General features: G+C 43.3%; 1 protein-coding gene across 1 annotated transcript; it reads left to right on the forward strand.

Annotated features, from left to right (window-relative positions):
• Window positions 1-7,629: 7,629 nt before the first annotated feature.
• LOC144773775 (uncharacterized) lies at window positions 7,630-38,280 on the forward strand. Its single transcript, XM_078658893.1, has 6 exons — window positions 7,630-7,980; window positions 10,078-10,153; window positions 20,677-20,750; window positions 28,708-29,145; window positions 35,850-36,065; window positions 38,006-38,280. The coding sequence occupies exons 4-6, from the start codon at window positions 28,708-28,710 to the stop codon at window positions 38,261-38,263; spliced, it is 912 nt and encodes a 303-aa protein (XP_078515019.1). The 5' UTR covers window positions 7,630-7,980; window positions 10,078-10,153; window positions 20,677-20,750; the 3' UTR covers window positions 38,264-38,280.
• Window positions 38,281-72,089: the final 33,809 nt, after the last annotated feature.

The following is a 72,089-nucleotide window of genomic DNA, read 5'->3' on the forward strand; positions in this document are numbered from 1 at the left end:
GAGAATACATTCTCCTATTGAAGTCATTGGTGTTCATTACTACTATGCTACCGCCTTTGTCAGTGGGTTTGATAGTAAGTTTGTGACATTGTTCCATATTTTTTAATGCAATTTTTTCTTCTGTGGCTAAGTTGTTAACAGTCCAATTTTTCTGATTAAGGAGATCATTAATGTTTTTATCAACAATCTGCTCAAAAGTTTATATATCCTTATTAACTAAATGAATTTGAGGGGTCCAAGAGGATTTAGCTTTTAACCCTGACTTATTTTGACTAGGGGTTCTTTCTTTGCCTTCAAACAAGTCATTTAACCTGATCTTACGAAAGAAGTTTTGTAAATCTCTCTCAAGAGAATACCTGTCTATGGGGGAGGTGACAGCGAAACCTAGACCTTTTTTCCAAAACCTTCTCCTCTACAATAGACAGGACTCTGTCGGAGAGATTTATTATGGGAGCGTTCTTCATTGTTAATGATCCCAATTCTTCTAGCTCCTTGTATATGGCCGCTGTAAAAATTGGGGTTGGGATGTGTAGTTGCCTCTCCCCCTCCCTCTCGGTTGCCCAAAGGTTTGGCGGCGCTGTTCCAAAAAAGACAATGTCTCACAACTTGGACCAGGGAGTGCTTCTCTTTCTTTGTTGTTATGATTATCATTCTGTGCATCGTTGTCTGAGTCAGAACTTGTATAAGAGGAGTCAAAAAACCTCACCTTCTTTTTGGGGAGATACTTGGGGTGGTTGTTGCCACTGTCTGTGGTTTTGAAAACCTTCCCTCGGCCTGTCATAAAAGTCTTTTTGCGTGTAAGGATACACTTGCTCGGGATTGTATTTAGAGATATCCTTTCTTAATTTATTCGTTTTTTTTGTTGACCAAATATTCTTTATAACCAGTAATATCCATTTGGATCTCGTCAAGTTTTCTTTTAGCTTCTTCTAGAGCTGTATTCTCTTTTAGTTTTTGTTCTAATTCCTCAATATCTTTACGTTCTATGATCAGAACTTCAAAAGCTGTTTCAATAATAAGCAGCATTCAATCGCGGCTACAGCGATTGGCCACCAGCGTCCAGTTTTCAATACATTTTTGATTCTGAATAAAAATACCCGGTTCATTATTTACTTGTAGACCTTTGGGTATAATTCCCTTTTTGGGTTTCGCCTGCCGAAGGCTGCGCTCTGCGCAGCTCTTCAGCGCAGGTGAAATCCTATGTCGTCAATAAGGACTTCTGGAACGTCCCCCGGCTCTCATTGGCTAGCTCCATAAATGGAGGCTAGCCATTGAGTGCCGGATCTGTCCATCAAGGCTGGACCAGATTCGGGGGCGTTCCGGAGATTTTTTCCCAGGGCGGAGTTACGTTTTTTCCCGTTCCCTCCCCTTTCACTGAAAGTGAATTCAGATGCGCTGTCCTCTCCCGCCCCCTCCCGCCGTCCGTCCCGCCCCCTCCCTGTGCCTTTCCGCCCCCTCGCTGTCCTGTGCACGTTTCCGGCCGTCCGTGTCCTCTCCCGCCCCCTCCCTGTGCCTTTCCGCCCCCCCTCGCTGTCCTGTGCACGTTTCCGGCCGTCCGTGTCCTCTTCCGCCCCCTCCCGCCGTCCGTCCCGCCCCCTCCCTGTGCCTTTCCGCCCCCCCTCGCTGTCCTGTGCACGTTTCCCGCCATCCTTGTCCTCTCCCGCCCCCTCCCGCCGTCCGTGTCCTCTCCCGCCCCCCTGCCGCCTAAGCTGTTCCACGACGCGATCAGGTAAGCAGCATTTAATTTTTATTAGAAATGCTCTCTCTTTGTAAGTTTACCTGTCGGGCGAGCTGTTATGTTATTTTTGTGGGGGTGGGGGGTACATTTCTTTGAATCTGTATTTTAAATTGCTTTTTTGACGAAAGCGCTATTGTTGTTATGTTCTGGGTGTGGCGCGCTTCTCCGGTAAGCTGTTCCACGACGTGATCAGGTAAGCAGCATTTAATTTTTATTAGAAATGCTCTCTCTTTGTAAGTTTACCTGTCGGGCGGACTGTTATGTTATTTTTGTGGGGGGGTGGGTACATTTCTTTGAATCTGTATTTTAAATTGCTTTTTTGACGAAAGCGCTATTGTTGTTATGTTCTGGGTGGGGCGCGTTCTCCGGTAAGCTGTTCCACGACGCGATCAGGTAAGCAGCATTTAATTTTTATTAGAAATGCTCTCTCTTTGTAAGTTTACCTGTCGGGCGGGCTGTTATGTTATTTTTGTGGGGGGGGTGGGTACATTTCTTTGAATCTGTATTTTACATTGCTTTTTTGACGAAAGCGCTATTGTTGTTATGTTCTGGGTGGGGCGCGTTCTCCGGTAAGCTGTTCCACGACGTGATCAGGTAAGCAGCATTTAATTTTTATTAGAAATGCTCTCTCTTTGTAAGTTTACCTGTCGGGCGGACTGTTATGTTATTTTTGTGGGGGGGGTGGGTACATTTCTTTGAATCTGTATTTTAAATTGCTTTTTTGACGAAAGCGGTATTGTTGTTATGTTCTGGGTGTGGCGCGCTTCTCCGGTAAGCTGTTCCACGACGTGATCAGGTAAGCAGCATTTAATTTTTATTAGAAATGCTCTCTCTTTGTAAGTTTACCTGTCGGGCGGACTGTTATGTTAGTTTTGTGGGGGGGGGGTGGGTACATTTCTTTGAATCTGTATTTTACATTGCTTTTTTGACGAAAGCGCTATTGATGTTATGTTCTGGGTGGGGCGCGTTCTCCGGTAAGCTGTTCCACGACGTGATCAGGTAAGCAGCATTTAATTTTTATTAGAAATGCTCTCTCTTTGTAAGTTTACCTGTCAGGCGGACTGTTATGTTATTTTTGTGGGGGGGGTGGGTACATTTCTTTGAATCTGTATTTTAAATTGCTTTTTTGACGAAAGCGCTATTGTTGTTATGTTCTGGGTGGGGCGCGTTCTCCGGTAAGCTGTTCCACGACGTGATCAGGTAAGCAGCATTTAATTTTTATTAGAAATGCTTTCACTTTGTAAGTTTACCTGTCGGGCGGACTGTTATGTTATTTTTGTGGGTAAGCAGCATTTAATTTTTATTAGAAATGCTTTCACTTTGTAAGTTTACCTGTCGGGCGGACTGTTATGTTATTTTTGTGGGGGGGGGGTACATTTATTTGAATCTGTATTTTAAATTGCTTTTTTGACGAAAGCGCTATTGCTGTTACGTTGTAGGTGGGGTGCGCTTCTCCGGTAAGCTGTTCCACGACGTGATCAGGTAAGCAGCATTTAATTTTTATTAGAAATGCTCTCTCTTTGTAAGTTTACCTGTCGGGCGGACTGTTATGTTATTTTTGTGGGGGGGGTGGGTACATTTCTTTGAATCTGTATTTTAAATTGCTTTTTTGACGAAAGCGCTATTGATGTTATGTTCTGGGTGTGGCGCGCTTCTCCGGTAAGCTGTTCCACGACGTGATCAGGTAAGCAGCATTTAATTTTTATTAGAAATGCTCTCTCTTTGTAAGTTTACCTGTCGGGCGGACTGTTATGTTAGTTTTGTGGGGGGGGGGGGTGGGTACATTTCTTTGAATCTGTATTTTACATTGCTTTTTTGACGAAAGCGCTATTGATGTTATGTTCTGGGTGGGGCGCGTTCTCCTGTAAGCTGTTCCACGACGTGATCAGGTAAGCAGCATTTAATTTTTATTAGAAATGCTTTCACTTTGTAAGTTTACCTGTCGGGCGGACTGTTATGTTATTTTTGTGGGGGGGGGGTGGGTACATTTCTTTGAATCTGTATTTTACATTGCTTTTTTGACGAAAGCGCTATTGTTGTTATGTTCTGGGTGGGGCGCGTTCTCCGGTAAGCTGTTTCACGACGTGATCAGGTAAGCAGCATTTAATTTTTATTAGAAATGCTCTCTCTTTGTAAGTTTACCTGTCGGGCGGACTGTTATGTTATTTTTGTGGGGGGGGTGGGTACATTTCTTTGAATCTGTATTTTAAATTGCTTTTTTGACGAAAGCGCTATTGTTGTTATGTTCTGGGTGTGGCGCGCTTCTCCGGTAAGCTGTTCCACGACGTGATCAGGTAAGCAGCATTTAATTTTTATTAGAAATGCTCTCTCTTTGTAAGTTTACCTGTCGGGCGGACTGTTATGTTAGTTTTGTGGGGGGGGGTGGGTACATTTCTTTGAATCTGTATTTTACATTGCTTTTTTGACGAAAGCGCTATTGATGTTATGTTCTGGGTGGGGCGCGTTCTCCGGTAAGCTGTTCCACGACGTGATCAGGTAAGCAGCATTTAATTTTTATTAGAAATGCTCTCTCTTTGTAAGTTTACCTGTTGGGCGGACTGTTATGTTATTTTTGTGGGGGGGGTGGGTACATTTCTTTGAATCTGTATTTTAAATTGCTTTTTTGACGAAAGCGCTATTGTTGTTATGTTCTGGGTGGGGCGCGTTCTCCGGTAAGCTGTTCCACGACGTGATCAGGTAAGCAGCATTTAATTTTTATTAGAAATGCTTTCACTTTGTAAGTTTACCTGTCGGGCGGACTGTTATGTTATTTTTGTGGGGGGGGGGTACATTTATTTGAATCTGTATTTTAAATTGCTTTTTTGACGAAAGCGCTATTGCTGTTACGTTGTAGGTGGGGTGCGCTTCTTCGGTAAGCTGTTCCACGACGTGATCAGGTAAGCAGCATTTAATTTTTATTAGAAATGCTCTCTCTTTGTAAGTTTACCTGTCGGGCGGACTGTTATGTTATTTTTGTGGGGGGGGGTGGGTACATTTCTTTGAATCTGTATTTTAAATTGCTTTTTTGACGAAAGCGCTATTGATGTTATGTTCTGGGTGTGGCGCGCTTCTCCGGTAAGCTGTTCCACGACGTGATCAGGTAAGCAGCATTTAATTTTTATTAGAAATGCTCTCTCTTTGTAAGTTTACCTGTCGGGCGGACTGTTATGTTAGTTTTGTGGGGGGGTGGGGTGGGTACATTTCTTTGAATCTGTATTTTACATTGCTTTTTTGACGAAAGCGCTATTGATGTTATGTTCTGGGTGGGGCGCGTTCTCCGGTAAGCTGTTCCACGACGTGATCAGGTAAGCAGCATTTAATTTTTATTAGAAATGCTTTCACTTTGTAAGTTTACCTGTCGGGCGGACTGTTATGTTATTTTTGTGGGGGGGGTGGGTACATTTCTTTGAATCTGTATTTTAAATTGCTTTTTTGACGAAAGCGCTATTGATGTTATGTTTTGGGTGTGGCGCGCTTCTCCGGTAAGCTGTTCCACGACGTGATCAGGTAAGCAGCATTTAATTTTTATTAGAAATGCTCTCTCTTTGTAAGTTTACCTGTCGGGCGGACTGTTATGTTAGTTTTGTGGGGGGGGTGGGTACATTTCTTTGAATCTGTATTTTACATTGCTTTTTTGACGAAAGCGCTATTGATGTTATGTTCTGGGTGGGGCGCGTTCTCCGGTAAGCTGTTCCACGACGTGATCAGGTAAGCAGCATTTAATTTTTATTAGAAATGCTTTCACTTTGTAAGTTTACCTGTCGGGCTGACTGTTATGTTATTTTTGTGGGGGGGGGTACATTTATTTGAATCTGTATTTTAAATTGCTTTTTTGACGAAAGCGCTATTGCTGTTACATTGTAGGTGGGGTGCGCTTCTCCGGTAAGCTGTTCCACGACGTGATCAGGTAAGCAGCATTTAATTTTTATTAGAAATGCTCTCTCTTTGTAAGTTTACCTGTCGGGCGGACTGTTATGTTATTTTTGTGGGGGGGGGGTGGGTACATTGCTTTGAATCTGTATTTTAAATTGCTTTTTTGACGAAAGCGCTATTGATGTTATGTTCTGGGTGTGGCGCGCTTCTCCGGTAAGCTGTTCCACGACGCGATCAGGTAAGCAGCATTTAATTTTTATTAGAAATGCTTTCACTTTGTAAGTTTACCTGTCGGGCGGACTGTTATGTTATTTTTGTGGGGGGGGGGTACATTTCTTTGAATCTGTATTTTAAATTGCTTTTTTGACGAAAGCGCTATTGTTGTTATGTTCTGGGTGGGGCGCGTTCTCCGGTAAGCTGTTCCACGACGTGATCAGGTAAGCAGCATTTAATTTTTATTAGAAATGCTCTCTCTTTGTAAGTTTACCTGTCGGGCGGACTGTTATGTTATTTTTGTGGGGGGGGTGGGTACATTTCTTTGAATCTGTATTTTAAATTGCTTTTTTGACGAAAGCGCTATTGATGTTATGTTCTGGGTGTGGCGCGCTTCTCCGGTAAGCTGTTCCACGACGTGATCAGGTAAGCAGCATTTAATTTTTATTAGAAATGCTCTCTCTTTGTAAGTTTACCTGTCGGGCGGACTGTTATGTTATTTTTGTGGGGGGGGTGGGTACATTTCTTTGAATCTGTATTTTAAATTGCTTTTTTGACGAAAGCGCTATTGTTGTTATGTTCTGGGTGGGGCGCGTTCTCTGGTAAGCTGTTCCACGACGCGATCAGGTAAGCAGCATTTAATTTTTATTAGAAATGCTTTCACTTTGTAAGTTTACCTGTCGGGCGGACTGTTATGTTATTTTTGTGGGGGGGGGGGTACATTTCTTTGAATCTGTATTTTAAATTGCTTTTTTGACGAAAGCGCTATTGATATGTTCTGGGTGGGGCGCGTTCTCCGGTAAGCTGTTCCACGACGCGATCAGGTAAGCAGCATTTCATTTTGTTTACAAATGTGCTTTTAGTTTGTAAGTTTACCTGTCGGGCGGACTGTTATGTTAGTTTTGTGGGGGGGGGTACATTTCTTTGAATCTGTATTTTAAATTGCTTTTTTGACGAAAGTGCTCTTGATGTTATGTTCTGGGTGTGGCGCGCTTCTCCGGTAAGCTGTTCCACGACGCGATCACGTAAGCAGCATTTTAGTTGTAAATGTCTTTTCACTTTGTAAGTTTACGTATTTTCCCGTTTTAGCTCTTAATGTATTTTTTCTGTTTCCTTTGTATGTTCGGCGGTGTCATGTGAGCTGTTATCAGGTAAGGAGCATTTTTATTAGAAATGTGCTTTCACTTTGTAAGTTTACCTGTCGGGCGAGCTGTTATGTTATTTTTGTGGGGGGGGGGGTACATTTATTTGAATCGGTTTTTTAAATTGCTTTTTTGACGAAAGTGCTTTTGATGTTACGTTCTGGGTGGGGCGCGCTTCTCCGGTAAGCTGTTCCACGACGCGATCAGGTAAGCAGCATTTCATTTTGTTTACAAATGTGCTTTTAGTTTGTAAGATTACCTGTCGGGCGGACTGTTATGTTATTTTTGTGGGGGGGTTACATTTCTTTGAATTCATGGGAGCTAATGTTTCTTTTTGGCGCTTTGCCCGTGGTGCAAGTGTCCTCAGGTAAGGCATTTTGTATTCTTTTTTTGTTTAAAAAACTGTAGGGATGAAGATGCACCTCCTTTTCAGGATCGTGTCTCATGGTAACTATGGATGCTGTGTAAAGTCGGGTAAACAATTTTGGTCGATTTCATACTTTAGTGTACTTTTAGGTTTACTTAATACAAATTGCGCATGTTGTGTACTTTCTGTGTAGCAAAAATGTTACATTCTGTAAACTCGTGTTTTTGTTGTACATTTCTACAATTCCACTCAGCAGCATGTTCTTTTTTTTTTTTCCTTTTTTTGCAGACCATAAGGGACATGGCTCCAAATTGTCGGACACCATGCTTTGTTATTCAAGATAGGCTGATGTCGCACATCGCTGCTAACTATTCGAACAAGCTACAACATCCACAGTCCTTTCATTCTTACAGGCAGCCTCCTATCTGCAATTTACATACGGCGAGACAGCAACATCCTCCGCAACATCACACCTACATGCTGTTCTTTAGTACAAAGAGTTGACCGCTTTTGTTATTTAATTAAGTAACTGTTAGTTTTTCTTTTTACAGTATTTAAAGGAGTAAGGCAACCGTCGGATTCATTTCTTGGAGCGAGCCCAGCAGGTATACTTCGAGCCAGCGGACTAAAGCTTTTCTGGGAAAACAGTAAGTAACTTAGTCTTCCTTTAAAAACAACGCCTCTTGCAATAGCGTGTTTGTATTATTTTCGGCTTTTGTTTTACCCTTCTCTTTGCCCTTTCAATACCATTGTGTTAATATGTTGGTTCTTTGCGTACACTTCACTACGAATTATTTCATAATATGTTGTTTCTTAGCGTACACAAAACTAAAAATTAATTAATTTTTAGAAACGTTACTTACGAGCACAAAGTTCTATGCATTTATGTCCGCTTTTGTTTTACCGTCTCTTTGCACATTTTGCTTTTACAGACCATTGTGTTAATATATTTTTTCGTAGCGCAGACTTCACTGAGAATTTATTATTTTTAGCAGGGCTACTTATGTGCACAAAGTTCTAGGCATTTATGTCCGCTTTTGTTTTACCGTCTCTTTGCACATGTTGCTTTTCCAGACCATTGTGTTAATATATTTTTTCGTAGCGCAGACTTCACTGAGAATTAATTATTTTTAGCAGGGCTACTTACGTGCACAAAGTTCTAGGCATTTATGTCCACTTTTGCTTTTCCTTCGCTTTGCTTATGTTTCATTTACAGATCATTGTGTTAAGATGTTGTTTCTTAGCGTATACTTCACTAAGAATTATTTGATAATGTGTTGTTTCTTAGCGTAGACTTCACTAAGAATTATTTATTTTTTGCAACGTTACTTACGAGCACAAAGTTCGATGCATTTAGGTCCGCTTTTGTTTTACCGTCTCTTTGCACATGTTGCTCTTATAGACCATTGTGTTAATATATTGTATTTTATTTTTAGCAGCGCTACTAACGTGAACAAAGTTATATGCATTTCTGTCGCATTTGTTTTACTTTGTTTGCTCATGTTTGATTTACAGGCCGTTGTGTTTATGTTGTTTCTGAGCTCAGACTTGACTCAAAATTAATTTGTTTTTACTAGCGCTACTTACGTGTAGTGATATAGTACCAATTTATTGCATGTAAGCTTTAGAGAGGCTTCAACATTACACGCACGTCACTACAAAATTAGATACATTGCGCGCAAAATGTAGTTATACATTTGTTTTGAACTTTGCGTGTTTTACCTTCAACATTTACATGCATGTGCACTTTTCGATATCTTTACACACACACATACTAACATGAAGCAGGGAATTAACACAGTGACATCTTGTAAAATCTAAGAGTAGCACAGGAATGTGGCTCCCGCACACTTTCACGATCTCATAGTAACTATTAGTTGCATGTGATATAATATGTTGTTTCTTAGCGTACACTTCACTAAGAATTATTTGATAATGTGTTGTTTCTTAGCGTAGGCTTCACTAAGAATTATGTATTTTTTGGAACGTTACTTGCGAGCACAAAGTTCTATGCATTTATGTCTGCTTTTGTTTTACCGTCTCTTTTTACATGTTGCTTTTATAGACCATTGCGTTAATATATTGTATTTTATTTTTAGCAGCGCTACTAACGTGAACAAAGTTATATGCATTTCTGTCGCATTTGTTTTACTTTGTTTGCTCATGTTTGATTTACAGGCCGTTGTGTTTATGTTGTTTCTGAGCTCAGACTTGACTCAAAATTAATTTGTTTTTACTAGCTCTACTTACGTCTAGTTATATAGTACCAATTTATTGCATGTAAGCTTTAGAGAGTCTTCAACATTACACGCACGTCACTACAAATTTAGATACATTGCGCGCAAAATGTAAGCCATTTGTTTTGACCTTTACGTGTTTTACCTTCACCATTTACATGCATGTGCACTTTTCGATATCTATACACACACACATACTAACTAACGTGAAGCAGGGAATTCGCACAGTGACATCTAGTAAAATCTAAGAGTAGCACAGGAATGTGGCTCCCGCACACTTTCAGTAACTCATATTAACTATTAATTTCATGTGATATAATACAAACTTGGACGTTCCTCACAAGTAAACTCTATGCGCTACTTATGTGCACAGAGTTCTATCCATTTATCTCGACTTCTCCTTTCACTTCTCTTTGATCTGCTTTTCTTTACAGGCCATTGGCTTAATATGATGTTGTTTTGCTTGCGCTTGTTATCTTTTACTAACACTATCATTTATTTACACAGGAGCAAAAAAACGTTAAACCATTTGAGACAGCTGCACCATCACCTACACATCTTAAAACTTTGTTCAGTGAACACGGTACGTTTATAATAACAAATGTTTGTTTACTTTACGCATTCTTCTTTGTATTACTTGCTGTCTGTCCTAGGCATTCTTTACTGCATAATTGCACAAAAACTTTCACTCGTGATGCTAACTTCAAGTATTGTTTGTGAGGGAGGTCTGCACTAGTAAGGTCGCATTTAGAAGGAGAGATTAACCAGCCTAAAGGTAAGGAAAACATGTAACAAACACTTTGTTCTACATTTCTGAGGGAGGTCTGCACTAGTAAGGTCGCATTTAGAAGGAGAGATTAACCAGCCTAAAGGTAAGGAAAACATGTAACAAACACTTTGTTCTACATTTCTCACACTCTTGCCTTCACTCTCCATCTACCTCCACATTTTATCTTCACTCTCTATCCTGCACTCTATCTTTCCTTTTCACACTCTTGCTCCTGCCTGCTCTCCTTTTTTCCTGTCGTCCCTATCCCTTCTGCTTTCTTTCACTCTATTCCTTCTGCCCTCCTTCTTTCTCTCTTCTGCCATCCCTCTCTTCTGCCTTCTTACTCCCTCCTGCCCTCCCTTCTGCCTTCTTACTCCCTCCTGCCCTCCCTTTCCAGCTCTCTTCTGTTTTTTTCCTCCATCTCTCTTGTTCTCTACTTTCTGTTTCAATCTGTTTTCTTTTTGCCCTACCTTTCAATCTCTCTTCCTTTTGACCTCCTTCTATATCTCTCACACTCCTAGCTTCCCTCTACATCTACCTCCCCTTTTTCTCCTCACTTTCTATCCTTCACTCTTTCTTTTCTTTTCACGCTCTTGGCCTCCTTCCTGCACTCCTTTCTTCATATCCCCTCCCTTTCAATCTCTCTTCCTTTTGACCTCCCTTTATATTTCTCTCACTCTTGGCTTCACTCTACACCTACCTCCATATTTTCTACTCACTTCCATCCTACACTCTTTCTACCTCATTCCTCTGTCTCTCCTATCTTCACTCTCTCTCAGGCTCTCCTTTAGCCTTTCTACTTTCTTCTCTTTCTTGCCTTCACTCTCCATCTACCCCCCATATTCTCATCACTCTCTATCCTGCACTGCTTACCTATTTTTTCACTCTCTCTTGCTCCTGCCCGCTTTACTGCTCCTTCTTTTTTGTTCTTCTTATCCCTTAGGCCTTGTCTCGCACTATTTCCTCTGCCCTCCCTCTTGCTCTCTCTTCTGCCATCTATATCTCTTCTTCCGCCCTCCCTTTCCACCTCTCTTATGATCTTTCACCTTCTTATCCTCCATCTCTCTCTTGTTATCTCTTCTTACTGTTTCAATCTCTCTTCCTTTTGCCCTTCCTCTACATCTCTCACACTCCTGCTATCCTGCACTCTCTTCATTTTGACCTCTTCCTCAATCTCTTATTTCTCTCTCCTTGGTTTCAATGTCTCTTCCTTTCGCCCTCCCTCTACATCTCTCACACTCCTGCCTTTCACTCCATCTACATCCACATTTTCTACTCACTTTCTATCCCGCACTCCTTATCTTTTCTTTTCACACTCTCACGCTTCTGCCCTCCTTCCTGCTCTATTCTTTCCTGCCCTCTCTATCTCTTCTGCCTTCTCTCACTCTATTACCTCTGCCCTTCTCTCTTCTGTTATCTCTCTTCTGCCTTTTTAGTCTCTACTGCCCTCCCTTTCCATCTCTTTCACCTTCTTGTCCTCCATCTCCCTCCTCCTCTAGCCCTCCTTCCCCTTTCCGCCCTCCCTCTCTTACCTGCTGCACTCTCCTTTCTGCCATTCTCACACTTTCCTATTTTCCCTCATGCCCGACAGGTAAACTTACAAAGTGAAAGCACATTTGTAAACAAAATGCTCCTTACCTGATTGCTTCTGCACAGGTCCATGTGTAAAGGGCAAGTGAAGAGAATGCATGAGTAAAGAGGGTGTGTGCAGAGAAAGTGTTTTGCAGAGAAAGCAAGTTCAAAGAGATTAAGTGCAAATACTGCATGTATAGAGGCTATACGTTGCCAAGTGTTAATAATAAGAAAGTGAGTGCAGGTGAAAAATCTGCTAACTGCAATGGTGTTGCTTACATGAGGCACTGTCAACTTGTACACAACTTTTATTTCCTTTTTTCTGTCTACATTACGATACTAATACCTTTGTCTCTCTCCCTTCTATCCTCTTTCTTGCCCTACATCCCTCCTTCTCACTCCCTCCCCCTCTCCCACTGTCTCCCTTTCCACCTCTCTTTTCCATTATTATCCTCAATCTCTCTTTTTTCTCTCCTTTGTTTCAATCCCTCTTCCTTTTGTCCTCTCTACATCTCTCACACCCCTGCCTTACACTCTCCATCCCCATTTTTTTCCTCACTCTTTATCCTGCACTCCTTATGTTTTCTTTCCACACTCTCTCGCTCCTGTCTTCCTTCCTGCTCTATTCTTTCCTGGCCTCTCTATTACATCTGCCCTCCTTCTTGCTCTCTCTTCGGTTATCCCTCTCTTCTGCCTTCTTAGTCTCTACTGCCCTCCCTTTCCACCTCTCTTCTGCTTTCACCTTCTTGTCTTCCATCTCTTTCTCCTCTAGTCCTCCTTCCCGCACTCCCTCTTAACAGCCACCCTCTCCTTTCTGCCTTTCTCACACCCTCCTACCTTCCCTCATGCCCTCACACTCCTTTATGCCCTTACACTCTCTTCTGCCTCTATTCCTTCCTGCCCTCCCTCTCTATTCTGCACTCGCTTCCTTTTGATCTTCTTTCTTACTCCTGTCCTCTTTCATGCCTTCCCTTTTCTTTCTGCCCTCTCTTCTTCTTCCATTTTTTTCTGCCCTCCCACTACTTCTTGCACTTTCGCATTCCTACACTACCTCTGTATCCTGTCCTCTCCTCTTTGCATATGCCCTCTCAACATGCGCTATCACTGCACACAGCCTCTCTACACACGGCCTCTCTGCACATGCCTCTCTCCATATGATCTCTCTGCACAGGTCCATGTGTAGAGAGGGCAAGTGAAGAGAAGGCATGAGTAAAGAGGGCGTGTGCAGAGAGGGTGTTTTCCGGACAGGCCAAGTACAGAGATCACGTGCAAATAGTGCATGTTTGAAAGGGCATGTGTAGAGGCTATAAGTTGACTAGTGCTTATGATGAGAAAGTGAGTGCAGGTAACAACAAATGTGCAAACTCCAATGGTGTTCCTTATGTGATGAGAACAAATCTGCAAACTCCAATGGTGTTGCTTTCCTGAGGCACTGTCAACTTTTTCACACTTTTTTTTCCTCTTTCTGTCTACAATACTACACTAATACCTGCTCCCTTCTACCCTCTCTCTTTCTTGTCCTACATCCTTCCTTCTCACTCACTCCCTTTCCCCCCTCTCCCACTCTGTCTCCCTTTCCACCTCTTTTTTCCATTATTATCCTCAATCTCTTTTTTCTCTCTCCTTTGTTTCAATCCCTCTTCCTTTTGTCCTCTCTCTACATCTCTCACACCCCTGCCTTACACTCTCCATCCCCATTTTTTTCCTCACTCTTTATCCTGCACTCCTTATGTTTTCTTTCCACACTCTCTCGCTCCTGTCTTTCTTCCTGCTCTATTCTTTCCTGGCCTCTCTATACCTTTTGCCTTTTCTTACTCTATTACATCTGCGGGAGGGGGCGGGAGAGGACACGGACGGCGGGAAACGTGCACAGGACAGCGAGGGGGGGGCGGAAAGGCACACGGAGGGGGCGGGAATGGACAGCGCATCTGAAATCACTTTCAGTGAAAGGGGAGGGAACGGGAAAAAACGTAACTCCGCCCAGGGAAAAAATCTCCGGAACGCCCCCGAATCTGGTCCGGCCTTGATGGACAGATCCGGCACTCAATGGCTAGCCTCCATTTATGGAGCTAGCCAATGAGAGCCGGGGGACGTTCCCGAAGTCCTTATTGTCAACAAAGGATTTCCTACGGAGTAAACAGAAAAAATACATTAAGAGCTAAAACTGGAAAATACGTAAACTTACAAAGTGAAAACACATTTACAAAAAAAATGCTCCTTACCTGATCGCGTCGTGGAACAGCTTACCGGAGAACGCGCCCCACCCAGAACATAACATCAATAGCGCTTTCGTCAAAAAAGCAATTTAAAATACAGATTCAAAGAAATGTACCCCCCCCCCCCCCACAAAAATAACATAACAGTCCGCCCGACAGGTAAACTTACAAAGTGAAAGCATTTCTAATAAAAATTAAATGCTGCTTACCTGATTGCTTCTGCACAGGCCCATGTGTAAAGGGCAAGTGAAGAGAATGAATGCATGAGTAAAGAGGGTGTGTGCAGAGATGCTGTTTTGCAGAGAAAGTGTTTTGCAGAGAAAGCAAGTACAAAGAGATCAAGTGCAAATACTGCATGTTTAAGAGGCCATGTATAGAGGCTATACGTTGACAAGTGTTAATAAGAAAGTGAGTGCAGGTGAAAAATCTGCAAACTGCAATGGTGTTGCTTACGTGAGGCACTGTCAACTTGTACACAACTTTGCTTTCCTTTTTTCAGTCTACATTACGATACTAATACCTTTGTCTCTCTCCCTTCTATCCTCTTTCTTGCCCTACATCCCTCCTTCTCACTCCCTCCCCTCTCCCACTCTGTCTCCCTTTCCACCTCTCTTTTCCATTATTATCCTCAATCTCTCTTTTTTCTCTCCTTTGTTTCAATCCCTCTTCCTTTTGTCCTCTCTCTACATCTCTCACACCCCTGCCTTACACTCTCCAACCCCATTTTTTTCCTCACTCTTTATCCTGCACTCCTTATGTTTTCTTTCCACACTCTCTCGCTCCTGTCTTCCTTCCTGCTCTATTCTTTCCTGGCCTCTCTATCCCTTTTGCCTTTTCTCACTCTATTACATCTGCCCTCCTTCTTGCTCTCTCTTCGGTTATCCCTCTCTTCTTCCTTCTTAGTCTCTACTGCCCTCCCTTTCCACCTCTCTTCTGCTTTCACCTTCTTGTCTTCCATCTCTTTCTCCTCCTCTAGTCCTCCTTCCCGCACTCCCTCTTAACAGCCGCCCTCTCCTTTCTGCCTTTCTCACACCCTCCTACCTTCCCTCATGCCCTCACTCCTTCATGCCCTCCCACTACTTCTTGCACTTTCTCATTCCTACACTACCTCTGTATCCTGTCCTCTCCTCTTTGCATATGCCCTCTCAACATGCGCTATCACTGCACACAGCCTCTCTACACACGGCCTCTCTGCACATGCCTCTCTCCATATGATCTCTCTGCACAGGTCCATGTGTAGAGAGGAAAAGTGAAGAGAAGGCATGAGTAAAGAGGGCGTGTGCAGAGAGGGTGTTTTCCGGGCAGGGCAAGTACAGAGAGATCAAGTGCAAATAGTGCATGTTTGAAAGGGCATGTGTAGAGGCTATAAGTTGACCAGTGCTTATGATGAGAAAGTGAGTGCAGGTGACAACAAATCTGCAAACTCCAATGGTGTTCCTTATGTGATGAGAACAAATCTGCAAACTCCAATGGTGTTGCTTTCCTGAGGCACTGTCAACTTTTTCACACATTTTTTTCCTCTTTCTGTCTACATTACTACACTAATACCTGCCCCCTCTCTCCCTTCTACACTCTCTCTTTCTTGTCCTACATCCTTCCTTCTCACTCACTCCTTTTCCCCTCTCTCCCTTTCAACCTCTCTTCTGCTCTCTTTGACTTTATTGTCCTCAATCTCTTTTCTCTCTCTCCTTTGTTTCAATGTCACTTCCTTTCGCCCTCCCTCTACATCTCTCACACTCCTGCCTTTCACTCTCCATCTACATCCACATTTTCTACTCACTTTCTATCCCGCACTCCTTATCTTTTCTTTCAACACTCTCTCGCTTCTGCCCTCCTTCCTGCTCTATTCTTTCCTGCCCTCCCTATCTCTTCTGCCTTCTCTCACTCTATTACCTCTGACCTTCTCTCTTCTGTTATCTCTCTCTTCTGCCTTTTTAGTCTCTACTGCCCGCCCTTTCCTTCTCTTTCACCTTCTTGTCCTCCATCTCTCTCTCTCCTCCTCTAGCCCTCCTTCTCCTTTCCGCACTCCCTCTCTTACATGCCGCCCTCTCCTTTCTGCCATTCTCACACTTTCCTATCTTCCCTCATGCCCGACAGGTAAACTTACAAAGTGAAAGCACATTTGTAAACAAAATGCTCCTTACCTGATTGCTTCTGCACAGGTCCATGTGTAAAGGGCAAGTGAAGAGAATGCATGAGTAAAGAGGGTGTGTGCAGAGAAAGTGTTTTGCAGAGAAAGCAAGTTCAAAGAGATTAAGTGCAAATACTGCATGTATAGAGGCTATACGTTGCCAAGTGTTAATAATAAGAAAGTGAGTGCAGGTGAAAAATCTGCAAACTGCAATGGTGTTGCTTACGTGAGGCACTGTCAACTTGTACACAACTTTTCTTTCCTTTTTTCTGTCTACATTACGATACTAATACCTTTGTCTCTCTCCCTTCTATCCTCTTTCTTGCCCTACATCCCTCCTTCTCACTCCCTCCCCTCTCCCACTCTGTCTCCCTTTCCACCTCTCTTTTCCATTATTATCCTCAATCTCTCTTTTTTCTCTCCTTTGTTTCAATCCCTCTTCCTTTTGTCCTCTCTCTACATCTCTCACACCCCTGCCTTACACTCTCCAACCCCATTTTTTTCCTCACTCTTTATCCTGCACTCCTTATGTTTTCTTTCCACACTCTCTCGCTCCTGTCTTCCTTCCTGCTCTATTCTTTCCTGGCCTCTCTATCCCTTTTGCCTTTTCTCTATTACATCTGCCCTCCTTCTTGCTCTCTCTTCGGTTATCCCTCTCTTCTGCCTTCTTAGTCTCTACTGCCCTCCCTTTCCACCTCTCTTCTGCTTTCACCTTCTTGTCTTCCATCTCTTTCTCCTCCTCTAGTCCTCCTTCCCGCACTCCCTCTTAACAGCCGCCCTCTCCTTTCTGCCTTTCTCACACCCTCCTACCTTCCCTCATGCCCTCACACTCCTTCATGCCCTCCCACTACTTCTTGCACTTTCTCATTCCTACACTACCTCTGTATCCTGTCCTCTCCTCTTTGCATATGCCCTCTCAACATGCGCTATCACTGCACACAGCCTCTCTACACACGGCCTCTCTGCACATGCCTCTCTCCATATGATCTCTCTGCACAGGTCCATGTGTAGAGAGGAAAAGTGAAGAGAAGGCATGAGTAAAGAGGGCGTGTGCAGAGAGGGTGTTTTCCGGGCAGGGCAAGTACAGAGAGATCAAGTGCAAATAGTGCATGTTTGAAAGGGCATGTGTAGAGGCTATAAATTGACCAGTGCTTATGATGAGAAAGTGAGTGCAGGTGACAACAAATGTGCAAACTCCAATGGTGTTCCTTATGTGATGAGAACAAATCTGCAAACTCCAATGGTGTTGCTTTCCTGAGGCACTGTCAACTTTTTCACACATTTTTTTCCTCTTTCTGTCTACATTACTACACTAATACCTGCCCCCTCTCTCCCTTCTACACTCTCTCTTTCTTGTCCTACATCCTTCCTTCTCACTCACTCCTTTTCCCCTCTCTTCCACTCTCTCCCTTTCAACCTCTCTTCTGCTCTCTTTGACTTTATTGTCCTCAATCTCTTTTCTCTCTCTCCTTTGTTTCAATCTCACTTCCTTTCGCCCTCCCTCTACATCTCTCACACTCCTGCCTTTCACTCTCCATCTACATCCACATTTTCTACTCACTTTCTATCCCGCACTCCTTATCTTTTCTTTCAACACTCTCTCGCTTCTGCCCTCCTTCCTGCTCTATTCTTTCCTGCCCTCCCTATCTCTTCTGCCTTCTCTCACTCTATTACCTCTGACCTTCTCTCTTCTGTTATCTCTCTCTTCTGCCTTTTTAGTCTCTACTGCCCGCCCTTTCCTTCTCTTTCACCTTCTTGTCCTCCATCTCTCTCTCTCCGCCTCTAGCCCTCCTTCTCCTTTCCGCACTCCCTCTCTTACATGCCGCCCTCTCCTTTCTGCCATTCTCACACTTTCCTATCTTCCCTCATGCCCGACAGGTAAACTTACAAAGTGAAAGCACATTTGTAAGCAAAATGCTCCTTACCTGATTGCTTCTGCACAGGTCCATGTGTAAAGGGCAAGTGAAGAGAATGCATGAGTAAAGAGGGTGTGTGCAGAGACAGTGTTTTGCAGAGAAAGCAAGTTCAAAGAGATTAAGTGCAAATACTGCATGTATAGAGGCTATACGTTGCCAAGTGTTAATAATAAGAAAGTGAGTGCAGGTGAAAAATCTGCAAACTGCAATGGTGTTGCTTACGTGAGGCACTGTCAACTTGTACACAACTTTGCTTTCCTTTTTTCAGTCTACATTACGATACTAATACCTTTGTCTCTCTCCCTTCTATCCTCTTTCTTGCCCTACATCCCTCCTTCTCACTCCCTCCCCCTCTCCCACTCTGTCTCCCTTTCCACCTCTCTTTTCCATTATTATCCTCAATCTCTCTTTTTTCTCTCCTTTGTTTCAATCCCTCTTCCTTTTGTCCTCTCTCTACATCTCTCACACCCCTGCCTTACACTCTCCAACCCCATTTTGTTCCTCACTCTTTATCCTGCACTCCTTATGTTTTCTTTCCACACTCTCTCGCTCCTGTCTTCCTTCCTGCTCTATTCTTTCCTGGCCTCTCTATCCCTTTTGCCTTTTCTCACTATTACATCTGCCCTCCTTCTTGCTCTCTCTTCGGTTATCCCTCTCTTCTGCCTTCTTAGTCTCTACTGCCCTCCCTTTCCACCTCTCTTCTGCTTTCACCTTCTTGTCTTCCATCTCTTTCTCCTCCTCTAGTCCTCCTTCCCGCACTCCCTCTTAACAGCCGCCCTCTCCTTTCTGCCTTTCTCACACCCTCCTACCTTCCCTCATGCCCTCACTCCTTCATGCCCTCCCACTACTTCTTGCACTTTCTCATTCCTACACTACCTCTGTATCCTGTCCTCTCCTCTTTGCATATGCCCTCTCAACATGCGCTATCACTGCACACAGCCTCTCTACACACGGCCTCTCTGCACATGCCTCTCTCCATATGATCTCTCTGCACAGGTCCATGTGTAGAGAGGAAAAGTGAAGAGAAGGCATGAGTAAAGAGGGCGTGTGCAGAGAGGGTGTTTTTTGGACAGGGCAAGTACAGAGAGATCAAGTGCAAATAGTGCATGTTTGAAAGGGCATGTGTAGAGGCTATAAGTTGACCAGTGCTTATGATGAGAAAGTGAGTGCAGGTGACAACAAATCTGCAAACTCCAATGGTGTTCCTTATGTGATGAGAAAAAATCTGCAAACTCCAATGGAGTTGCTTTCCTGAGGCACTGTAAAATTTTTCACGCATTTTTTTACTCTTTCTGTCTACATTAATACACTAATATCTGCCCCCTCTCTCCCTTCTACCCTCTCTCTTTCTTGTCCTACATCCTTCCTTCTCACTCACTCCTTTTCCCCTCTCTCCCTTTCAACCTCTCTTCTGCTCTCTTTGACTTTATTGTCCAAGATCTTTTTTCTCTCTCCTTTGTTTCAATGTCACTTCCTTTCGCCCTCCCTCTACATCTCTCACACTCCTGCCTTTCACTCTCCATCTACATCCACATTTTCTACTCACTTTCTATCCCGCACTCCGTATTTTTTCTTTCAACACTCTCTCGCTTCTGCCCTCCTTCCTGCTCTATTCTTTCCTGCCCTCCCTATCTCTTCTGCCTTCTCTCACTCTATTACCTCTGACCTTCTCTCTTCTGTTATCTCTCTCTTCTGCCTTTTTAGTCTCTACTGCCCTCCCTTTCCATCTCTCTTTCATCTTCTTGTCCTCCATCTCTCTCTCCTCCTCTAGTCCTCCTTCTCCTTTCCGCCCTCCCTCTCTTACCTGCCGCCCTCTCTCCCACTCTGTTCTGCTCTCTTACTTATGCCCTACCTCTCTTTCTTGCCCCCTCTTTCTTCTGCACTCATCATCTACCCTCTCTCGTCCTTTCTTGCTCTTCCTCTCTCTTCTGCCGCTGTCTCCTGCCCTCCCCCTCCTTCCTGACCATACTCTCTTTGGCCTTCCCTTCTTTCCTCAATCTACATCCCTCCCCCTTCCTTTTTGACTTCTCTCCTACTCCTACACACCCACCCCCCACATCCTGCCCTCACTCTCCCTCCTGTCCTCTCTCTCATTCTTTCCTTCTCCCTTCCTCCACCATCTCTCTTAAATTCCATCTCTATCACTTATTCTCTTGCTCTCAATCTCCGTGTCTCTCCCTCTTGCCCTCTCTCATTTATCTTCACTTTCTATCTTGCCCTCTCTCACCTTCTTGCACTCTACACATGCACTCTTTACACACACACACTCTCTACACACAATGTATCATACACACTTAACATACAATATATGCTACATTATTCTTTAAAACTTACTCAAAAACAGGTTTCATTACTACAAATGCATTAATTAAAATACTTTGCTAAATACTTTTAGATAGAAAGTTATTTAAGAACATACAGACACTTTTGTAAGAGCATAAATGATTTTTTTTAAAACATTATGTGAACACATTTATAAGGCTTCTTTTCAATCTTTACTAGGTTGCCACTCATATATTGGAAATCAGACTGGAAACATTGTTTGTCAGAACATCATCAGTGAAAACATCACCAAGGTAGAAGTATCTATTTTTTGTATATATCCACCTGTAAGTACAGAAATAGTTAGAAAAAGAACTATATCAACACTTTATATATATATATATATATATATATATATATATATATATCTCTATATATACACACCAACATTGACAATTGTTTCATTATTAAGCATTGCTAATTCTTTATCCAACACTCGCTAGGACAAAGTACCTTTATTTTATTAACAGCCTAAATAGTAAAACATAATCACAATATCCGAAGGGTATATATATATATATCAGAACAAATAGAACTCCTCAATATATCTATCTATATATATATATAGCTATATATATATATATATATATATATATATATATATATCTATATATATAGATATATAGATATATATATATATATATAGATATATATAGATAGATATTTATAAAGCATTTTTGCAAATAAAGTACCTTAATATTTGCTACTGTCACATAAAGACAAATAGGTACTACCTTCACATAAAAGTAAATAATTACTTCCTTCAAATAAAATATATATATATATATATATATATATATATATATATATATATATATATACACATACATACACACATAGGTAAAACAAAAATTAAATCAATAACAAAAGTAATCCAATAAGGAATTGCTATTACAATTAGTGAAAGATGCTGCACATACTACACGCAGATTATCATCAAGGCCATTACAAATTTTCAGCTAATTCAAGAGGGTATCAGTGCTTACCAAATAGTACATTGGCAATTTTACATAACTATTCCAAACATGCCAATACATGGACGAAAGAAGACTTGCATTACATTATGGAATTAGGTGATGCTTTATATACAGATATGCATTCAATTCATAAACAAAAACTTATGCATCCTGATGAGTTACCAAACTTTATAGAACACAATAAGACTATCTATTCACTTAAGCTTAAAGAACCTTCTTATGGAGACATATTACACCAATTTGACCCTTCTTTGCCAAATTTGCAAACAATATTAAAACATGCACTTGATTTAAACTCAGGTGTTTTAATTTGCATGGAAATGTATGTAATATCCATTTTTAAAACAAATAATTCATTCTTTGTTTTTGACTCACATAGTCGTGATAGCACTGGAATGCCTCACCCAGATGGAACATGTATTACTATACAGTTCACATTTGAAAAACTTTTCGAGTACATCACAAATCTGGCACACTATCTTAAGAAACCAAATATAAATTCCGTACTCTATGAATTAACTCCAATACAGCTTAGTACGATAAAAAAAGAGTCACTTCAAAAAGCAATGGTAATTAATGAACAAAATCAGAATGCTGTAGCACCGAAAAAACTTTATGTGTATTCTACTAAAGTAAGTCCGCATTTTTTCACACAGGCATTTCAAACGCGGATAGAAACTGCAAAACAAAGCATTTACCGATCTAAATGTAAGCAATTTAGTTATACAGAACAGCCATTACTATCTTTACATAATACTCCTAGTACTTCTACATATTCAAGTACACTTTTAACTCCAACAACAACTCCTAGAGATATACATAAAACAAACAGCCAAAACATAACTGCAACACAATATACTAATATACCACAAGACACTACTATTACTAACACATATGCAAGTATACTTAAGAAAACACTTAAAGGCAACACAGAAAGAGAACATATTAGTAGCACACACATAAATGTACAACAACATACAATATCAACAAAGAAGTTACATACCAACACATATTCAAGTATTACTGAAAGTAATTCCATAATACTTTCTGAAAGTATAGACAAATGCACATTGCACAACAAGCAAACTAACACACATAATACCAACATACATCAAAATATTTTAACAGAAGCACAACAAGAATTAGCTTATTTAAATAACACACATACACAGGAAACAATTACACAGAATGCAAATAGTATACAATATACACAGTCTTTACAAAATAGTATATTTGCTATTCTACAGAACTACTGTAAACCAGCATATATTTGGGATACTGGAGATTTTCAATGTATTATGAATCTCGGAGATGCTTTGTACACAGACATGCACTCTATTAATAAACAACATTGTATGCAACCTCAAAATTTACCTAATTATATAGATAGCAATGACATAGTATATTCTATTAAGCTAAAGACTTGCTTTAAAGACGAAGTAACAAAATCAGCACAAACTTTACATAGTAAATTGATAACGACATTAGCTTCTACAATAAATTCGCAAAATGGTGTATTAATCTGTATAGGTAAATATACAATTGCTGTATTTAAAACTATACATCCATACTTTATATTTGATTCACATAGCCAAAATGAAAATGCAATACCACATCCTAATGGAACATGTATTGCTATACCAATGGACTCTATTAATCTTATTATGGAATACATCCTAAAGTTAGCTGATAGAGAAAAATTACAAATTCAGCAAGTGTTACTTTAGAGTTCACTACAGTGAACATAAAAAAAATTAGCAAAATATCATTACAGAAGACACAAAGAAACCATAAAAATGGAAAGTGTAAGTCTATGAAAAGCATATATGTCCATAAGACACTTATATCTCTAAATGCATTACCAGAGATTCCTTTAAGTAACTTACAAGTAGAAAGTACTATAATAAACATACAAAGCAGCAATAGTCAAGCCAATACACTAGATTTACCAACACACACTAATTTGCATTCACACATAGCTATTACCAATACTGATATAATAAAGACAATAACAGCCAATAATGTTTCTGAGACTCAAACAACAAATAGTACACAAAATCTCAGGAATAGGAAAAGAAAACACACACAACGCACAGAAAATGCACTTAATAGCATGAATAATACAGATCAAACAACAAATGATATAATTAGTATATTCCATGCTGAAATAAGATATGGTCCTGAGTACACTTGCACTATTTGCAATCAACTATGGCATAAGCAAAGTCTACTAAAAACAAACAATATTAGTAAGCGGGCAAAATTCATAGAATGTAACATTAGCAAGTGTACAACTGATGAGATATGCCAAACATGTTACACGTATATTTGTAAGGACAAAATACCTCCATGTTCAGTTTATAATGGGATGACATTCCCACATATCCCACCAGTATTAAACTTGCATAACTTAGAGGAAAGATTAGTGTCACCAAGAATACCTTTTTTACAAATTAAAACATTACCACGTGGATTCCAAAAATCCCTATCAGGTGCTGTAGTAAATGTACCTGCTGATGTTATGACAACTGTAACTGTTTTACCAAGACAAATGGATGATAACATGACAATTCCGATAAAATTGAAACGGAAATTAAGTTATAAATCTTATACCCATTTTGAAAATGTTAGACCTAACAAAGTAAAACGTGCAGCTTTACATTTAGCAACTACTAGCAGTTTGTTTCAAGAATATGGAATAACTATTAATAAAGATTGGGATTATACAACACAAGATATACAGTCTTGTGATGAGACTTCAGATTCAAATAATACATCTGATTCTTCAGACAACCTTCCAGCAGGAAATTTAGATACTATGTTAAATAATGAAACGATTACTACTGAAACAAATAATATTTTAAGTTTAGCACCTGCAGAATATAACACCCCAAGAGGCTTATATGAAGACAAAGATTCAGAATATTTAGCATTCCCAACTATATTTTGCGGGAAACGAAGGCCAACTAATAAAGAAAGGCATGTACCAATACATTACAGCACAATCTGTCAAGCAGAAGTAAGAAGTAATGATCTAAGAGTAGCCAAGTCTATTACTAATATTTTCTTTAAAGTAAAAGCATTACAAATTAAACAAATACAGAGAAAAATATTTATCTCGCTTAGAAAATACTTAACGAATGGAAACATTATAACTGCAAAAGACATAAAAGAAAAATTAGATACCATTTTACAGTTTAATGAAGGTTACAAAATCCTTAAAACAATACGTAGTTCACCACCATATTGGGAGCAATGCAAAAAAGACCTCTTTGCTATGATTAGACAATTAGGATTACCAACGTTTTTTTTAACCTTATCAGCAGCAGAAACAAAATGGTATCACTTAATTAACATATTATTGCGTATTGAAAAACAACCAGAATGCACAAAAGAAGAATTTGAAAATATGTCATGGGAAACTAAATGCAAATTAATCCAGCAAAATCCCATTACATATGCAAGACATTTTGACTTCCAAGTTAGGAAATTATTTAATTGTCTTTTATTGCATGAAAGTAATCCAATTGGCAAAATTATTGATTACTTTTATAGAGTGGAATTCCAGCAACGTGGATCACCACATATACATGCTATCCTTTGGATCGAAAATGCCCCTCTATATGAAAGTTCAGATATAGATGAAGTCACTACTTTCATTAATAAGTATGTTACATGTGCAAAATCTCAAGAACCAGCTATACAGTCTTTACTACCCCTACAAAGACACGGCCATACCAAAAACTGCCGTATCAAACATAAAAGAACATGCAAATATCATTATCCCAGATATCCAATTCCTGAAACTTTTATCCTAGAACCAATAGAACTAGACAAAACAGATACAGAGCTCTTACAGCAAATTGAACTAATACATCTAACTATAAACAGCCAAGAATTCCAAACTTATACTTTTGAACAGTTTTTAGATACAATGGACATAGATCTAAATCAATATACTTTATGTATACGATCTATAATCCAAAAAAATACTATTTTCCTAAAAAGGACACCAGCTGAATGCTTTATAAATAACTACAATCCAACTATTTTGCAAGCATGGCAAGCAAACATAGATATACAATACATTTTAGATGCATATGCATGTGCTGTGTATATTGTATCATATATAAGTAAATCACAGCGAGGAATGAGCAAACTAATTGCCCAAGCAGCTAAAGAAGTACATCACAATCCAAGTATTAAAGAACAACTTAAGCATATTGGTAACAAATTTTTAAACTGTAGCGAAATAAGTGCACAAGAAGCAGCCTATCTTATACTTCAAATTCCTTTACGGAAAAGTTCAAGATCTTTTGTATTTATTAATACAAGTCCTAATGGAAAGCGTACATACTTATTAAAAGACCTTGAAACCATCAATTTGTTACCAGATACATCTTGTAAAATACAATATGATAATGTTATAGTGAGGTACAGCAAACGCCCTAATAAATTAGAAACATGTACATTGGCTGACTATGCATCTATGTATAATGAAAAGAAAAAATGTCAAAAAAAACAAGAAACAGGGCATGACAATTTCCTTACTGAAAATAACTTCCATAGCTCAGATGAAGAAGAACTTGAGATAAATTTACTAGACGAAACAGACTACATAAAAAGAAAAAAAGAAAAAGTAATTCGCTATTGCAGATTTAATGTAAAAAATGACTCAGAAAATTACTATAGAGAATTGCTAATGCTTTTTTACCCATGGCGAAATGAAAATCAAATAATTAATAACAACAAAACATATTATGAACGCTATCTCCAACTTAAAGACACAGTAGACTTTAATCATAATAAATATAATAAGCATTGTAGACAACTAACAACTGCTAGCAATGAAAACAGTGTATTAGATACATTAATACCACCAATAGATAGTGAAGCAGAAGATTCCATATCCCATGAAATGCAAGATAATGAAAGGCCATTATATGACCTATCATTTGATTTAGGCATTAGAAGTACAAGTATAGAAGAAACACTAACAAATAACATAATGCCAAAAGAGCAATATGACAGTATAATGCAAAATCTTACAGCAGAACAACTTAACTTTATATATCATCATTTGCATTGGGTTAAAACAGAAGAAACACCCTGCTACACATTTTGTACTGGTGGTGCAGGAGTAGGCAAAAGCTTCCTTATTACAGCACTTCACCAAACATTTGTACGTTATTACAATGCAAAAGCAGGAGAAAACCCAGATAACATATATGTATTGCTTACAGCTCCAACAGGCAAAGCAGCATATAACATTCAGGGCAAAACACTACATAGTACCTTTAAAATACCAATTTCACAAACACTAACTTATAAACAGCTAACTCATGAAAATAGAAGTAGACTACAAAGTGAGCTAATGCATCTAAAATTGCTAATAATAGATGAAATATCAATGGTGGGAGCTAATGTATTTAATTTCATACATAATAGACTACAAGAAATAAAAATGTCTAATCTCCCTTTTGGTGGAATATCTATTTTAGCAATAGGAGACTTTTACCAATTAAAGCCAGTTTTTGACACATACATATTTGACAATCCGAAACATTCATACAGGCCAGTAAGTACCAATTTATGGCAAACACATTTTAAGTTATTTGAGTTAACTAAAATCATAAGACAACAAAATGATTCAGCATTTGCAGAACTACTAAACCGATTAAGAGAAGGGAAACAAACTAATGAAGATATAAGAGAGATACAAACACGAGAAATAGAACCACCTGAAAACATTCGCAAAACTATACCATATATTATGGGAACTAACAATGAAGTGAATAACATAAATAGTGCAGTTTTATTAGAACATATAACGCAATACACAGTATACACAGCTACAGCAATAGATACAGTTGCATCAGACCTAAGTGAAGTAGTAAAAAAAAAATTACTAAACAAGTTACCAGCAGACAGTACTAAAACAATGGGCCTGCCATCAATATTGCATATTGCATTACAATTAAGATATGACTTAACTTGCAATATACATGTCAATGATGGATTAACAAATGGTGCAACAGGAATAGTGGAATTTGTAGAAACAATAAATAACAGCCCAAGTGTAATTTGGATAAGATTTGATAAAGAAACAGTTGGAAAACTAACAAGACAAGCAAACAGACACATATATCACAGTAACATTTTGCCTCATTGGACACCAATTCATGCTATAACACGACATTTTCAATTTACACAGAAATATATAACAATAATACGCAAACAATTCCCATTGCGCCAATCATCTGCACGTACTATACATAGGACACAGGGAGAAACTATAGAACCACTTTACATACACTTTAACAATAGCAAAGTACATCATTTGCATTACGTAGCTTTAAGCAGAGCTAAATCATTAGCCAACATATATGTAAAAAACTTCCAGCAAGACAAAATAGCTGTTCATCCAAAAGTACATGAAGAAATGACACGCTTACGCACAGACATGCAATTGCACATATCAGTACCACAGTTAGAGTGCTATAACGAAGACTGTAACATAATTGTGCATAACATAAGATCCCTGCAAAGAAATTACACTGCTATAAAATCTGACAAAAATATCATGAATAGCGACATAATATGCCTCACTGAGATAAATACCACTAGAAAAGCAGATATGAATAGTTTCTTACTAGAACAATATCATCTAGTAATATTTGATAAATTTCACAATCAGCAAACAAAACATGGAATTGCCATTTATTACAGAAAAAACATTTGCTTATTACCAATATATAAAACACTACATGAAATCGACTTTTTATATTTCACTCAGCATCTTAATAATTGTGACTACTTATTTGTTACACTATACAAACCACCACATGTATGTCTACAAACATTATTACACGATTTAACTACCATACTCAACTTTTATCCAAATTATAAATATGTAATCATGGGAGACTTCAACATAGATTTAACACAAAGAACACTAAACACAACTTTGCTATTAGAATATATGCTAGAACAATTTCAATGTCAGCAAAAAGTACAACAATACACAACAGACTACAATTCAACATTAGACCATATCTATACTAATGTAGATGTAATGCACTATGGTACATTAGAATCATATTATAGTGATCACAAAGCATTATGGGTAGCAGTTTAAATGCAAACAATCTCCTTTAACATGTGCTTTTATTCCAGCTAATTACAAAGGGGAAAACATGTCCAGAATGTGTACTAACATTTACTCTCATTTCAGATGATTTCCATAGAAGAACTTAAACAAATGAAAGAAGCCGAAAGCAAACCTTACCAAAAATCCATCAGAGCGAACGTTGTGAAATGTTCAACAAAAACAAACTATAAAAACGCAAAACAAGAGGACAGAGTATTATATCACCTTGCTCTAGCTGATCACAGTGCTTCCATCAAAGCAACATGCTACAATGAAGACTTTTATCAACAAACAAAAGAAGGAAATGCAATAATAATTCGGAATTTCCTAACTAAAAACAATGTCGTCATCATCACAAAGCAAACTAAGATAGCAAGATTAAAACCCTTCACTATACCTCCGGAAATATTGCAGGAAGCGGAAAATATTCTACAACCACCTGCTCCACCTATTTCACCAATAAAAACTGTCAAAGGAGCACAATTACGCACATTAATGAGCATATCAGGAACAATTACTGAAGTAAGCTCATACACAATCTTTACACACACCCTTTCCAAAACTATCTTTAACACACACTCTTCGCACAAACTCATTCGCGCACACACTTTCACACAAAAAAACAACAATCTTTCACAAAGACACTTCCTCAAACACTCTGTCACTCCCACACTCTGTCACTCCCACACTGTCACTCCCACACTCTGTCGCTCCCAGAGTGTGGGAGGGACAAACTGGGAGTGTGGGAGAGACAGACTGGGGGAGTGTGGGCGCAACAAACTGCGAGTGTAAGAGCGACAGACTGTGGGAGCGACAGACTGTGGGAGCAACAGTGTCGCTACTACACTCCCACACTCTGTCACTGCCACAGTGTGGGAGCAACAAACTGTGAGCGTGTGGAAGCGACAGACTGGGAGTGTGGGAACAACAGACTGGGAGTGTGAAAGCAACAGAGTGTGGGAGCGACACTATTGCTCCCACACTCTGTCGCTCCCACACTCCCAGTCTGTTGCTCCCACACTCCCAGTCTGTCGCTCCCACACTCTGTCGCTCCCACAGTCTGTCGCTCCCACACTCCCACACTGTGGAAACAACAAAGTGCAGGATCAACAGAGTGGGAGTATAGTAGCGACACTGTCGCTCCCACACTCTGCCACTCCCGCACTCTATCACTCCCACACTGTAGGAGCGACATTGTCGCTACTACACTCCCACACTCTGTCACTCTATTGCTCCCACACTCTGTCGCTCCCAGAGTGTGGGAGCAACAGAATGACAGAGGGTGGGAGTGTAGTAGCGACCCTGTCGCTCCCACACTCTGTCGCTCCGACACTCCGTAGCTCCCACAGTGTGGGAGCAACAAACTGAGAGTGTGGGAGCGACAGACTGTGGGAGTGTGGAAACAACAGACTGGGAGTGTGAAAGCGACGGAATGTGGGAGTGTAGTAGCAAAAAAGACCCACACTGTCGCTCCCACACTCCCAGTCATTTGCTCCCACACTCCCACAGTCTGTCGCTCCCACACTCTGGGAGCAACAGAGTGTGGGAGTGTAGTAGCGGCACTTTTGCTCCCACACTCTGCCGCTCCCGCACTCTGTCGCTCCCACAGTGTGGAAGCAACAAACCGAGTGTGGGAGCGACAGACTGTGGGGTGTGGGAACAACAGACTAGGAGTGTGAAAGCGACGGAGTGTGGGAGTGACAGAGTGTGGGAGTGTAGTAGCGACACTTGCTCCCACACTGTCGCTCCCACACTCCCAGTCTGTTGCTCCCACACTCCCACAGTCTGTCGCTCCCACACTCTGGGAGCAACAGAGTGTGGGAGTGTAGTAGCGACACTTTCGCTCTATCACTCACACACTGTGGGAGCGATAGTGTTGCTACTACACTTCCACACTCTGTCACTCTATTGCTCCCACACTCTGTCGCTCCCAGAGTGTGGGAGCAACAGACTGGGGGAGCGACAGACTGTGGGAGTGTGGAAACAACAGACTGGGAGTGTGAAAGCGACAGAGTGTGGGAGTGACAGAGTGTGGGAGTGTAGTAGCGACACTTGCTCCCACACTGTCGCTCCCACACTCCCAGTCTGTTGCTCCCACACTCCCACAGTCTGTCGCTCCCACACTCTGGGAGCAACAGAGTGTGGGAGTGTAGTAGCGACACTTTCGCTCTATCACTCACACACTGTGGGAGCGATAGTGTTGCTACTACACTTCCACACTCTGTCACTCTATTGCTCCCACACTCTGTCGCTCCCAGAGTGTGGGAGCAACAGACTGGGGGAGCGACAGACTGTGGGAGTGTGGAAACAACAGACTGGGAGTGTGAAAGCGACAGAGTGTGGGAGTGACAGAGTGTGGGAGTGTAGTAGCGACACTTGCTCCCACACTGTCGCTCCCACACTCCCAGTCTGTTGCTCCCACACTCCCACAGTCTGTCGCTCCCACACTCTGGGAGCAACTGAGTGTGGGAGTGTAGTAGCGACACTTGCTCCCACACTGTCGCTCCCACACTCCCAGTCTGTTGCTCCCACACTCTGGGAGCAACAGAGTGTGGGAGTGTAGTAGCGACACTTTCGCTCTATCACTCACACACTATGGGAGCGATAGTGTTGCTACTACACTTCCACACTCTGTCACTCTATTGCTCCCACACTCTGTCGCTCCCAGAGTGTGGGAGCAACAGACTGGGGGAGCGACAGACTGTGGGAGTGTGGAAACAACAGACTGGGAGTGTGAAAGCGACAGAGTGTGGGAGTGACAGAGTGTGGGAGTGTAGTAGCGACACTTGCTCCCACACTGTCGCTCCCACACTCCCAGTCTGTTGCTCCCACACTCCCACAGTCTGTTGCTCCCACACTCTGGGAGCAACAGAGTGTAGGAGTGTAGTAGCGACACTCGCTCCCACACTCTGCCGCTCCCGCACTCTCACTCACACACAGTGTCGCTACTACACTCCCACACTCTGTCACTCTATTGCTCCCACACTCTGTCGCTCCCAGAGTGTGAGAGCAACAGACTGCGAGTGTGGAAATGACAAAGTGTGGGAGCGACAGAGTATGGGAGCGACAAAGTGACAGAGTGTGGAAGTGTAGTAGCAACACTGTCGCTCCCACAGTGTGGGAGCGATCGAGTGTTGGAGCAACAGAGTGTGGGAGCAACAGTGTTGCTACTACACTCCCACACTGTCACTTTGTCGCTCCCACACTCTGTCACTTCCACACTCCCACACTCTGTCGCTTTCACACTCCCAGTCTGTTGTTTCCACACTCCCACAGTCTGTCGCTCCCACACTCTCACAGTTTGTTGCTCCCACACTGTGTGAGCGACGGAGTGTCGGAGCGACAGAGTGTGGGAGCGACAGGGTCGCTACTACACTCCCACCCTCTGTCATTCTGTTGCTCCCACACTCTGGGAGCGACAGAGTGTGGGAGCAATAGAGTGACAGAGTGTGGGAATGTAGTAGCGACAATGTCGCTCCTACAGTGTGGGAGTGATAGAGTGCGGGAGTGGCAGAGTGTGGGAGCGACAGTGTCGCTACTATACTCCCACACTCTGTTGATCCTGCACTTTGTCACTCCCACACTGTGGAAGCAACAGACTGTGGGAGTGTGGGAGCAACAGAGTGTGGGAGCGACAGACTGGGAGTGTGGGAACAACATCCCAGTCATTTGCTCCCACACTCCCACAGTCTGTCGCTCCCACACTCTGGGAGCAACAGAGTGTGGGAGTGTAGTAGCGGCACTTTCGCTCCCACACTCTGCCGCTCCCGCACTCTGTCGCTCCCACAGTGTGGAAGCAACAAACCGAGTGTGGGAGCGACAGACTGTGGGAGTGTGGGAACAACAGACTAGGAGTGTGAAAGCGACGGAGTGTGGGAGTGACAGAGTGTGGGAGTGTAGTAGCGACACTTGCTCCCACACTGTCGCTCCCACACTCCCAGTCTGTTGCTCCCACACTCCCACAGTCTGTCGCTCCCACACTCTGGGAGCAACAGAGTGTGGGAGTGTAGTAGCGACACTTTCGCTCTATCACTCACACACTGTGGGAGCGATAGTGTTGCTACTACACTTCCACACTCTGTCACTCTATTGCTCCCACACTCTGTCGCTCCCAGAGTGTAGGAGCAACAGACTGGGGGAGCGACAGACTGTGGGAGTGTGGAAACAACAGACTGGGAGTGTGAAAGCGACAGAGTGTGGGAGTGACAGAGTGTGGGAGTGTAGTAGCGACACTTGCTCCCACACTGTCGCTCCCACACTCCCAGTCTGTTGCTCCCACACTCCCACAGTCTGTCGCTCTCACACTCTGGGAGCAACAGAGTGTGGGAGTGTAGTAGCGACACTTTCGCTCTATCACTCACACACTGTGGGAGCGATAGTGTTGCTACTACACTTCCACACTCTGTCACTCTATTGCTCCCACACTCTGTCGCTCCCAGAGTGTGGGAGCAACAGACTGGGGGAGCGACAGACTGTGGGAGTGTGGAAACAACAGACTGGGAGTGTGAAAGCGACAGAGTGTGGGAGTGACAGAGTGTGGGAGTGTAGTAGCGACACTTGCTCCCACACTGTCGCTCCCACACTCCCAGTCTGTTGCTCCCACACTCCCACAGTCTGTCGCTCCCACACTCTGGGAGCAACAGAGTGTGGGAGTGTAGTAGCGACACTTTCGCTCTATCACTCACACACTGTGGGAGCGATAGTGTTGCTACTACACTTCCACACTCTGTCACTCTATTGCTCCCACACTCTGTCGCTCCCAGAGTGTGGGAGCAACAGACTGGGGGAGCGACAGACTGTGGGAGTGTGGAAACAACAGACTGGGAGTGTGAAAGCGACAGAGTTTGGGAGTGACAGAGTGTGGGAGTGTAGTAGCGACACTTGCTCCCACACTGTCGCTCCCACACTCCCAGTCTGTTGCTCCCACACTCCCACAGTCTGTCGCTCCCACACTCTGGGAGCAACTGAGTGTGGGAGTGTAGTAGCGACACTTGCTCCCACACTGTCGCTCCCACACTCCCAGTCTGTTGCTCCCACACTCTGGGAGCCACAGAGTGTGGGAGTGTAGTAGCGACACTTTCGCTCTATCACTCACACACTATGGGAGCGATAGTGTTGCTACTACACTTCCACACTCTGTCACTCTATTGCTCCCACACTCTGTCGCTCCCAGAGTGTGGGAGCAACAGACTGGGGGAGCGACAGACTGTGGGAGTGTGGAAACAACAGACTGGGAGTGTGAAAGCGACAGAGTGTGGGAGTGACAGAGTGTGGGAGTGTAGTAGCGACACTTGCTCCCACACTGTCGCTCCCACACTCCCAGTATGTTGCTCCCACTCTCCCACAGTCTGTTGCTCCCACACTCTGGGAGCAACAGAGTGTAGGAGTGTAGTAGCGACACTCGCTCCCACACTCTGCCGCTCCCGCACTCTCACTCACACACAGTGTCGCTACTACACTCCCACACTCTGTCACTCTATTGCTCCCACACTCTGTCGCTCCCAGAGTGTGAGAGCAACAGACTGCGAGTGTGGAAATGACAAAGTGTGGGAGCGACAGAGTATGGGAGCGACAAAGTGACAGAGTGTGGAAGTGTAGTAGCAACACTGTCGCTCCCACAGTGTGGGAGCGATCGAGTGTTGGAGCAACAGAGTGTGGGAGCAACAGTGTTGCTACTACACTCCCACACTGTCACTTTGTCGCTCCCACACTCTGTCACTTCCACACTCCCACACTCTGTCGCTTTCACACTCCCAGTCTGTTGTTTCCACACTCCCACAGTCTGTCGCTCCCACACTCTCACAGTTTGTTGCTCCCACACTGTGTGAGCGACGGGGTCGCTACTACACTCCCACCCTCTGTCATTCTGTTGCTCCCACACTCTGGGAGCGACAGAGTGTGGGAGCAATAGAGTGACAGAGTGTGGGAATGTAGTAGCGACAATGTCGCTCCTACAGTGTGGGAGTGATAGAGTGCGGGAGTGGCAGAGTGTGGGAGCGACAGTGTCGCTACTATACTCCCACACTCTGTTGATCCTGCACTTTGTCACTCCCACACTGTGGAAGCAACAGACTGTGGGAGTGTGGGAGCAACAGAGTGTGGGAGCGACAGACTGGGAGTGTGGGAACAACAGACTGGGAGTGTGAAAGCAACAGAGTGTGGGAGCGACACTATTGCTCCCACACTCTGTCGCTCCCACACTCCCAGTCTGTTGCTCCCACACTCCCAGTCTGTCGCTCCCACACTCTGTCGCTCCCACACTCTGTCGCTCCCACACTCCCACACTGTGGAAACAACAAAGTGCAGGATCAACAGAGTGGGAGTATAGTAGCGACACTGTCGCTCCCACACTCTGCCACTCCCGCACTCTATCACTCCCACACTGTAGGAGCGACATTGTCGCTACTACACTCCCACACTCTGTCACTCTATTGCTCCCACACTCTGTCGCTCCCAGAGTGTGGGAGCAACAGAATGACAGAGGGTGGGAGTGTAGTAGCGACCCTGTCGCTCCCACACTCTGTCGCTCCGACACTCCGTAGCTCCCACAGTGTGGGAGCAACAAACTGAGAGTGTGGGAGCGACAGACTGTGGGAGTGTGGAAACAACAGACTGGGAGTGTGAAAGCAACAGAATGTGGGAGTGTAGTAGCAAAAAAGTCCCACACTGTCGCTCCCACACTCACAGTCATTTGCTCCCACACTCCCACACTCTGTCGCTCCCACACTCCCACTCTGGGACTGTGGGAGCGACAAACTGTGGGAGCAACAGTGTCGCTACTACACTCCCACACTCTGTCACTCCCACAGTGTGGGAGCAACAAACTGTGAGAGTGTGGGAGCGACAGAGTGTGGGAAAAACAAACTGGGAGTGTGAAAGCGACAGAGTGTGGGAGCGACAGTGTCGCTACTACACTCCCACCCTCTGTCATTCTGTTGCTCCCACACTCTGTCGCTCCCACACTCTCACTCTGACACTCCCACACACTGTCGCTCCCACACTCGGTTGCTCGTACACTCCCACTCTGTCGCTCCCACACTCCCACTCTGTCGCTCCCACACTCCCACTCTGTCCCTCCCCCACTCTGTCGCTCTCCCCCACTCTGTCGCTCTCCCCCACTCTGTCGCTCTCCCACACTCTGTCGCTCTCCCACACTCTGTCGCTCCCACACTCTGTCGCTCCCACACTCTGTCACACCACACTAAATATTTCGATTTGTCTTACAGGAAGAAGAAACAAAAAATATTTTGGTTGCTGGGCAGGAAACAAAACTTAAATCAATTACAGTAAACGATACAACTGACTCAATCAAAATAACACTTTGGAGAGATGCCGCAGATTTCCAAATACAAATCGGCTCCTACGTCAAAATAACTCACTTATCAGTGCACGAATTTCAGAATAATAAAATGTTAAATACAACACGGAATACGCAATTTCAAGTAAGTAAAACTATTTATACAATATTATACCTTCATTTGCTACTACATCTATAATAAAGTTTTTCTAACTTTCTGAAACTCTAATAACACACTACTACTAATTTTGCTACTTACTCATTACTATATACAACTATAGCTCTATGATCAATTTCTACTCCCTATGCACTCCCTATGCACTCTGCACTCCCTATGCACTCTACACTCCCTATGCACTCTGCACTCCCTATGCACTCTGCACTCCCTATGCACTCTGCACTCCCTATGCACTCTGCACTCCCTATGCACTCTGCACTCCCTATGCACTCTTTATGCACTCTGCACTCTTTATGCACTCTGCACTCTTTATGCACTCTGCACTCTTTATGCACTCTGCACTCTTTATGCACTCTGCACTCATTATGCACTCTGCACGCTCTGCACTCTTTATGCACTCTGCACTCTTTATGCACTCTGCACTTCCTATGCACTCTGCACTCTCTATGCACTCTGCACTCCCTATGCACTCTGCACTCCCTATGCACTCTGCACTCCCTATGCACTCTGCACTCCCTATGCACTCTGCACTCCCTATGCACTCTGCACTCTTTATGCACTCTGCACTCTTTATGCACTCTGCACTCTTTATGCACTCTGCACTCTTTATGCCCTCTGCACTCTTTATGCACTCTTTATGCTCTGCACTCTATGCACTCTGCACTCCCTATGCACTCTGCACTCCCTATGCACTCTGCACTCCCTATGCACTCTGCACTCCCTATGCACTCTGCACTCCCTATGCACTCTGCACTCCCTATGCACTCTGCACTCCCTATGCACTCTTTATGCACTCTGCACTCTTTATGCACTCTGCACTCTTTATGCACTCTGCACTCTTTATGCACTCTGCACTCTTTATGCACTCTTTATGCTCTGCACTCTATGCACTCTGCACTCCCTATGCACTCTGCACTCCCTATGCACTCTGCACTCCCTATGCACTCTGCACTCCCTATGCACTCTGCACTCCCTATGCACTCTTTATGCACTCTGCACTCTTTATGCACTCTGCACTCTTTATGCACTCTGCACTCTTTATGCACTCTGCACTCCCTATGCACTCTGCACTCCCTATGCACTCTGCACTCCCTATGCACTCTGCACTCCCTATGCACTCTGCACTCTTTATGCACTCTGCACTCTTTATTCACTCTGCACTCTTTATGCACTCTGCACTCTTTATGCTCTGCACTCTTTATGCACTCTGCACTCTTTATGCACTCTGCACTCTTTATGCACTCTGCACTTCCTATGCACTCTGCACTCTCTATGCACTCTGCACTCCCTATGCACTCTGCACTCCCTATGCACTCTGCACTCCCTATGCACTCTGCACTCCCTATGCACTCTGCACTCCCTATGCACTCTGCACTCTTTATGCACTCTGCACTCTTTATGCACTCTGCACTCTTTATGCACTCTGCACTCTTTATGCACTCTGCACTCTTTATGCACTCTGCACTCTTTATGCACTCTGCACTCTTTATGCACTCTGCACTATGCACTCTGCACTCCCTATGCACTCTGCACTCTTTATGCACTCTGCACTCTTTATGCACTCTGCACTCTTTATGCACTCTGCACTCTTTATGCACTCTGCACTCTTTATGCACTCTGCACTCCCTATGCACTCTGCACTCCCTATGCACTCTGCACTCCCTATGCACTCTGCACTCCCTATGAACTCTGCACTCTGCACTTCTTATGCACTCTCTCTGCACTCCCTATGCACTCTGCACTCCCTATGCACTACTATATACTCTCATAAATGCTATCTTCTATTACCTTCACCATGTATTAACTTCATTTGCACCAAAATATAAAACAAAAAAATTATCTTTAGGGCAACAAAAACAATAAAAAACAAAAAAACAGCAACTAACTCATTTCTTTTTTCTCCACAGAAAATACAACCACCACAAGAAGAAATTACGTTAACAATATATGCAATAGAAAAAACAAATCAAGAACATTGTACTATTGCTATACAAATAGAAAATGCTGAAAACTGTCAAAACGCTGACATAAACAATACAGTTATAATGGACTACTTCAATATACCAGCCGACATTGATGACTTGGAAGAAGCATTAATAGAACACCTACCAAAAACAGTAAATGTGATTTTCCAGAATGGATACATCATCAAAATACTTTCCTAAAAAAATACTGCACAAAACTTTGCATTAATAAAAAGTAATAAAAAGTCAATATATATACTTTAATAAAAAAATGATAAACTTTTTTTCATGTCCTTTCATTCTTATAAACAAAGTACATAAATATATATTACTGTGCTATCATATATATATTACATCTCTAAACAAAATGCTAACATGCTTTATCAAATAACTTGTATTGTAATACAAAGTGCATCTGCAAATAATTGCATTATAAATGCACTGCACATTTATGTGTAAAGTAAAACACATCAACGTTTTACACATAATTGAAAGAAAATACAAAACACCATTTATCAAAAGCTCAAACTTTAACAAATGGAGTACAGAGTAAGGAGTGCATAGAGCATGACGAGTGCATAGGGAGTGCATAGGCAGTGCAGAGTACATAGGGAATGCAAAGTCCAGAAGGAGTGCATAGGAAGTGCAGAGTGCATTAAAAATGCAAAGTGCATAGGGAGTGTAGAGTGCATAGGGAGTGCAGGATGTATAGACAGTGCCTAGAGAGTGCATAGGTAATGCAGAGTGCATAGACAGTGCATATGGAGTACAGAGTGCATAGAGAATGCAGAGAGAGTGCATAATAAATGCAGAGTGCATAGGGAGTGCAGAGTGCCTAGGGAATGCAGAGTGACTGCAAAAAATAAAGTGCATAGAGAGTGCAGAGTGCATAGGTAATGCAGAATGCATACAAAGTGCAGAGAGAGGGCGGAGTACAGAAAACTTACAAAGTGCAGAGTGCATAGACCCTGCGGAGTGCATAGAGAGTACTGTATAGGGAGTGCACTGCATAGGGAGTGCATAGGACGTGGAAAGTTCAGAGTACAGAGTGCTGCATAGGGAGTGCAGAGTGCATAGGGAGTGCAGAGTGCATAGAGAATGCAGACTGCATAGAGATTGCAGAGTGCATAGGTAATGCAAAATGCATACAAAGTGCAAAGTACATAGGGAGGGAAGAGAGAGTGCATAGGGAGTACAGAGTCCATAGGGAATGCAGAGAGTGTACAGTGCATAGGGAGTGCAGAGTGCATAGGAAGTGCAGAGTGCATACAGAGTGCTGCATAGGGAGTGGAGAGTACAGAGTGCTGCAGAGGGAGTACAGAGTGCATAGGAAATGCAGAGTGCATAGGGAATACAGGGAGTGTAGAGTGCAGAGTGACTCCAAATAAAGTGCATAGCAAGTGCATAGGTGATGCAGAATGCATACAAAGTGCAGAGTGCATAGGGAGTGCAGAGAGAGTGCATAGGGAGTACAGAGTGCATAGGGAATGCAGAGAGTGCACAGTGCATAGGGAGTGCATAATACGTGCAGAGTGCATAGGGAGTGCGGAGTACAGGAAAAAAAGTACATAGAGTGCATAAACAGTGCATAGACAGTGCAGAGTGCATAGAGAGTACAAAGTGCTGCATAGGGACATAGGGAGTGCATAGGAAGTGCACCGTGCATAGAGAGTGCATGATGAGTGCAGAATGCATAGGAAGTGCAGAGTGCATACAGAGTGCTGCATAGGGAGTGCACAGTGCATAGGGAGTGCATAAGAAGTGGAAACTGCAGAGTACATAGAGAGTACAGAGTGCTGCATAGGGAGTACAGAGTGCATACAGAGTGCATAGGGAGTGCAGAGTGCATAGGGAGTGCAGAGTGCATAGGAAGTGCAGTGCATAGGGAATGCAGACTGCATAGGGAGTGCATAGGGAGTTCAGAGTGCATAGTGACTGCAAAAAAAAGTGCATAGAGTGCATAGATAATGCAGAATGCATACAAAGTGCAGAGTGCATAGGGAGTGCAGAGAGTGCGAAATACAGAAAACATAGAAAGTGCATAGGCAGTGCAGAGTGCATAGACAGTGCACAGAGAGTGCATAGAGTACAAAGTGCTGCATAGGGAGTGCAGAGTGCATAGAAAGTGCATAATGAGTGCATAGGAAGTGCAGAGTGCATACAGAGTGCTGCATAGGGAGTGCACAGTGCATAGGGAGTGCATAGGAAGTGGAAAGTGCAGAGTACATAGAGAGTACAGAGTGCTGCATAGGGAGTACACAGTGTATAGGGAGTGCATAGGAAGTGCAGAGTGCATAGGGAATGCAGACTGCATAAAGAGTGCAGAGTGCATAGGGAGTGCAGAGTAACTGCAAAAAAAATAAGGGCAATGTAAATGACAATGCCATTTACTTATCTGTTTTAAAAACAAAAACAGATAAACAAAATTTAGGCATATACAATGCCAATAACTCAAAATTTTCCAAAGGCGAAACCATTGCATTGTAAATGCTTGTTACAGTATTCGATCAAGAAATCTACGTGCAATTCTGCTCTTATAACTTTCTTTTTAAGGTTCCATAGAGTTCGCCATTGCTCTTCATCTGTGTTATCTAATCTTACAGATGTTATACTTTTGGAGGTGCCGTTAATTATTCTATTAAATTGGTCCTCCGTAAAGCTTAGGGTTTTGATGCCCTCTGTCATTGCCATTTGATGATATCAATAGAGTTTTTGAGAGAAAACACCTCCCCAGCTAACGAGCTGAATCTTATAAAGAAGAAAACAAAGGAGGTCCCCTTTGTATCCAATGTGGGACAGGGGGAACAGAAGTAAAGCAGCAATGTCCCTAACACAGAGTGAAATTCAGATAACCTGACAGTAAGATAGTGTTATGTTTATCAGAACTCAGAACAGAAAAACTAGTACCAGCATGTCAAAAAACATAATATCCATAGATAATAAGTGGATGTACTAAGAACTGTTTACAAAACAAAATTTCTAAAAAACATAGTTTATTCAGTACAGTACATTATTATATACATCAAATCAATATCATAAAACACATATTAAAAAACAGATTAAAAGTTTCCTGTCACCAGGAAAAACAATAATGTGAAGCAACACAATGGTTTGGAAAAACACAGTTGTCGACTCAGCGTTTCGGTTTTTGCTTTAAAACACCTTCTTCAGGACAGTTTTTCTGAATGGTAAGAAACATACAATTAATCACATCATATTTATTAACAGCCTTTTTTTTAACAAAAACTTCAATGGAACAGTTTGACATGGTACAGTTGCAATTTACATTCTTCTAGGCATCTTGTTTATTTTAATGTAGCAGTTCTGAGCTCAAACAACCATTGGAAACATAACTACTACCTACACGTAAAATTGACACAAATATATGTCATATAGACACATGTATGCTTCAGTATCTACTATGTGATATCTACTGGTCTCTGGAATCTTTAATAATCCATAGTGATTACATACCTCAGAATCACATCCAAGATCCCCTAGTCTTCGCCATTGGCGATGGAGCCTCTGGCGATCCACCTTCGCGTCGCCGGCGAGCGTTGGGGAATCCCAATTGCTAACTCCACTCATGTGGTATCGATGTACGCGAATGACGTGCTCATCTATGTCCGCGATATTGCGGCGGACCTCTCCCATATATTATGCATACTGCAGGACTTTGAGGAGGTAGCGGGACTCAAAGTAAATTGTGGTACAAGCCATGCCCCAATGCCCACTGAGACTGGGTAACGTCGACATCTCCTGGAGCCCCAGGCCGTCCGATACCTGGGAGTCCGGCTATATCACACAGCTCAGGACATTTACAAGGGTAATTACCGCAGGGCAATGGTTGGCATCAAATCCTCCATACACTTCTGGAAAGATCTCCCACTGGCGGTCATGGGAAAAATAGCTGTCGCTAAGATGATCCTCGTTTGGCGACTATTATGTTACTTCTCTACTCTTCCTGTGGTCCCCCCACATTCTTTTTTAGCGAGCTTGACACCCTCCTCGGGACCCTCATATGGGGATCTGGAGACAGGCTTATTGCCCTTGCCAAGCTGCAGCTGCCCCTCGATCAGGGTGGATTAGCTGACCCATCCTTTGAGGATTACTTTGTAGCTGCCCAACTGCAATGGGTGTCACGTTGGACAGTGGGCCGGGCACAAGGGGAACTGGTCACAATAGCTGGGCAAATCCAGATTCCAGCCATCAACTGACTGCTACTGCCAGGGGCGACACCACCCCAGACCAAGCCACTCCAGGTGATGACAGCACACGCTTGTCTGCAATGCATCCACAGAATGGACCGCGCGTCACCCCGTATTTCCCTCTCCTGCCGCTGGTAGGGTTCGCAAGGGAAGGGCACACTACACGGAGCGGTTACTTCATACATGGACTGAACACTCATTGAGAGACGCGGGCACACTATATCTCAACGGCCAACTACAGACCTTCGAGACACTCATGGATGAGTTCCACCTCCCTAGAGGACAATTCCTTTTATATAGGCAGTTCTTAGAAGACTGTCGCAAAATGTGGCGAACAATAGATACCGAACCTCCCACACACCGGGTCATTCACATATTACTACGGATGGGCCCTGGGTGCCATTTAGTTACTTGGATATATAAACCCATATGGACCCTTAAGCAACCCACCATTGCACCCCTTTGGGAGAAATGGGAAACGGACTTCCGCAGGCCGCTTCACGATAAGGAATGTGCTCGTGCCCTTGAATTTACAAAAAAAGTGTCGCATAACTATCGCTTTAAAAACATATAGTTGCACATATTGCATCGGGCATACCTTGCTCCCGAAAAGCTGCAGAGGTACTTTCCAGATAGCTCCTTCATCTGCCCCAGATGTCCAGAGCCCAACACCTCATTTCAGCACATGCTATGGGATTGTCCAACCCTCCGTAGCTACTGGGACACAGTTCATACCACTCTCAGGGCAGTCACAGGAATCCCAGACCTGTACACATGGATGGGTAGCCCCCCTGGAATCTGCAAATGCCGCAAAAACATGAAGGTGGAAATGCGCTTTGCACCGTAGAGCTCCTACTGGCTTAGAGATGCAGAACAATGCATTGGAAAGCACCGGGGGACCCCATTAGCTGCATGGGTGGGAGCGGTCAAGAAGTGGTGCACAGCAGAAGAGGAAGTGCTACATACAGAGTAGGTTAAGGGAACTCACAAGCATCCAATTTCCATGCCATGGGCTGTGATACTCCATTCCTTTACACAGGAAACTCTGGCGATGCCGGAGTCCCAAACTACCAGCTCTCCCAGGGCACACATGACCCCTGCGGCAGCACAAGGTACCTCTCAGAGTAGGCAGATGCCCGGAGGTTCACAACTGGCAGCCACGAGCGGGCCATAGCTACACTCCGCACAAGGGCGACCCTGACACTCCTCCCCTCTCACCTGCGCATGCCTACCTAGCCACCACATCATACTGCAACAATCAGCCGGCTACCACCAAAAGGAACAATACAAGACACAGTGTATCCCAGTTCTGTCTCCTGGGTTTATTTAAGTTCATGTTAATACTGGCACATAACAACCCTTATGATATAGTGCTAACAGAGAGAGCACGCCTCACATCCCAACACACAACATAGGCAGCCTTGAATGAATGCTGATACTACTTCCCTACTTGCTTCTTAGAACTATCACCAATCTGAGACTTTACAAGAGGCTACAGACCACGCAGATATTCGGCCTCATGTCAAGGAGTAACATGTATGTGATATATCTTTTTATGTCCATGCCACCAAAACGTAATTACAGAAAATGCCAATAAAAATGTTTTATAAAAAAAAATGTTTAAGAAAAGAAATCCAAGTTCTCTGCAGCTTTAATTAATGTTCACTCACTGCAAAAGTATGAAGTCAATATTTGTGACTTTCTGAATGGGGAAACCCTGGACATACTGTTTATGACAGAAACATGACTCTCAGAGATGACCATCCCTGTCATTTCCACTGCCAATTTGATTGGATACAAAATACATATAAAAGACCACCTTAGCAGCAGGGAAGGAGGGCTAGCTTTGGTTTATAAAGAAGACTATGACTGCCAGACTATCCCGATATAGGCCGTTGTCGGAGCAGAATCAATGGGCTGCTGCATTACCATGACTCCTCAACAATCATTGTCCGGGGTATTCATTTATCGACCCCCCAGGCCCTACAGATCAATTTCTTAAATCCCTGAGCAATGCCCTGGTATGTCTAGCAATTAGATATGCTCACTTTATATTTTTGGGGATCTCAATCTACACATGGATAAGATGGATGACAGTGAGATGGAGGCACTGCTGGATACCATGGCATCTCTGGAACGTATCCAACATGTGTTCAGCCTGACACATCAAGAAGCCATGTGCTTGATCAAGTGTTTTCCAATGTCACTTTGTAAATAGGAGACCCCATTCCTCAAGTTTGAATGACTCGCTACCTGATTAAATTCTCTTGGCCGTCCCTAAGAAAAGCACAACCGATGGTCAGGGCCCCATGAGCCACTAGAGCCTTTCATAAAGTCGAGCCAGTGGAGTACATATGCTTGCTGAAAGAAAGGGCCCCCTCTCTCTTGGGCTCAGTTGAAGATGATGTCAGCCTCCTTGACAAATGGATTTGGGATACCATTGATACATTAGCGCCGGTGGTTCAACGTAGACCTTGCAGAAATAAGTTGTCTAGCCCATGGTTCACAGAAAGTCTCAATATTGTAAAGAAATAGTGTAAAACCTTTGGAAAGACGATGGTGGAAATAATACAATACTAAGGCAACTCTTAAAAAATAATAAATTAAAATAGCTAAGCAAACTCATTTGAAAGAAAGTCTTAAGGGAGAAGAAAATAAAGTAAGGGAAATATTTAAAGTTGATAAAAACTTTATGTCCCCGTAGGCCTGCGCTAGATCCCAATATCCTTCAGTGGACTAGGGAAAACAGCTGGCAACTTATTTTCAAAACAAGATCTTAATTTATTCGAGCAAGTTTGTACTCTGGCTCCCAGCTAGGAGAGGGTTTGTTGGAAATAATGCAATTCCGTATTTTCACCTCAACTAAAGCTACACTCTCAAGCTTCTAACATATATCTCTGTAGAGTTCCTTAGCAGACATATGTAACCTTAAATATGGATCTCCCTCAGACCCTTGCCCTCCCAATCTGCTAGCATTAGCACGCACCATCAACTCCCTGGTCAATAAGGCGGTTAATGCTTTGTTATCGAAAGCTATTGTACCCCTCTCCTGGGAACATGCTAAAATCTTGCAACTGCTAAACAAACCATTGGTGGGCCCAAGAGAGCAGTATGCAGGCCTATATCTATATTGCAAGCCCTATCTAAAGTGCTGGAAAAGCATGTTAATCAGCAGCTCTCTCCTTATACCTGGAAATCAACAACCTGCTCCATCCTAGCCAGTCCGGCTTTAGACCCAACTTCAGTACAGAGACAGGACCAATGGAGGTTAGAGAATACATCTTAGGCACCCTGGATACTGGTGGGAAGGCAGTGCTGATAATGTTAAATCTGTCAGCAAAGTTTGACACGTCTTCTTTACGCTGAATAAACACCTTTACTGCTGATCAGTGTGACTCGAGAATCATCTTTTCCTGTGATTCTTCAGGTGAAATATTGCTGTGGCAGCATCCGCCTTCGAGCTCCAACTCACCAGGAAGGGTGTCCTATATATATATATATATGAATCACGCGTGCTGAAGCAGAGTCACGGAGCATTTGGCGATTTTTTACTTAACAGTTGGATATATATATATATATATCGAGAACAAGGTCGCCCAAGGAGAAGGAGCCACACATGAGGAGTTGAATGCCGTTTATTACTGGGCAACATCAGAGGCAGCATGCCCCCCAATTTCAATACACATTGCCAGCTTGACGCATTTCGGACATATAGCAGTCCTTGATCACAGGCTATTAAGGCAAGGAAACAGCAGCAATGATGGGCGACCTTGTTTTCGAGATAGATATAGATATATATATCCTTTGAAGGATGTTTTTGCTATATATATAAATTTCTTTTTTTTTTGGGGCGGGGGGGGGTTTCCCACAACAAGAAGACGCCGCACTCAGGATTTTTTGGTTTTCGTTTCAGCCTTGCGGCCTTGGTCACGGTAAGTGGTAATACCTTCAGCACCTGTTTTTATGTTATTTCCTGTTTGTCATGCCCATGAATTCTGGGACATGTAGTTTTAAATGTTTAAACACAGTTAATCCACAATGCAGACCTTCTATTTACATATAACCAGTTTTCAGTGCATTTTTACCCTTTCACAAATATTTACAAGTGCAATTGTTACTAATTTATACATCCTCATGACTCAATAATAAGGAATCTGCTGCACCTCCTGACTGTCGCGGACCCTTGACTGAGAAGGACTGCGCCGAAGGATTTTTTAAAGGGACTGAGCCCACACTTCGCCGCACCCGCTGTGCGGGTGCCGCTTCAGAAGCCGAAACACCAGGGGAAGCTTTGGGAGTCTGGACGCTGTGCTGTGGGCTGCGGAAGGGGGCTGAACCGGCGATTGTGGGCGCTGCAGGGACTCCAACATCCAGGAGTCCCTGCGTGACCTGTAAACACCTGGTCTGCGTTCCCCAGCTCGGACCCGCCCACCGCCCTCACTACATAGCCGACAGAAGCCCCCGCAGCGCGGGAGCGCCGGGCGAAGCCCGGGCAAAGGGCGGGCCCTCTTAGGCCCTCAGAGGCCGAGTGAGGCCGGGCAGGGCCTACTCTCTGACATCCACAGCCAGGTACCTAGTTCTTGCTCTATTTAAGGAAATGTCTATAATGGTTATAAGTCCTGAGAAAGTGATTGTGGACAAACAGGGGGGGTCATTAAATGGCACTCTTGATGGTTACTTTGTAAAAGTTCCAACTGATTTAGACACAGAGATAACACTAGAAGAGCGAAGGGCGTTGCGCCGCCGCTCGGTAGAAAGCATGAAGAATAGAATACCGACAGATCTAATGTCCCATGCCCTTTCCCAAAATGAAGGTAGTTCTAGTGGTAACAATGATCTAACATCCCTGGAGAGTGTGCCATTTCTACTCAGAGACTGTTCACCCACGCCCTGTGTTTCCACTGAACAGCCTTTGAGCCACATTCCCTCCCCCAGTTCCACAAGTCTAACAAGTATAATTGAGATTTTGACTGTCCCAACCCCTATACATGGCAATTTAGCCCAAAGTAAGATAAAGAAGCCTGTGCCGCCCAAGGCCCATGGCCCACCACCCTGTAAACGAAGACGCAAGGGGATGGAATGGCAAAAATCGAAAATTAGTCATTCTGACTTTGGAAAATCTTCCAAGACTACTGCCATCATGGATCAAGTGGTAACACCTGCACCCGATAAATTGCCAAACGCCACAGTCTCTCTGACATCCATACAAATAGATAGGGATGCTAGTACCAGTGTACCAATTGTAGGTTTTGTTGAACCCCCGCAGCAACCAACCCACTTCACTGTCACATTGGACAGTATAGAACATCTAATTAGGTCTTACACCCTACCAATTATTGAGAGGTTAAATAGGGTGGAGGGACGACTTCAAGCAATAGAGCTGGGAATTGGGAGCAAGGATGTCCCCACAATGGCATTGCCGAATGTGCCTATGCAAATTCCAACATTGGCTACATTACCCACCACATCTGCCCCAAATGTTACAACTCATTCGAGCATAGCTGTATCGAAACCTTCTAAAACAATAAATACCAACCAACACAAGCAATCTCCTCCCAAGCAGACGATTAAATCAGCTGTGAACCCTGCCTGTCAACCCACAAGGGGTTTGGAGAAGATACGCATGGGGAAATCTCTAGGGGAGGTGGGAGGCAATAGGTATCCAGAGGTTCCAGCTAGTAGAGGTCCACTGGTAGAGCTTCCACCTGAAGCTGTGCCTTTTGTGGTTGTTCTCACAGGGGTCCCCAAATTGGCAGCAAATAAGAGGAAAGAGTTCGCCCAGCTAAAGAACAAAATCATTCATTGGTTTAGCATTTATAGACCAATTGCAAATAACATCAATGGCGAAATAGTATACGTACGCCGACTTCAATGGCTGGGTGGAAGAGGCAAAGACATTGAGGGAGATGTAGTTGTAGTCAACTTTAGAGATCTGCGTGCGGTCAATTTCATATTAAACTGGCCCTCGGGAAATGGTAATAATTGCATCATCCCTCGTGCCCTGACGTATTTCTATCCTAGATCCCTCGTACTCCCGCCAATCTATACAAGCGGACAATCACTTAATAATATTCACCATCCAATCTCATATAACACCAGGCATCATTTACATGCACAATATCCAGTACCAGCTGTTGATCCTTTTGGGTGGAACATCGTACCTCCTAGGTATAATACAAATGCTAATAGGAGGATGGATCATCTGAGACCCTTCACGCCCCTGGAAACATCAAACAGGCTTGATGTATTTTCGGGTATGGAAGACTGCGATTGAAGACCCCAGCCCATACGGGACATGGGCGGTCGAATATATACCATCAGTTCCGCAGTCGAAGACCATGGGCTTTCCAAGACAAATATATCATACTCGAAGTCACATCAGCCTCTGGGGGAACCAATGTAGCCAGGTACAGTTGGGGAAAACACAACAGATTATTTATTCGCCATTCTGTGAATGATACCCATGGGGAATCAACACATATCAAATCCCTAAGCATACAAACGGCCCAAAAAATCCCGGAGCTGAAAGAAGCTTCCGCGGGATCTATAGACACGATCAGAACAAATCCCCAAGCAGCTCCCAGGGGGAGAACAGTGAAAGATACAATTATGCATAGTTTAGTCTCTCAAAAACTAAGCAGGAGGGTGTTAGGAATAGCAGAAGCAGATGCTGTAGGACCCAATGATAGTTTGCAGAGCAATGTGTTAGCTGAGACTAATGACACCCCCGGACTTACAACTTCAGAGAAGGATGTGCATCGTCACCATGACCAGGCCCCAACAGAAACAATTAATGACCAGGCAAGACAGTTTATAGTGTCATGGAATGTAGCCGGTCTTAGGAACAAGATGGTCTCTAGGGATTGGTCAAACTTTATTGAAAAATATATTATAATTACCATGCAGGAAACCTGGGCAGTGGAACCCCAGTATAGGTCGGGATACTTAAATTTCTCGATACCGGCAACCCACACAAATAGAGGAAGGCCAATGGGGGGCCTGACCACATGGGTAAAGCAGGATGATAGGTATACCACTGCACAATTAGATTCCAACTCTAAGGATATTCTAATTGTAAAAATAAATTCGCCCATGTTTAGAGATTTATTAATCTTTAATGTGTACGCCAGGGGGAAACCGGCAGGTAAATCCTCAGAGATAGTTGATCAATTGGGTCACCTTGTAAAAATGCTTAGGGGAAATGCAAATATGCTGATATGTGGTGATTTTAACTGCTCTTTTGAGCCCCTGGACCAATTTGATATCGATCTCACAGAGGCAGAAGATGATAGCTGGCAAATCCCCCAATTAAATATACCTCCTATAAAGAGGTGGACCCAAGCTGCTCTCCAACTCAAAACCTTAAGTCTTGAGTGCGGTCTTAGAGCAGCCAACGGAAGAACTAACGGGGATAAGCATGGAAGTCCCACATTTAATAATGGTAATAGTTCAAGCAGGATAGACTATATTTTAGTCAACCTTGAATTTTGGTCAGTTATTCGGGATATGATTGTCATTAAAAGAACTGAGAGTGACCATAATCCCCTCAGTTTAGAGATACAACTCCTCAAGGGCAAGGGAGTAGTTGTAAGGGACACAACAAATGACATCATTCTTGCTAATGATACAAGGCGATTAAAATGGGGTGAATGTCTAGGTAATTCCGATCGTATTATAGAAATGGACGCACTGGTGTTGGGTGCAATCTCCGAGCTACAGGGATGCTCATCCGATGATGACTATGTGACCAGGGTGGTCCCAATTCATACCGCTCTTTTTTTAAATCTTAGTAAAAATTTTATTAAGGCAAGAAAAGATCCACCTCGCAAAGGTAGAAAGAAGCCAGATTCCTGGAATGGTAAAAGTTGCAGAACTGCTTATAAGTCCCTAGCATTAGCAGTGCGATCAACAGACAGGCTCCTAATACGTGATGCTAGGCGTCACTACAAAATAACTCAGCAGGAAGCAAAAAAATCTTGGGACAATAAATATTGAGAAGAATTATACGAGGCAAGTAAGTCCAGAAACATGATGGATTTCTGGAATTTAGTGAGATGGGGCAAAGGTAATCATAAGCCGCAGCCAGAAAACTCTGTCCCTCCTGAACGCTGGGTAACGCACTTTAAATCACAATTTGCTCACCCTGATGAGGCAAGCGCAGGAAGTCTGGACCCCATTGTTAACTACACAGCGAGTACCCTGCTAGTGTTTAGTCGGAAAGATATTGAACAGGCTCTTAATACAATACAGAGAGGAAGAGCACCGGGTCCAGACATGATTCCGGCAGACCTTTTTCTGCATAGTAAAGAGGTCTGGGTGCCGTATATAGAGTTGCTGGCGAATGCCATCTCTAGGGGCTCGCCAATACCAGAAGTTTGGAGAGGAGCCGAAATAATCCCAATATTTAAATAAGGGAATCGTGCTGATCCTGCGAATTACAGGCCAATTAGCCTAATTGCATGTATTCAGAAGGTGGTGGCCAGGCTTGTTCTTCTCAGGATTCAGAACTGGATAGAAGATTCAGGGATCATGACTGCGCTTCAGGCAGGATTTCGCCCATGTACGAGTACTGTGGACCAAGTTTTTAGATTTTGTGCCATATATTGGAAATGGGTTATCCTTGGAGGGGGCACTCTTTTTGCAGCCTTTGTCGATTTGAAATCGGCTTTTGATCTTGTGCCACGCGCTAGGCTGTGGCAAGTGCTTCATGAACAAGGTATGCCACATGACCTCCTAGCCTTCCTGACCAAATTTCACGAAAACAATTATGCTCAGGTCAGGTGGGGAAATCAGGGCCAGGTTACTGATAAATTCGCAACGGAAAGGGGAGTTAGACAAGGGTGCGTCCTTGCACCAACTTTATTTACGTTGTACATAAACAGGGTAATGGAGTACTATAGGGAAGTACACACAGATGCACCCAAACAAAATGGCATCCCGGTCCCCCTATTAATGTTTGCAGACGACACCCTTATACTCTCAAAAACGCAGGAAGGGCTTCAGAAAGCTATTGGCTGTTTTGAGTTGTTCTGCAATGATTATGGTCTAATCATTAATGTGTCAAAAACAAAATTTATGGTGATGCATAGACACAAGAAAGTAAGGGGCACAGTTTTTATGAATGGTGAGCCTTTAGAACAAACAGATAGTTTCAGCTACTTGGGTATCACTCTAGGGTCTCGGTTAGAGTGGAAGCCACATATGACCTATCTAACCACTATGCATGCACAGCTGTCGGGCGTCCTACTGAGAGAGTTAAAAACCTCTGCCACACAACCTATAGCCCCAGCCCTTAAAATATATGACACTAAAGTTAGGGCTTCAATGCTGTACGGGGCGGAATTGTGGGGGGTCTTAGACGTCACAGCTCTGACTAAAGCACAAAATAAATTCCTACGGTGCCTAACAAGGCTTCCGCAATCCACACCAATGTTACCTTTGTATATGGATCTGGGTTGCCGGAAAATACAGGACATATCTGGCTTCAGACCTATTGCATATTGGAGGAGGTTATGGGTTACACCCGAACTTTCCCATTATGCTCTAGCGCTTCTTGAAACTAGAAATATGGATTCAGGGGGCAAAATACAATGGTTTAGACAGGTCAAGTTGCTTTTCAAAGCCCTAGGAATGGTGGAATTATGGGAAAACCCCTTAGAAAATATTTTCCCCTCTCTAAAGATCCTAAAAGAGCTGTACTGGGCACACATAACCCAGAAGGAGTTCCAGAAACATACTGACCCATCGCTCACCAGGGATTTTTTGGAACAAAAACATACTCCTGCTTATGAGCGATACTGGGACCTCATTACCATTCCAATTGATAGGAAACTTTTTCATCAATATAGGGTGGGAACCCTTCCTATCAATTCATTTACTAGTAAATGGTCAAGCAATAAAGAACTGTATATGTGTCCTTTCTGTCCTGCCCAACCTGAAAGTTTAGCTCATGTTTTATTTATATGTCCAGCTTATAAAGCCCCTCGTTATAAATGGATTAGACCTATCTGCATACAGAAAGGCATCCAAAGTGGTTCTGAGGCATTAAGAATTGTTAGAACAGACTGCACCGATAGCATGGTTATTGCACTTGCTAAACATTTAAAATGGATGTGGTCAATACGCAGGAACAAATTGAAATCACAGTAATCTGAATTATTATAAAATGGCACTGAAGAATCTATGACAAGGAAAAATGGCACTGAATTTTAATGGATTTTATATCTACATAGTATTTATTCTTTTAAATGATTGAATTGGAACACCCTCTACATAGCAATGATCGGGTAGACTAATATGACTTTCCCTGTATACTGAGAATAACGGATGTAATAAGTATGTATTGTAGTTTTAATGTTTTTACTGTGTTGTCTTTTATGACTAATTGTCGAAATAAAGACTTATTTGATTTGACTCAATAATATTTTGTCATTTTTAAAGTTTCCAAATTATTTTTCGAATGGTAGTGTCTTCCCAAAATACCAAATCTATTCATTCTGATGTTTTTTGTGATCAATTTGGGTTTTGGCTTGAGTTGTATACATTTATATACAAAACCAATCACCTTATATATTATTAAGGACCGATTGAGGGTATAGTACCCTGATATTATAAACCCAAATACCAAGTATTTTAGGGAGTTTTTCAAGAAGGACAAGCAGAAAGGTCAGGGATTGTATGGATGTTTGTGAGTTTAAGAAGCACACTATTAACAAATGAAAAGGGGTATAAAACGATTTCTAAGAGTCTGTATTTACACAAGTTCACAGCTGTTCAATTGTCTTTAGATTTATTCATTCCAGAATATATATATATATTCACTGAAAAAACATAGGTTTCACTCATGTTATAGTTAGCTGGACATTTCTCTCATACAAAACCATTGAAATTCCCCCGTTATAGTTAGTTCAGCTAACTATAACTCGCGCGCCCACAATGCACTGCTGATGACGTCACATATTACATCACTCATCACATGGTCAGTGACATCACTGCTGACATCTCAAATGACACTGATGACCTCTCAAATGACATCACTGATTAGTGTGCATCCTTCGACTGCAGCGTCTCTGAAGAAGTGAATTACGAAACGCGTCAGGCGGCAGGCGTATGCTTTTAAAATCTGAGGAATAAAGCTTTGCAACTTGAATAAAATCGCTTTTAATGGGGAAAAGCGTGTCGTGGTGTGAGTGCTGCTCGATTTGGTCACCCCTTGGAGCTTTGATATTAAAGCGGCAGGCCAGCGGCTGAGTGGGCACCACCCCATGCGAAGGGGGCCACTAGCCTGGAAGATGCGGGGCTTGAGGTGGCACACGGCATATGGATAGAGCGCAGCTCCATATCCTTGGGGCTCATGTGGAGCCGTTCATCGTGGCAAATATACAAGGAAGCAAGATGGACTACATCTCCCATAATACAGTCATACGCATTGTCTAATTCATAGCAGCTGCATATCAGCGTGCGATGGGACTTAATCAGGTGGGTGTGGCCATGTGCATCCTTCGACTGCAGCGCCTCTGAAGAAGTGAATTACGAAACGCGTCCGGCGGCAGACGTATGCTTTTAAAATCTGAGGAATGAAGCTATGCAACTTGAATAAAATCGCTTTTAATGGGGAAAAGCGTGTTGTGGTGTGAGTGCTGCTTGATTTGGTCACCCCTTGGAGCTTTGATATATTGTTAAGTAAAAAATCGCCAAATGCTCCGTGACTCTGCTGCTTCAGCACGCGTGATTCATTGCAGCAACTTCAAAAACTTCAATCGGAAACTCACATGAATGGATCCGGCAATTTGTCAAGTCAAATTTTAAATTACAAATGTTTTTGGAGTAAAATATGTCATGTTCATGAACTTGTTATATTTAACAAAAATGAGATCCCTTGAGACACATATACACATGTATATACTAACTTTACGGAAAGTCTGTTTTCTATACCCATCTAAGGAAGGGGAGGAGCTGCTGCTTTTGAGAAACAGTGTTTATTCACTATGGTGGTCACGACATGTCATGTGATCAAGTCCGGGGGCTACCGGACGAAACGCGTCATGTTTGCTTAAAGAGGAAAAATAAAGCACTTTGATACCAACTTGCCGTGTTGTCCGCGTCCTGATTTGGAGCCGTCTTTGGGGCGGTGGAGTCGGGAGTTCGTTTGGCAGTAAATTTGGCCAGTTGTCTGCTGCAGCCGGTGTGGACGGACCCCTCCTCGAGAGTTGGTTGGCTCAAAGCAGTGGATGCCGTCTGACGGTGAAATTTTGGAACTCGGAAGGAGTAGAGTGAGCCAGCCCCCCGGAAGCAGTAATACGAAACGAAGTGCGCCAGCAGAGAACACCGAAGCCGTATGTCACCTGGAGAAAGAAGTCGCGTAAAGTCGGGAGGATCGGAGGATTACCCGAATGAGAAGCGGCTCATCCATAGGTGTCTGAGGTGAGCGAATCTGCAGAGCATGAATTCAGAATTGGTTACAAATCCAGGAGAGGAGATACGGGAGAGAAAAGATAATAAGGCAGCATTGGGTTGCGATAACAACGCATCTATTGTAGCTGCAGTGCAAAGGAGATTACCCTACAAACGCTGTAATGGCGGAGGCAGCGGACGTGCTTCATGACCGCGAGGCAATGGCAGAAGCATTGTACTCAAATTTGTCTGCTACAGATAAAAGCAAGGAGAGTGAAAGTAAACAAGGAAACAAGAAAGAGGCAAATGTAAAAGTTGCTTTAAAAAAATTGGAAAAATTTCAAAAAACAGGACTGACAAAATGGTGGGAGAGTAAGTCCATTCAAAAGTACAAGGAAGCAGGGAGAGTGCCCAGGGGATTAAGAGTACTGATAGTGCCATCTTTTGAAAAACCTAATCTCCAAATGTTAAAAGAGTGGGCAACTAATAATTTGGATGCGTCGATGAATATGGTATGCTTACTTATAAAATACGCTGACATTGACAGAGCAGAAGTGGTAAAAGAAATTGACGCATTACTACTGGAATTAGACGCTTTTGAGAACCAAGATCTGATTAAAAAAGGAAAGGAAAATATAAAGAAACGTTTGGAAAAACACCAGGATACAATTAAGAATAGAAAAATATTCAAATTTGCAAGGGACAAAAAGGATTATGAGGCTGGAAGAATATTTACCTTCTCCAAGAAATTTGATAATGTAAAAAGAAAAGCCCTCATTCCCAAATTAACAGCTGCAGCAACAGGAACTGCAAATATTGATATTGTATCAGGTGAGGAAACCAACTCCACCACCTCATTGAGCAGCAGTAGTGTGGAATCAATAGATGATATTGGGATCAACTTAAGTGAAGCTAGCTTCACCCCATCGGAGGAGTTGGGGTTTATGGTGGAGGATCGCAGGTACTCCCTGAGATCCAGGGTACCACAACAGAAATTACACAATCCAAACGTAACAAGCGTCGCAACCAGAGGCGGAATCGCAAGAGGCAATTGGTGAGGCAAAGGAGGGAAAGGGAAGACACAGTCAACCCAGTGATCGAGGACAACGATAGAAAAAATAATACTGTGATTAATTTGAGTGACCTCAACCTCGATGCTGCAGATTTGCAATTATTATCCTTAGGCCTTTCTTTTTGCCCTAAATCCGGTTTTCAGTACACACAGTCAAGAATTGACGTTTTTAAGTTTATTCGCAAATTGAAGTTGGTAAAGTTTCATAAATTAAAAAAAGCTAATGAATTGGCTAACAATATCACTAATATAAATACACCCAGCATGCAATTGCAGGTCTCTGACATCCCGGAGTTAAGAACAGTACAATCTTTGGCTGGCATGACAGATGAAAAGGAATATGAAAACACTCAACAGGAATTGAGAGAAATGGGCATTGTTTGCACCAGTGCTGCTATAAGCCCATTCAAACCAACATCTACGTTCATGCCTATCATGCCACGTGATGCAATTGACGTATTCAGTGAGGTGGTTGTGGATGACTTAAAGAAACTAAATAGAGATACCATCAACAAAAAACCTAATAGAAGCTACAAGGAACAACAGTACACTAAACTGATGAAGAAAATCAAGGAAACAGTTAGTATCATTGTAAAAAATGCGGACAAAGGGGGCAATATTGTTCTTTGGCCAAGAGCGATCTACATAGAAGAAGCTAACAAACATTTGAATGATGCTTTATGGTATAACAAGGTCACATTTAATGAGCTCAAAACAGTTAAAGAACTAGTATTTAAGGAGCTAGCCCAATGGAAACGGATGGGTCTTATTAATAAAGAGGAGTATAATTTTTTGAAAACAGATTATCCCATTACTCCGACTTTATATTTTTATACCCAAAGTGCACAAACAAATACATCCAGTGCCTGGGCGTCCCATTATATCGGCATAGGGAGGTCTAATGGAACCCATTTCCAAATATGTTGACTTTTTTATTAGAAACTATGTGGAAACTCTTGTCTCGTATATCAAGGACACTGGCAATTTTTTAGAAAAACTAAACAAAATAGTATGGTGTGAGCATTACTGTTTTATTGTCATGGATATATGTGACCTATATACGAGCATAGAACATGAAAAGGGTCTGGCAGGAGTGAAATTTTACCTGTCCAAACGAGATATCAAATTTCATGAGCATAACAAAATGATACTGCAAATGATTAATATGTGTCTTAAAAACAATTATTTCCTATTCAATGCATCAGTGTACCAACAACTCCGGGTTGTGGCTATGGGGGCATGCTTCTCCCCCAGCTTTGCATGCTTGCATGTAGGCTGGTGGGAGGAGCATGTCTTAGAGCACATCCTGGAGAAACATTTCCCAAACAATGTAGTTGCATGGTGGCGATTTATTGATGACGTGTGTAATTTGGCAGGACTCTGTGGAATCTGCACAGGCGCTCATTGATACTATCAATGTTAATGATTTAAATCTTACGTTTAAGGCCAACATTAGCAAGGAAAGGGTGGAGTTCCTAGACGTGGAAATTTATATTGCAGATGGCAAGATTAAAACCAAACTACATAGAAAAGCCACGGCGGGAAATTCAATCCTCCATGCTAGCTGTACCCACCCTAGACACCTCATAAAGAGCATTCCATACGGAGAATTTTTAAGGATCAAAAGAATTTGCAGCAATAGTGATGACTTGAAGGTATGCCTAGATGAAGCAGTGCAAAGATTTTTAGCCAGAGGATATAGAATAGAGGACCTCAAAAAATCTTTATCTAAATTGGATGCCCCTGTAATCAGGCATATTACTAATGGGAACCAAACTGATATATTGGAAGAATCCAATATAGAACTAACTAACAAGAAGGCTCCCATTAGGTTAATAACCACGTATAATTGCCAACACAAAAAAGTAAGACAAATAATAGCTAAAAGTTGGCCTATTCTAAAATCAGATGTAACTTTAGCACCAGAAATTGAGGACTCTCCTAGTATTACCTACAGAAGAGCTCCATCCATGCGGGATGCCCTAGATAGGACCATGCCTGAGACTCAGATTAAAACTAAGTGATTGGTTAACTAAAAGAAAGGGGTTTTACAAATGCAGCTCATGTAGAGCGTGCAAATTTGGAATTAATGTAAGGGAAATTCAAGATGCTTTTTCCACTGATTTATATCAATTGAGAGGTCTATTTCCATGCAAAACAGAGTTTGCGGTTTACGTTCTGGAATGCACTTGCAGATTAAAATATATAGGCATTACCAAGTTACCTGTATCTACACGCATTTTACAGCACTTGCGTGCTATTGTCAATTCGGACGCCAGCTACCCTGTGGCCCGCCCTTTGAAACTTGTACATAAGAATAATCTTAAAGATTTAACTTATTTTGTATTAGATGCGGTGCCCAAAGAACTGAGAGGTGGTAACAGGGATAAAAAGCTGAAAAGTCGCTACATCATGCAATTTGACACTAAAATGCCTAACGGATTGAATACAGGGGAAGATTTGTACAACTTTTTATAAATATGTTATCAACGCAGTGTTTTATAAAATGGATAGTAATGTACATCCAATCACAACCTGCATAGTTGCATCCATTGGGATCAATGGATGGACATTTCATCAATTTGATCCTGGTGTTCTATTGTATGGCAACCCTTCTTTTATTCCTTTTATGTGTGCGGATGGTTTTTTACGTGAACTTTTAGCTTCATTTATACTGGATTTTAGCTGGTTTTACTAACTAGTTTGGTTTTACTAGTTTTTATCTGGTGTCTTTGGGTGGAATGTTTACAGTTTTTTGCTATTTGCACATATGTGGGGAATATAAATATAACATATAGCGAACTTCATTCTGTGAGATATTATGATATTACTTCACTTTGCACTAGTCACTTTCACTATAGCACTTATACAATGACATATGCAGGAAGCTTAGTAGATATCTACTGTTGAGTATATACATTAGCTTATATTGTCATATATAATGAGCTAGTGCAATGAATTATTTATGCTTATTTTCTGTTAGTATAAAATGGGAATTGTTTTATTTTCATCAACATGTTTTTTTAAACACTGATGTAAAGAAACAACTGTTCTATTTACACGGCTACCTAAGGGATAGGGTTAACAAACGGACTATGTATAATATAGTGTCTATATTTATGACAATGTATAATGGGGATAATCAGGGCAATTGCCCATTATTTGATTGAACTGACGATCTTAAATATGTAATTGTTAAGCATTTTAGATAATATAGGCACTTGCCCATTATCAATCTCAAATTTTAAATTACAAATATTTTTGGAGTAAAATATGTCATGTTCATGAAATTGTTATATTTAACAAAAATGAGATCCCTTGAGACACATATACACATTTATATACTAACTTTACGGAAAGTCTGTTTTCTATACCCATCTAAGGAAGGGGAGGAGCTGCTGCTTTTGAGAAACAGTATTTATTCACTATGGTGGTCATGACATGTCATGTGATCAAGTCCGGGGGTTACCGGACGAAACACGTCATGTTTGCTTAAAGAGGGAAAATAAAGCACTTTGATACCAACTTGCCGTATGGTCCGCGTCCTGATTTGGAGCCGTCTTTGGGGCGGTGGAGTCGGGAGTTCGTTTGGCCATATGTATATATATATCCAACGGTTAAGTAAAAAATCGCCAAATGCTCCGTGACTCTGCTGCTTCAGCAAGCGTGATTCATTGCAGCAACTTCAAAAACTTCAACCGGAAACTCACATGAATGGATCTGGGCAATTTGTCAAGTTGAGTCAGGATTGTCCCAAGCCGATTAGCTAAGGTCACAGGAGATCATTCACTAACATATATGCCCACTTGGGCAAGAAATTCAGCTTTCTAACCATGGTAATCATAAGTGAAATCAGCCCACTGGGGCTGATCAGGTCAACAAAGTTTTTTCTTGACATTCTGTAAAGCTCAAACTTACTGATTAGCAACACTCTTCTATACATCTATATACTAATAAAGTGTTCTGGAAAATCGCCACACCGCAGACTGCCGCTGCCCAAATCCAAAAATGAAGACGAGTGAACCCTTTGATTGCTGGTGCAAAAAGGTGCTTTTATTGAATGGATGCCAGCGCGCCCGCCATGACGCGCTTCGCCTCGAAAGGAGGCTTGATCACATGACAAACTGCAAGCCCAGAAGCAGACTATTTAAATTGACAGTGCAAAGCAGCAGGCAATAGGCGTGGAAAAGATACTGTGCAAATTCACGTCAATCAGACCTAAAATATTTCATCATTTTATAAAGCAACCTGTATAACAATAAACTTGAATAAAAAGTTTAAAATTAATTGCATAACAGTTAATCACAGGTGGTGGCGCTTTGACATAGTTTCCTACACCAACCCTAGTGGTTGACATCCTGGAATAGGAAACTAATCTAATCCGCCCTTACATTGTATTGTGTAGGGTGTAACAAATGCGCCATGTTCCCTCTGTTATTTTGCCAATAAATTGCTATCATAATTTGCAACTTAGATTATTTTTTTTAAAACCTTTCCATGCCAACTTTGTCTGGTACAACTGAATTGACTTCAAACACATCAAGCCCAAGTGGGCCATTCAATAGGAAAATGTCTGCTCAAAGGATTAAAGTGCTACTAATAAAGTGTTGTTCATTTGAATCTGGTGACAATTGGTAAAAAAGCAGTGGTGCTTAGCTGGATGTATTTGACAAGAACACTTTTTTTATCAAGATGTAACTTTAATATCAAGTATTGACATGCAAGATTTGCGATAAGCTGATAAAAATAAAATTCAGCTGTGTTCTCTGCGGATTGTTATGAATTTGTAATTCATTTTTTGCATCATGAATATGATTTACACATATGATTTCTCGTGATTACTAAATTTATTATTATGATCATAATGTTTGTTTATGAATTGTTGCTCAACAATGCTGAGGAAATTCGGTAATCAAATTGTAAATGTAAGTGTAATACATGAGTTTGTTTAGCCCAGTACAAGTCTGTTTTCTCTAACCACGTGGTGTAATTTACATGAAATGAGGAGGGGTCACATTACTTGTGAGCCGGGAGCTCCAAAACAAAATTAAAAGAGTTTGTGAAGTTGCTTCAATAAATCACGCTTGTTGAAGCAGAGCCAAGGAGCGTTTGGTGAATATTTACTTAACAGTTATTGGATTTATGAGGTTCACATATATATGTCCAGGAACACGTAAGAAATGTACCTTCATTCATATTGGATACAGGTGACTTCCTCAAGAAAATTTACGACATCGCATGGAGTGTTTTCATGACCCTAAACATGTCTTCCTTGGATACAAGTATCCAACACGAACTAGGATTAAGGGCCACCAAGCATTTTTTAATTGCTAAACCAACCAGTGTTTGCCAACACACAGTGATGTTACTGCAAATGATGGAGTGGTTCCTGGATGACAATTACTTTCTGTTTGACAGGCATCTGTTCAAGCAAATCCAAGGGACTGCTATGGGCAGTTGCTTCGCCCCCAGCTATGCAAATTTGCATATGGGCAGGTGGGAGGGCCAAGTAGTCATCTCAGAATTTGCTGTAGAGTGGACTGATAACATTGTCATTTGGGCCTGATATATTGACGATCTCTTGGACCTCTGGGGAGGTTCGTTGGAATCAGCCAGGGACTTTGCAGATCATCTTAACTCCAATGACTTAAACCTTACATTTACTAGTAAGATCAGCAAAAGTGAGGTTGAATTCTTAGATTTGAAGGTCCTTTCCAAAATGGTAAGATTCACACTAAAACTTTCCGCAAGGAAGCAGCTGGAAATTTCATTCTTCATGCGCAGAGCTTTCATCCGATCAAACTCAGGCAGAGCATCCCCTATGCCGAAAACCTGCGCATGAAGGAGTTTCCACCCAATAGACCTCAAGAACAGTATCCCATTTGGGGAGCTGTTGTGAGCCAGACAAATATGCAGTATCCAGGAATAAGATGAGGCCATACAACAGTACTCATAAGCTACAGCAACAATGGTATTCAGAGGATAAATCTAACACAGCTAAACACAGGATGACCAAACATAAAAGGGAAGATGCCCTCTTCAGTAGTAGTAAGCGGAAGAACAGTACCAACACTGAGCAAAACATCAGATTCTGTATCAACCCTTCAGACCTTGAGGCAGGCACACTTGTCCCTTGCCATAGCTAAGTAGGAAAAGTGCATACATACTGTATGGTGTTGGTATTACTTACATTTCCTATCATTAATGAGATGTGTTGAGTGTTTTAACTAGTATGTGTTTTGGCATCATACTTACTAAACTTTACAGGCAACAGTTTATGCAATCCCCTTCTTTGTGTTGAATGTAAACATATGGGGGTTGACTATATGCATTTATTTATTTAATTACTTTTAGTTTATAATGTGCGTGCCCTTGTTTTGAGCATGTTGTGCCAAGTCTACTGTTTGTGCATGTTTCCAACCTCTTCAGGAAGGAAAGTGCCAGTACTGATGCACGTTCCAACAGATATTGCCTCCCTTCACCTGCGCGCAAATCAGCACGTGTTAAGCAGCCTATAAATAAAGGCGGTGCGGAAGGCTCACTGCTTAGCCTCCACTCTCAGGGGACTTCCCTGTTCTCCAGGGGCGACTCCGGCGGCTCCCTGCTCACAGCGATCTTCACTCCTCTTCCGTCTTCTGCCGGCTTGCTGTGTGTCTTGCCTCTTCCTACCGTGTGCTTCTGCCTGACTTCAGGGTTCGTTAAGGATCAGGCAACTTTGTGTTTTCCTGTTTCCTGAAAAAGAAGGAGAAAAACAGATTAGTGAGTGTTTCTCCGTTTTCCTTCACGTCTTGCCAGTGTGAAGAGATGTCTCACATCAGGTATTTTATTTGCATCCTTTATGTGACTGCAATTGAGGCATTTGCCATACCGCAAGGATTTATACAACTTTTTGCTCGCTCTGAAGACTGTTACAAGATCTTTCTAATGTAAGCAAGGACATTATCAAGGAACAATTGTGCTATCTTTATAAAGCTGTTTACAATTTATTTATTTATTTGTTCTTAAACGAAAGGAAAAAGAAGGATTTCTACATTGCAAGTGCAAGGTAAAAAGATAACACATAGGTTTCATACCATTACTGGTGTACAAAGGAGATACTTAGTTGATGTGTACATTGTTTTTTACAGGTGCTACCTGAGAAAAGAATAGAATCTCAGGCACTGACACAAAAAGAAAGAAGTGTCATTAGACATCCAGTGTTAGGTAATAATTAATGACAGACTCTGCTACTAAAGAAAAGAGGAAAATGTACACCGTATGAAAGAACTAATTGTTGCTTATTGTGCTTATGCACAGATTGTTCCATTGAAGAATAGTGAACTCCCATTTCTCCCCAGAAAAAAACAATAGAACATAGCCCTCAACCCAGAGAACCTCACCTTGAACCCCGATAGAGAGTCAGGTTACCAGAGGGTCAGGGTGTTTTATTTTCTTCTCTCTCTCTCATACCAACCCCTTTCCCCTTGATGCCATTCACAGCTCAGTGTTTATTTAAAGACATTGCAGCTGGGAACGGAGTCAGGGGGTATAGGGTTCAGTCATCTCCCTAAAGGAAGACCTGGAGTTCAGGTGAGTGGCTCTTGACAGATTCACCAATGCATACCACGATAAACATCTTATCATGTGGAATGCACTTACCAAACATTGGTACCTGATCAGAAATTACCGGTGATAGAGGAATGCATGACATCTTGGCCTAAGATTAGAATCAGAAAAGCACATTCTATGAGGGATTTCCTCGTTAAGAACAAGGTAAGCACTGTAAAAAAAACAATGGCTTAAACCTATCTCAGGCTTCAAGAGATGCCTGAAATGTAAAGCTTGCATAAATATAAAAAATATTACTGAATTGCATACACCCTTCCAGAAGACTTTGAAGATTAAATAGACCTCAAACTGTAAAACAGAATATGCAGTGTATGCCCTGCCTTGCCCTTGCCCCAAGATGTACATTGGTAGCACAATCATGGCGGTACACAAATTAGTCCTTCAGCGCCTGTGGGCTAGCAAAACCGTAGCTGTGTATTATCCAGTATCTCAACACTTTCAGGAGGTACATGGTGGGACCACAGGTTACTCACTTACAGTGCTATAGACAGTGTGCCCAAGATATTAAGAGGAGGAGACAAAGAAAGGGAGCTCAGAAGGTTGGAATCCAGATACCTTCTGGAGATAAATACTAAAGAGTCTTTTGGTTTGAACATTGACGAGGAAATGTATGTACACTCATGACTCCCAGGGTAGTCCTTGGTGCTTTCTTTTAGATCGTCACTAGTACAACCTTTTTAACCTGATTTTTTAACATGTATGTTTTTTCCAGGGACAAAGCCAGAGGCACCACTAAGAAAGATGGACAGAGTAACGTCATTAATTATTAATATTCACTACCTTCTTCGCATTTTATGCCCTTTGAGAGTCAGCGTGGCAGATTTGGTTTGAATTTATAATTTATTATTTCCTATTATGTTTTAGATAGTTGGTCATCGCATATCCATTTAACTTTAGTTGTACAGGGAGTGGTACTAATTGGCCCACTATATGTATGGGGCACTCGTTTGTGGTGCTGGGCTCTCCTATTGATGCAGCTCAGTAACTGATGCAAGCATTGGGACTGGTTTGCCTGTGAGATACCCACAAGGTCACTGGAGACCCTTTGGAACAACCCCGTAGCAAACAAATGGAGAGCTGCAAGGATCTTGACATAGACTGGGTAGGCATAGAAGCGACAGGTCACAGAGTCAAGTTCTTTATCACACTCACAAACAATCTCCAAGACAACATCTTGGAGGAAACGGTATCTGGCCCTGACATCTTGGCTGGACATCCCAAACAGATTTATCGTTTGTCTGAAAATCCTCTCTATTCCTCTACTCTTCCTACTCAAATCTTCTTGGCCCATAGCAAGGGGCAGAGCAACAAATACATTCAGCGATATGTTGAAAGGTCTGAAAGTTTTGTATGTGGTAGATCTGCTTTTATGTTTCCTGCAGGGCTGGGATTGACAGTTGGGCTGTAGTGTTTTAGTGGGGGGGGGGGGGGGGGTAAGCATTTACACAGGTGTTGAGGATTGAAGGCAATGTCCATCCCGACTGCAGAGATTTTGGCCCGGGTGTAGAGAATCCACCCGAGTGCAGAGATTCCAGCCCGACTGCAGAAATAAATATACAACTCGTACATGACATCTGTGAATACCAAAAGTCGTAAAGCTAGACTTTTGTGTCGGGTTGAGTTTTGTGAATCGGGCCAATAGTTTTACATCACTTGCATATATAGATTTTAAAACCACTATTAACACACTAATTATTATGAAGTGCCATTCAAAAACCCACGGCTCCTCTCCCTTTTAACTCCTTCAAATTCGCTTGAGCAACCACGGAGAAGTGTGGCTCAATGGTTACAGTGGCAGACCCTGATGCAGAGGTCTATCCCGGGACCAGGGTTCAATTCCCCGCCTCGGCACGTCTTGGGCTCAAAATTCCACGGACCTGATAATTCTCACCTCGGTGCCTATTCCAATCATGGAGTCCCACTCTACAACTCTGGGCAATAGCTTGCTTAATCTCCACAACGGCCCCCACAACGCTAAGGATGCCTGGCCTCCACCTTGGAGGAGCCCAGGAGTGGACACCTCACAGGGAAAGCCAGGATGGGTTCTACAGCGGTATTCGTACAAGCGCCTTGAGACCCTTGCGGGTGAGTAGTGCGCTATACAAGTATCAATTTTACACAAACCATACTAAGACTAGAACAACCATCAGACCTAAATACCTCTAGCTTTGGAACCCGCATCCTGGCAGTAAACTCATGGATTCTAAAGAGCCTCCTTAAATTTCCTGAATAAAAATGGAAATTCTCGTATGTGGGTACTGGATGCACAACAGATTCTTATCACCCACGCCCCCAGTTCTAGGTCTTCCTTCAGTCACATCCAAGGTGGTGAAAAACCTTGTTGTATTCTCGGACTCCAGCATCTCACTCAAACCTAATTGAAGAAAGTGACCAGAGGTAATTTCGCTGTGATGAGAACAGTTCAACTTATCTTTTCTTATCTAAGCCTATCATACTGGATTCAGAGATCAATAGTGCTTGTGTCCTTCAGCATTGACTCTACAAATGGCCTCTACATTGGGCCACTAAAAAACAATAAGTGAAGCTTCAACAAATGCAGAATGCTGAGGCCACAGAAGTACTATATTTGAGTTAATAGGTCCATATCTCTCCTGCCCTCAAAGCTCTACTCTGGTTATCATTAGTGTTAGAACTGGGGGTCTCTAGTTGGCAGGGGTAGGTACCACTGTCCAAATAGGGACCCTTGCTTCTAGTCAGGGTAAGGAGGAAACCCTCTGAGATAACCCCTGCTCACCCTCTGGGTAGCTTGGCACGAGCAGTCTAGCCTAACCAAAGGCAATGTGTAAAGTATTTGTACCAACACTCATAGTAACACAGTGAAAACACCACAAACTGACTCCACAACAGTTTAGAAAAATAAAGGCATTTTAATCTAAACTACACAAGACCAAAACGCCAAAAATCCAACATACACAGTTCAAGAATATGGTTTCAAAAGAGTTCTTAAGGTTTGCGATAAAGTTCTTTAGGTAGTGATAGAATAATCCACAGATGCGTGAAAAGTTCACAGTTGCGTCACGTTTACTCACAGTACCTTTTAGTTGTGACAAAGTTCCAAAAGCAGAATCTGGTGCGGTGGAAAACAAGCGATGCGTTGCTCCTGAGACCCTGGGGAGGCGATGCGACAACTCCGCTGCATCAGCGGGCGTGTTGCGACGAATCCGGTATGTATGGGGAGGAAGGCCACTTGTATGGATTCCGGTGGGTAGGTTCCGTAGGAGGTTTGTTCTTGCAAAGGCACGATGCGATGATCTCGTGGGGGCTGCGACGATCTCAGGGGCAACGATGCGTGATCCAGCGGTGATCCTCTCTCTCGCAGCTCATCGATGCGATGGTTGTGCAACGATGCTCGAAGCGACGTGATGCGGTCCGCAAGCAAGCGGTGCGGCGATCTCACCCAGCGACGACAGGCTCTGCGACGACACTCGCAGCGATGTTCGACTTTCCCGCACCGGTCTGGTGCGTCCCGCAAACGAAGGATGAGATGGCTCTGACGATCTCTACCTTCGTAGCGGCGGGAAACTTCTCGCACTGTCGGGGATGCGCTCCGTAAGCGAGCGATGCGACACTTTTCAATTGCAAAAGTCTCTCAAGCTTAGTTTCAAGCTTCCCAGCACAGGTACAACTTCCAGAGGCCCCACAACTGGATCAAACACTCTAGGAAGGACAGAACTCTCTCAGCAGAGTTCAGGGAAGCTGGGGGTGAAGTCCTTTTGTTCCTTGGACTTCAGAACAGGGAGCCAGCTCTACTCAGGCCCTTGGAAATTCCTTCAAGACAGGGGACACAGCACACAGCAAAGTCCTTCCCCTCTCCTTGGCAGAAAAGCAACAGCAGGTCAGTCCAGCAGAGCAACAGCAGGACAGTCTTCCTTCTTCAGTTTCAGCTTTCTCCTTGGCAGAGGTTCCTTCTTGATTCCAGGATGATCTAATTTTCTGTTGTCAGGGGTCCTGTACTTATACCCCTAAAAGTCTTTGTTCTCTTTGTGCAAGTGGGCCCTGAGCCCGGTCTGAACCAGTTCTGGGTGGCTCCTGAGTACTTTGTTTTCCTGGCTTCGCCTTTCCTTTCAGAGTGAGGGGCAGGGTCGTCAGCCGCCCAGCAGGAGGTGGAACCAGCATTGTGGAAGGCAGGCACAGCCCTATTCAGGCCCAGGTGCTAACTCCTCCCACCACTCCAGTTGCAGATGCAGTCATTCAGCCTAGGGCTGACTCAGCCAGCCTCCTGGGGCATCCCCAGCCCCTGTCACTCTCATACCAGACAGTCAATCCACAAACAGGCCAAGGCACACAGAAGGGTCAGACAAGAGAACAGCAACTTTCTAAAGGTGCTGTTCTCAAACACAGGATTTAAAAACAACCTTTCCTAAAAGATGTGTTATTAAATTCTGAGTTCAGGGATACTAGATACTTATGTCCCATCTTGTTCCTATGGGAAGAAATGCTGGAAGCCAATGTATCCAGCATCCCCCATGTTAATCTATGGAGCAAGATAGCCTTACAATAGTGAAAAACGAAAATGGCTGCCATTCACTATCAGAGCATGTCACCTGCACTAGTACATGCTCTAACGTTTACATACACTGCACACTGCCCAGGGGGGTACCTTGGGCCTTCCATAGGGGTGACTGATGTGCACAAAAAGGGAAGGGTTAGGCCTGGTCAGTGGGGACACTGACCAGGAGGATATGGCAGTTTCTAAACTGCACATAGGCACTGCAGTGGCAGGCCTGAGACACCATTTTAGAGCTACTCCTGTGGGTGGCACAATCAGTGCTGCAGGCCCACTAGTAGCATTTGTCATCACCAGCCCTGGCACACCCAGTGCACTTTACTAGGGACTTCATGGTGATACAAATATGCCAAACATGTATATCCAATCAGAATAACATTTTACATAGGGAGCACTTACACTCTGGCACTGATCAGCAGTGTCAGAGTGTCCAAAGCATCTAAACCAGCAAAAACGAAATCCAGCACAGCATCAAAAATACAGGAGGTAGAGGCAAAAAGATAGGGGAAAACCACGCCAAAGATGCCAGGTCTAACACGTGTCCCCTCCTGCTGAAAGTGGGGAGAACTACCCACCCTCTTGGGCGTTCTCTTCACTAAGGCGGAAAAACTGGACAGACCATCAGCGTTGGCGTGTTCTGTGCCAGGGCGGTGTTCCACCGTTAAGTCCATTCCCTGTAGGGAGATGGACCACCTCAACAGTTTTGGGTTCTCACCCCTCATCTGCATTAACCATATGAAGGGCCTGTGGTCGGTCTGAACACGAAAGGGAGTCCCAAACAGGTAGGGCCTCAGCTTCTTCAGAGCCCAGACCACAGCAAAAGCTTCCCTTTCAATCGCACTCCACCTCCGTTCCCTGGGGAGTAGCCTCCTACTAATGAAAGCTACTGGCTGGTCTCCATTCTCCTCAGTGACTTGTGAGAGGACTGCTCCCACACCATGCTCTGAAGCGTCTGTCTGTACTATGAACTCACTGGAAAAATCAGGTGCCTTGAGCACCGGTGCTGTGCACATGGCAGTTTTCAGGGTTTCAAAAGCAGTCTGGCAGGCTTCAGTCCAGTCCACTCTTTTGGGCAACTTCTTGGAAGTGAGTTCTGACAAGGGGGCGACAATGGTGCAATATCCCTTGACAAACCGTCTGTAATACCCAGTGAGTCCTAAAAAGGCTCTCACCTCTGTCTGGATCTTGGGGGGCTCCCAAGCCAGAATGGTATCAATCTTTGCCTGTAGGGGCGCCACCTAGCTGCTCCCCACCTGGTGTCCCAAATACACCACAGATCCCTGCCCTATCTGGCACTTGCTGGCCTTGATAGCGAGGCCTGCCCTTTGCAGAGCCTTCAACACTTCACAGAGGTGTTGCAAGTGTTCCTCCCACGTGGAGCTGAACACAGCAATGTCATCCAGGTATGCGGTGCTGAATTCCTCCAGCCCAGACAGTACCTGTTTAACCAGTCTCTGGAACGTGGCAGGGGCAATCTTCAACCCAAAGGGCATGACTCGGAACTGGAAGTGCCCCTCTGGCGTTGAAAATGCTGACCTCTCTTTGGCCCCCTCAGTTAAGGCAATCTGCCAGTAGCCAGAAGTCAAATCAAATGTACTAAGGTACTTGGCAGCTCCCAACCAATCCACAAGCTCATCAGCTCTGGGGATGGGGTGTGCGTCAGTCTTCGTGACCGCATTGAGCCCATGGTAGTCCACGCAAAACCTGAGTTCTGGAGTGGCACCTTGCGCAGCAGCTTTTGGTACCAAGACCACTGGGCTAGCCCAGGGGCTGCTGGAGGGCTCAATCACCCCTAGCACCAACATCTTGGAAACCTCTTCCTTGATGCTGGCCCTGACCTTGTCAGCTACCCTGTAAAATTTTTGTTTCACAGGCAGACCGTCTCCAGTGTCCACATCATGGACGCACCAGTTGGTGACTCCTGGGGTCAGGGAGAACAGGGAGGAGAACTGACCCAACACTTGGCGACAGTCACTCTGCTGCTCTGAGGTCAGGGTGGGCGAGAGGACCACACCATCCACTGACCCGTCTTGCTCCTTAGCTGCCAGGAGGTCAGGGAGAGGATCACTATCCTCTTCCCTTCCTGCATCTGTAACCATGAGCATGGTTACTTCAGACCTCTCAAAGTGTGGCTTGAGGCGGTTCACATGCAAGACTCTCAGGGGTTGCCTGGAAGTCCTCAGGTTAACCTGGTAGGTTACCTCACTTTTCCTTTTCACCACCTCATATGGCCCAGTCCACTTGTCTTGGAGCGCACAAGGCTCCACTGGCGCCATCACCCACACTTTCTGCCCAGGTTGAAATTCGACCAGAGTGGTATTCTGGTCGTACCATCTTTTCATTTCTTCCTGGCTTGCTTCCAGGTTCGCCTGAGCGAGTTTCCTGAAGCGTTGTGTCTGGTTGCGGATGGCCAGCACATAGCTGAACACATCCTGGGGGGTTTTCCCACGGGACTTTTCCCAACCCTCCTTCACCAGTGAGAGAGGTCCTCTAACAGGGTGGCCATACAGGAGTTCAAAGGGACTGAACCCTAAGGACTTCTGAGGCACCTCCCTGTAGGCAAATAACAGGCATGGCAACAAGACGCCCCACTTCCGTCTCATGGGCTCCGCAAGGCCCATTATCATACCTTTGAGGGTCCGGTTGAACCTTTCAACCAACCCATTTCCTTGAGGGTGGTGAGGAGTGGTGAACTTTTAAGTTACCCCACACTCCTCCCACAGAGACTTCATGTATTTAGAGATGAAGTTGGTACCCCGGTCGGAGACCACCTCTCTGGGGAACCCCACACGGGAAAAGATCCCCATCAATGTACGGCCCACCACGGGTGCTGTGGTTGTCCTGAGAGGGACTGCTTCCGGGTACCGGGTGGCATGGTCCACCAAGACCAGGATGAACCTGTTGCCTAAGGCTGTCTTGGGATCCAGGGGCCCTACGATGTCTATGCCCACCCGCTCGAAAGGGGTGCTCACCACTGGAAAGGGTTGGAGAGGTGCCTTCAACTTCATTCCAGTCTTGCCACTGGCTTGACAGGTTTCGGCAAGACCTGCAAAAGGAACCAATGTGCTTTCCAATCTGGGGCCAGTGGAAGTGGGTGACAAGCCGGTTCAGGGTCTTGTCTTGTCCCAGTTGTCCTGCAAGAGGCACATCATGAGCCAGACCCATTAGGAAGCTTATGAAGCGCTCGGGTACCACCAGCACACGGGCTGCACCGGGCTCAGCAAACTTAGGCTCGCTATATAGTAGGTCATCTTCCCAGTAGATAAAGTGGTCTCTGACTGCTCCACCTGCTGCCTGATCTACAGCCTGCTGCCGCAGACCATCGAGGGAAGGGCATTCCTTCTGCGCCTGGCAGAACTCCTCCCTGGAGGGACCACCTTCTTGCTGCCAATGGGTCAGCTCAGGTAGGTCTCCCAGTTCGGCCACCTGTTCCCCTGTAGGTTCCAGGGCATCCCCCTCAGGTTCTTCTCCTTCCTGGACCGTGGGTACTGCTGGGGCGGGTTTCCCGCGCCCCTTGCCTCTTCCTCTCCTGGCAGGTCTCTGGGCCACTGTTTCAGGCTCCAGTTCTGCTGAGTCACCCCTACTGGCTGCCATGGCACGCGTGGTCACACAGATCCACGCAGGCAAACCCAACATTTCCAAATGACTTCTGTGTTCTACATCCTTCCATGGAGAACTCTCCAGGTCATTACCTAACAGACAGTCTACAGGCAAGGCATCACTGACAACTACTTCCAAAAGACCAGAGATTCCCCCCCATTTAAAGGGAACACGCGCCAGCTTGCAGAGGCGCACTCAACTGTCTGCTGCCACTTCAGGGCGGAGTACATCAGGGATGATTTGCTCTTCAGACACCCACTGACACCTCCCGGATGTCACGCTGGCTCCTGTGTCTCTCAGAGCCTCAACCTCCTTCCCATTGATGGTCACCTTCTGCCCATACTTCTTAGTGTTAGAGGGCAGCAAGGTTTCCTGGACCATCTCTTGGTCTCCTAGAGAGACAAGGGTCATAACTGCTAGCTCCCCCCAGTCACTAGAAACCAAATCCCCTCCCAAAGCTACACTTGCTAACGCTGGGGAGGGAGCACCAGTGGGTGCTAGCTTCTTCTTGGGACATTTTGGAGCAATATGGCCCACCTCATTGCAGTGATAGCAGGTAGGGGGACCTTGGTTATCTCTTCTGTCTCTATTGTCCCGCCTGCCCTTAGAGGGCCATGG

Source organism: Lissotriton helveticus, chromosome 1_1, assembly GCF_964261635.1.
Source record: "Lissotriton helveticus chromosome 1_1, aLisHel1.1, whole genome shotgun sequence".
NCBI lineage: Eukaryota > Metazoa > Chordata > Amphibia > Caudata > Salamandridae > Lissotriton > Lissotriton helveticus.

Excerpts from the sequence above, each read along its gene's own strand:
- LOC144773775 (XM_078658893.1), top strand. The coding sequence starts at position 28,708 with ATGATTTCCATAGAAGAACTTAAACAAATGAAAGAAGCCGAAAGCAAA. Across the intron at positions 29,146-35,849 it reads TATCAGGAACAATTACTGAA|GAAGAAGAAACAAAAAATAT; the intron begins GTAAGCTCATAC and ends TTTGTCTTACAG. Across the intron at positions 36,066-38,005 it reads CACGGAATACGCAATTTCAA|AAAATACAACCACCACAAGA; the intron begins GTAAGTAAAACT and ends TTTTCTCCACAG.